The sequence below is a fragment of the Cryptomeria japonica genome, chromosome 7, assembly GCF_030272615.1.
Source record: "Cryptomeria japonica chromosome 7, Sugi_1.0, whole genome shotgun sequence".
NCBI lineage: Eukaryota > Viridiplantae > Streptophyta > Pinopsida > Cupressales > Cupressaceae > Cryptomeria > Cryptomeria japonica.
This window is the reverse complement of record NC_081411.1, coordinates 344662296-344734384: the sequence shown is the minus strand read 5'-3', so window position 1 is coordinate 344734384 and position 72089 is coordinate 344662296.

Here is a 72089-nt window from a genome sequence, read left to right as displayed (position 1 = left end):
GTCTTTATTGTCTATTTTGTTTTTGGGGATTGCTTGAAGAATCTGACATCAAATTAATAAAAACAAAACTTAAATCTATTAAAAAACCCTACTTCAATTAAAATGCAAACAAATATAATCAAACCAATCAAATCTTACCTATTCGACGGGGTGCCATTGTTAAAAATTGCTCTCAATGTTGGAAAAATCCAAAATAATTGCAAACCCGTGCAATTTATATGGTATTTTTGCTTTCCCTTGTTGTTGTTCCATGGGTTTTGGTGTTGAAAATGGCCAAAACCTGTGGCCTACACAAAAAAAATATGTTTCTCAAAACCTGTACGGGTTTTGAGGAACTTTTGGTTTTTTTAATAATTTTTGGCTAGGCTACGGGTTTTGAGGAACTTTTGGTTTTTTAAATTATTTTTGGCTAGGTTTGGTGTTACCAAGCCTAGCACATTTTTGAATTTTTAGGAACCCGAACGGGTTATGAAAAATTTGGTTTTTTTTGGGCATGTGGCCACTTTTCTGTTCACCATCTTGGTGCACTTACCCAATTCTTTTTTGATATATATAAATGTTGATATTGGATCCAATAAATGTGTATTGTGTTCATTATTGTGCATTTTGTTGATATTGATAGGCGTATTCGATACATACAAAAAAAATTCATTGTGTTGATTATTGTGCATTTTGATATATATAAATGATTATTTATAATTGATACGGTTAATGTTTGCTCAAACTGTCCAGTATATTTGGTGGCTGCCCTTTTATAAAGTTAAATGAATATTTGTCTATGTAATCAACAATATGAATATAAACAACAAAAATCTATGATATAAAGCATTGCAATTGTGAAATATGATTTGATAAGATTTCTAAAATATTGAATTAACCCTACAAAACTCCTTGTCTCAATCAAAATGAAATTCAATGGTCATTGTTAGATTTGATCCGTGTAATGATCACTGGATGCTTTTGATTCTTTTTGTTTATATTTGTCAATGTGAGTGGTGTGAGAGCACCCTCATGCCCACAATGGTCAAATTTTGGTTTTTGTCTTGTTTTCCATTTGTTTCATCTAAATAAGGTGATTTGGGACCATTAATGATCATTTGAAGTCATTTATGAAAGTTTGGGGTCATTTGGATAAAAGATGTAAAAGTTGCTCAATTGTTGTCAAAGTTGTCAAAGTTGTCAAAGTTTCATCGTGGGCACAAACCAACATCACAAGCGCGTCTGGGTGGCCAGGTTTATGCTAGGCATGCTCCTGTTCTATCTCCCAATGTGTCGAAACATCAAGATGCATACCCTACCAGTGCAAGTAGATTTGTGTGTCAAGTACAGTGATACTAATATATATAATTTATTGTAACTTGGTAGGACATAGCCAAAAGAAAATGGCGTCAGAGGCTAATGTGCATTCACAAGTTTTAGGGCTAATGTTAGAGTCGTGGCTCATACACCTCTAATTTATTCTTCCTTCCGAAGCTCTCTAACTACAAACCCACCATATGAAAAGGCAAAACTCCCACTTCCAAACGTGGCTTGTCTCAATGCCAAAACCAACCCGACCAGCCCAATCTCTTTCCCATCATTATTGTTCAAATGTACTATACCACAATATCCTAACCCAAATGATAGTGGAACCAAATTGGTGAGAGTTTTAGACCCAAGGATCTAAAGACGACAAAGGTTTTTTGCATGAAGCTTGGACAAAAGGCTACAATGGTATCAGCTTGAACAAAAGGTTTTTTGGATGAAGACCCATTATCTTCTTGTTGGGCACATGATTATAGAAAGCAATTAAAGATTGGTTATGGTCAGTTGGTATGGTGTTTGGGGTTGAAATGTATGTTCTTGACTAAATCTATGTTGTTGTGACCTATTTAAAGCATGTTCAATGATTGGATGGGGTTTGTGGAGTAGGAGTGTGTCATTGGTGGGTTCAAGCAACTTGAAGTATAATCAAGAATGGTCATGATTGACCTTATCACATCACATAAACTTAAAACCCTTAAGATATTAAAAACATAGTCACATATATTCAAAAAATAGTCACAAAACATAGTCACACATATTCAAAAAATGTTTTACAAATCATCTCATGGGCTTTTATACAAAATTTGGCATTTAAATATGTACGAATCAGGTCATCGCCATTTAAATATACAAAATTTGGCATCTAAAATATGTACAAATAAGCTCATGGCCATTTAAATATACAAAATTATGCCCCTAAATATGTACAAATCAGCTCATGGCCATTTATATATACAAAAAATGAATATAGAACAATTCATCGACGATATATACAAAATTCTCAAAATGATTCTACCCTGAACTGTAGAATCAATTAAGTGAGCCTTCTAGATCGGTTGTAACCCATATTATGTCAATTATTGCCTCGTGGTCAGATTCACAAACTTTCCATGAAATCTTGTTATGAAATCTACCACGATACTTAATCAAATGAATATTTGTTGCAACAACAAGGTTGGATCAATAAATAATATGTCTCTGTGTTTCAAAGTCCTCGAACAACCAAACATAAAAATTATTGATAGGGTATCTCCTAAGCCATGTGCGTGTCATGACAACAGACCCTATTGGATACTCAATACCCTCTCCATTAATAATTGTGGTTGTCAATTTTCTCTTAGGCTCAATACAACGACACAATAAGTAATTTGTTCCTTCTTCATTGTTCTCTTCTGAAACAATTGTGTACACGTGACCTACATATTATAGAATGATAATTAATACCAAAAATAATGTTTGATGTAACAAAATGAGCCAAAAAAAATTCCTACAATAAAATTTACCCAAAAAATCACCTGGTTCCATTAGGTCGAGTACATGATCAAAATCAACTGATGCTTCAATCTGGTTCAATTGCATTGCTCTGGGAATTTGATAGGTATCAATGAGAACCAATGGTCTATAAGACCATTTGTCAACCCAGTCATGTGATTCACATTCTTCCCACAAAAAATACATACATGAAGAAAAAAACATAAAATTTGTTGGCATTGTGTTGTCATTGATGTCAACCAGTATGGGATGATCACTAGTAGTAGAGATGTATGTGCACCACTGATATGGAGGAGTATAGGATGTGATATCTTGGATATCACCTTGTGTTACAAAACACTAGTAAGGTAAGGAAAGTATGTCAACTGGCAAGTGTTGTGTTGACAAATGGGCAAGGTGTTTGAGTGGTTGTTTGTGATGAAGAGGCAAAATGTTACTTGAATCACATTAGCACTAGAAGAGTAGAATGAACCAATATGCTGTGAAGTTCCAGAATAGAAGGACTCCCACCAGATGAAGATGTAATCATCGTGAGAAGCAATGGTTGATAGTGAGTGTGCCCACATCAGATCTAACGATGAATTGAAGGAATGCCCTAAGTGCATGAGATCAGGATTATGTACTAGAACAAAAGAGAAGGCATGGTGAGATGTCAATATAGAGGAAGTGTGAAGTGTTTGTCATCTTGACAAACCAGTTGTGATATGGTCAAAGATAATGAGGGAGAAGGTAAGGCTGAATAGATACAGTCAAAAGTTGAAAGACCTTATTGAAGATGGAGTCTTGTGAAGGTTGATGACATGGTGTCATCAAGAGTGGTAACTGGTATGAAAGTCAACCGGTTATATAAGCAAGGTGGAGATACATAAGACTTCCCAGTTGTGGGAATGAGCATACTTTGGATTTACTTGTCTGGAGACTGATTTGATATTTCCATCGACAGTTCAAGATGAGGGCAGAGATGATAAGATAACCAGTAGAATGGTTGAGACCGGAAGGGTTTGCAAATCGACAGAAGTAAGGAACCGATATGGTGATTGGTCGGTGATCCTACCTGGACCAACTTGGAGTGCCTAGCTGGCAGTTGATCGACATGGATGCCACGTGGGATCAAGGTGGCAAGCTCTCCAAGGTTGGTGAAGTATCGTGTAGAGCTAGGTAACTCAACTAGTGTGCACTAATAGTGGATCCCTTGATTTGTGGATCAGGTCAGAAGCATGTGGCTTGAGGAAGAACGAACCAACAAAGAAGAATCAAGGAGTTGTTGGTGCCTGAATCAAAGCAAGAAGATCAAGCTGATAGAAGAGCTCGAGAAAGAAACAGTAGAGGCATTAATGGTGATTGACTGATATGTATGCCAACATATTGTTTGTAGGCTATTGAAGATGGAAGGTGTGTTCTAGAAAGCGCATTGATGGTGGACTTGTGCAGGTGAATGTCAGGAAGATCAGATTGGATTTGATTGGCCTTGAGGATCATGAGGAAACCCTAACCCCCCTATTTTTGAATTGGCTTTTGGCAAGAAGTCTGGGCTATAAGTATGAAGGCCAAAGAGATTGTTTAAGGCTGCTGGGAAGAATATCATTGTGCTATTGCGAAGTGGGACACTTCTTCAAGTAAGAGAAGATCAGCCAAGTGCTCAACAAGTATCTGAGAAGTGATTGAGAGTGAGGGAAAACCAGGTTGAAGTGTTCAACCAGTAGTAGGGAAGAACTGATAGTGGTTATACCGATAGAGAAGAAGAGAAGAGAGTTGCAGAGAAGGAGGATGGAGAACTGTTAGAGTATATTACCGGTAAAGTACAAAGAGTTTATGGAGGATATCCAGCAGAGAAGTAGCTGGTGAAGAGAAACAGAAGAGTGAGTCAATGTAGTAGAGAGAGTATCTCACTGATAGAGTAAGATATATGAAAAGTTTGCAAGATTCACTTGTAACAAGATAACTACTTGTGTATTTGATTTTAACATTGAAAACACTGAGTTGTAGCTTGGTGTAGGGGTTGTAGCTCCTTGGGTTGGTGCCCTGAAGACAGAGGTAGGTGCTCCTTGGGTTGGTGCCCTAAAATCAGGGGTTCGTGCTCCTTGGGTTGGTGCCCTAAAATTTGTAACTGTGATTTCATTGTGAGGCTGGATTGGAGTAGTAGACTCCAGTAGCTTTTCTCACGGAGGTTTTTCCCATCTTGGGTTTTCCTCGTACATCCTGGTGCTATGTGATGTCCTCTTGTGTATGTGTGTATTTGAGTTAGTCACCTCACTAACCAGTAAGTCTGCATTGTGTTTGATCCATAAATCAGTATGCCTACAAAGGATAGCTAAAGGGAAAAGATTTGAGAACCACTAATTCACCCCCTTCCCCTCTTAGTGGTGCATTGTGTCTGACAAAATTACCAGTGAACTTGCATTTGAACTTTGAAATAAGTGCATTTCACTGCATCCTACAACTGTGCAACAATCTTGATAGTTTTCGATGTCAGATTTAGTTATCAACCAAAAATATCTATGAACCATTGACGTACCTACATTACCTAGTCCCATTGTAGACTTACACCATCTGACAATTATTGTTGCATCCATCAACTCAGTACCACCTTCGTACTTCAATTCTTCTCTAGATAGGGATCTTTTTACACATGCTCCTACACCACCATTCTCTCCCTTTTCATGTCTAGCCTTAGTGAAATTCCAAAAAAAATGTACACCACTTGTCACATGCATCCTACTCAACCAATAGAACATCCTTTCATTTTTGAATTGCAAGGTGCAATTATCTGACCATATTATGCATTGCTTGTACCGTATGTTCCTTTCCCTTAAACTATCATAGAAGACTTTAAAGCATCCTTGCACAAACTCTGATGAATGTGTACGATCATCACTTATGTAGAAGTGATACTCTCTTAAAACCTTTCTATCCTCTGATGTGCTATCATCTGCATGCATGAATGCTATGTGTACAAAAATAGAAACTTGTGTAGAATAGTAATACATAGATTGCACTTGATTTTGAGGTTGTAGTGTATAATTTTCAGCAAAATCAACTATAGAGACAATGGTACCAAGAGGAAATATGTGCTTTCATAACTTGAATTGTTCATCTAACCACCAAGCTCTATGTGTATGCATTGTGTACTCATAAACTAGTTTCTCTTTAAATGTTCTCATAAAATCAGCTACACATATATCATTTTTCACTAACTCACATCTCTTCAATTCTTTTCCATCTTTAACCACATATGCCAGTGTCTTGTACTTTTCAAAATATACTAGTTTCTTAACAATTTCATGTGTGCTATCCAAATGTAGACATCTTGGAAAATGTTGCAAACCACCAAATGTAGCATAAGAACCTTTTAAACACATCATCTTATAATAAATGCAACCATCATCTCTTTTACATAACACACTTGAAATAAATTCTCTTGGTGACTTAGGAGGTGGTTGTATATTGCATTCCTACAAAACATCGTTAGTGTGCAAAGTACAACATATATGACAATAAATATCATAGTGCATGGAAAATTCAATATGCATCCTACAACAACATGTGGTGTGTACATGATTAATCTTAACATAAAATGGTTTTTCCATTTCAAAAAATCTTTGACTAATTCTTATTTGAGGAAAACTTTTGAAGGAATCTTTCATTAAATTTTGTTTGAGTCATTCCAAATAATGTTTGGCATGTGGCTCACAATTTCTAGATCCAATTTGCCTTCTAACAACATCTCTTTGGGTAGGCGAAACCCTTGTGTTGTCATGCCAAAAAGTTTCAATTAATGTTCTTAGTGCATCAGTAACAACTTGTCTTTGCATGGTAGTCTACCCGAGAATGCCCAAAGAGAATTATTGTTTGGATCCTCTATTTTCTCCTCCCTATCTAATGCTTTATGTAATTTTGTTCAACTTATGTCTAATTACTTACTTGTTTTGCTTATCAAATGATCTTTTTTTAATTTTCTTTCTTATTATGGTTGTAATAACACGTCGAGTAACATTAGAATCTTTAGTATGTGATTTTGAACCAATAGCTTGATATGCATCAAATATATTTCTCACAATAGTTCTTTCGCTATTACTTTCGGATGATCTCAGGCCTACAATTTTCATTGTCTCTCTAAAATTCAAATTTTTAATCATTTCAACAATTAATTGGCATCTTGTAGTCTGATTTAAGTTTTCAAAATAGTTTTGCCATATTCTTTTAACCATTCTCCTACAAGTTTATTCATTCATTTTATCGGGCATTGGCTTCAAAATATTCTCATCGATGTTAATTAGATACTTTGGTTTCCTACAAATGATTCTAGGAGGTGTTAACATCGGTGCATTGAATGCATTAGGTACATTCATCACATCAAATAGAGTCAGTGTATGTTCATCATTTAACTAAATATTCAATGTGGTCTCTTCTTCAATTGCATTAGTTTCATATGGTAAATTAAATGTTGGTGCATCTTCATCGTTTGTTTGATTATTCATTGTGATCTCTTTTTCAATTGCATTATGTTCATTTTGTAAATCGAATTGAGATGTTGAGAATAATGTACCTTCTTGTCCCATTGTTCTTATGTCATGTAATTTCTTCATATGCTGCCTTTGTCTTTCCTTTTCAGCCTCTCCTTGTTCCAATGTTCCTCGCTTGTTCTTTCCCATCGTTAATACCGGTTGTCCTAAATAGAATTATATTACATATATATATGTAAACAAAAGTTATTAAACAATCAAATAACCATAAAATTGAGCATTATCATTATTTTTAAAATAAAAATTATTAAACAATCACAATATCATTGACCAAACTAATAAGAACAACAATTCAATCATTTGAAATCATGCAAAACAAAAATTTCACTTACTTCTACATATAAAACTGTCACAAAAGTGCAATAACAGTTGCAATGGGGCCTTCAACGACCTCAAAAACTTCTTTTTGAGGTAGTTGAGGTTGTTGGGAAACTAAAAGTATGTTCAAGAACTGCATACACTGTATGTTCAATAACCCCATGCGCACTTTTAGTCCCTAAAAATACTCGGCAGACCAACATCCATATTCCTACGAAAAGGGAGGGAGAGAGAGAGAGAGAGAGAGAGAGAGAGAGAGAGAGAGAGAGAGAGAGAGAGAGAGAGAGAGAAGGGGGGAGGGAGAGATGGGGAGAGAGAGAGAGGGAGAGAGAGAGAGAGAGAGAGAGAGAGAGAGAGAGGAGGGAGAGAGGATGGAAAAGGGAGAGAGAGAGAGAGAGAGAGGAGCTCAGATTAAGGACATTCCATTGTCTTTTATTTTATAATATATTGGCAGGTAAACAAGTTAGATATTTTTTGGGCCATGTTTGAAGGGGATCTGATGGTTCAAAAGAAAGGAGTGATTGTGATAAAGGAGGTGGGAGATAAGATTATTATGTTCCAAGTAGTATATAATGAGATGGGTAAAAACAATATAGTGATGAAAGAGGTGGGAGGAGAAATTATTATGTTTCAGGTTACAGGTTTCATGGAGAACAAAAGATTAGAAGTGATAGTGGAGGAGGTAGGAGGAGAAAGATTGAAAGTGTTTCCGAATTTTCTCTACACAAGAAGAGGGTGATAATGAATTTCTTGCCAATTATAATTAACTTGCGAGGCTTGTAGCCACTTTTCAGATAAAGAAGTTGTTTACCAAGTTGAATTTGTGTATGGATGGGGTATGGAGGAAGGGAGACAGGGGGAGCATGCTGGTTTCTTATTTTTGCAAGCAGTATTCGTACTGCTTTTTATATTGTAATAATGGTTCATCTTGCCACCTTAGGACACCATATGACCCCTTAGGATACTGTATGACCCCTTAGGACATCATATGCTCCTAAAGGGTCATGTGGTGTGCTAAGGAGTCACATGATGTCATTAGGTGTTATTTGGGGTCCTAAGGGAGAGAGGGAGAGAGAGAGAGGGGGGGGATGGGAAATTAAGGGAGATAAAGGGGGTAGGGAGAGAGAAAGATTGGGGAGGGAGAGAAGAAGAGAGAGAGAGGGATGGGGTATGGAGGAAGGGAGAGAGGGGGAGCATGTTGGTTTGGGATTCTTGTAATCATTATTGGTACTACTTTTTATATTGTAATAATAGTTCATCTTGCCACCTTATGACACTGTAATGTCATCTTTCCATCTTGACCCCTTAGGACATCATATGATCCTAAAGGGTCATGTGGTGTTGTGTGGGGTCCTAAGGGGGAGAGAGAGAGAGAGAGAGAGAGAGAGAGAGAGAGAGAGAGAGAGCCCTTAGGACACCACATTACCCCTTAGAGTACTACATTAGGGTTATATGGTGTCGTTAGGGGTCATATTGTGTCCTATGACCCCTTAGGACACCATATGGTGTCGTTATGGGTTGCATGGTGCCTTTAGGAGTCATATGGTATCTTGTGACCCATTAGGACACTATATGACCCCTTAGGTGTCATTAGGGGTAATATTGCATCCTATGACCCCTTACAACACCAGAAGGTGTTGTTATGGGATGTATGTTGTCCTTAGGGGTCATATGGTATCTTGTGACCCCTTAGGACACCATATGACCCCTTTGGTGTTGCTATGGGTCACATTTTGTTATAAGGGGTGTGTCGTATGAACCCTTAGGACATGATATGATCCCTTAGGTACCATTAGAGGTCATGTTGTGTCCTATGGGGTCATATAGTGTTCTATGACCCCTTAGGTGTTGTTATGGGTCATAATGTGTCCTTAGGGGTCATATTGTATCCTACGACTCCTTAAGACACCATATGACCCCTTACGACACCATATGGTGTTGTTATGGGTCGTATGGTGTTCTAAGGGGTCATATGGTGTCCTATGACCCCTTAGGTGTTGAATTTTGTAAGGAGTATTGGCACTGCTTTTTATATTGTAATAATTGTTCATCTTGCCATCTAAGGATACCGTATAACCCCTTAGGACATCATATGCTCCTAAAGGTCCTGTGGTGTTATGTGGGGTCTTGAGAGAGAGAGAGAGAGAGAGAGAGAGAGAGAGAGAGAGAGAGAGAGAGATGGGGGAGAGAGAGAGAGAGATGGGGGAGGAAGGGAGGGAGGGGGAGAGAGAGAGAGAGAGAGAGAGAGAGAGAGAGAGAGAGAGAGAGAGAGAGAGAGAGAGAGAGAGAGAGAGAGAGAGAGAGAGGAATAAAAAAGGGAGGGAGGGAGATGGGGGGAGAGGAAGAGATGTCACATGATGTCGCTAGGGGTAACGTGGGGTCATAATTGAGCCACGCATGTGCTACAACACCATATGACCCCTTAATATATCATACATGGTCTGAAGGGGTCATATAAAATCATTGGGGGTCATGTAGGGTCATAATGGGGCCGCACGTGTTAGAACGTCATATGACCCCTTAGGACATCATATGGTCTTAAGGAGTAATATGTGTGCTAAGGTACCTTACATGATGTCATTAGGTGTTATGTGGGGTCCTGAAAGAGAAAGGTGGGAATACAATGTGCAATAAGATATCAAAAGATAATATATATCAATATACATGTACATGTACATACACATATACATATAATACACACATACATATTATATAAATTATACATGTATATATATTATATATATATACACACACACACATACGTCATGCATATATTATATAAATATACATATATATTACATACATACATATGTGTGTATATATATACACACATATTATATATACATATATACATAAAATATCTACATATATACATATTATACATATACATATATGTATGCACACACACACATTTTAAACATAGACATTAATTTCTTTATGTTAGAGTATCACAGGTAGAACCGCATTCGTGCTATTTTCTCCTTAGAACCGCATACACGGTGCTTATTCAAAAGAAACCCCGAACGCGGTTCTTATTCAAAAGGAACCCCGTACCTAGTTATTATTCAAAAAAAACCTCGTACGTGCTCTTGTCTATTTAGGGTTGTGAATAGGCTTGGATGACAAAGTTGTGGTTTAGAAGTTTGATTTCCCTCCATTTCCCTCCTTTTTGACGTGTTTTGTTTTATGAACTCGGTTTAACAAACTTTGTCTTCATCGGGTTTACACTTCAACAAGTGGGTATTTCTAAAATTGCCACCATATTTTAACCCATCTTCTAAGCTTTCTAAGCATATATTTTTTTAAAATCTAAACAACAATAACATATTGTTATTGAATTTCTTTTACTAGTGTTTCCATAGTTCTCAGAGACATACGTGTACCATTTTTTTTATAACTTTTGATCTACTTATCCAAATTTGAAAAACTTTATATATTATTGTAGTGCACTTGATTCTTTACAATTTTTTTTAAAAAATGCATTTTCGATTGTTTTGGTGCAAGTTATGCTTCGTGCATGAACACGTACCTTATTTTCAGGATGTGCTCCATTGGAAAAATCATAAAAAAAAATACTCAAAATAAAATTGCAAAAAACTACACAACTTCTAGTGCTCACTCTGAACTATCTTTATGCCAAAGGATTTGTCAAAATACTAAATCTAACTATAACTTTTTTGATGCGCACGTCAGACACTATGTTATGTTTTTTAGAAGAAAAAAAAAGGGTCTTTTTTTTCTTGTGCGAAGGATTTTACCCCCTTAATATTATCCAATTTTGAAAAAAATTAGTAGTTTGGAAACTAGATTCAGAGTACTACAATCTTTGTTCTTTGAGTATCTTTATATCTTGAGTGGATGACTCTCAACTTTCTCCTCCAAGTTCAGGTTTACGTGATTTCAGAAAAAAATAAAAAAAGTGTCCACTTATACCCCAGTTTTTGCACACCATCTTGGTGCACTTACCCATCATGGATGTACTTCTTGTCTTAGTTCTATTATAGACTAGTCTACTATGTTTTCTATTATATTAAGTTTCCTTTGTTCTTTTATCATATTTTTACATTCTTCTATACTTTAATTATCTCTTTACATATTAGTGAAAGAATAGAAACCCTAGGAGTATGTCTTGACTCTCTTTCACAAGAGTTAGTCAAGGAGAATCACTCCTCTATGTGCTTTTGTATTCCAATATTTGAATAAAAGTAGAGTTAGGTCTTAATACCCCCCGATTCCATTTTTATCAAATACAACTCTCTCCCCCCTCTACCTCTCCCCCTAATTACTCTCTCTCTCTCTCTCTCTCTCTCACACACACACACATTCTCTTTTCCCTAATTACCCTCTCTCAAACCTCTCTCCCCTCTTCCCCTCCCCCTAATTACTCTCTCTCTCTCTCTCTCTCTCTCTCTCTCTCTCTTAAAATCTCTCCACATCTCTCTCCCTTTGTTGACACTTTCCTCTCTCCCCTCTCCTCCTACCCCCTAATTACCCCCAAATCACTCTCTCTCAATCACTCTTCCATCCAATTACCCTACGTTTCTCTAGCCTCTCTTCATCTCTCCCTTTGTTGATACTTCCCCCTACAACATGTCCCCATATCTCTCTCCACCTCTCTCCATCTATCTCTATCTCTATATATATCTCTCTCTCCACCTCTCTCCCTCTCCTCCTATCCCTTCATTACCCCCAACTCTATCTCTCATTATCTCTCCCTCCCAATTACCCTCTCTCTCCCTCTCACCTTCCCTCCCTAGCAATAAAGTTAGAGGGGGAAGATACTCCACACAACAAAGAATTTAAAGGAATATGGATAGATAAAGAGATGAAGATAGTATGCTAGAGTGATATATAGAGAAATAGAGAATATAGATAGGGATCGATAGAGAGAGAAAGAGAAAGAGAGAGAGAGAAAAAGGGAGAGATGGAGAGAGATATATAGGGGTAATAGAGAAGAATGGAGGGAGAGCCAGAGACATGTAGAAAGGGGGAAAATAAAGAGATAAAGGTATAGAAAAGGAGAGATAGAAAGAGAGGGAAATAGAGGAAGAGAGGGAGAGGTATATTAATCATAGGAAGAGATATATTCAGAGAGGGAGATATAGAAAGAGATATGGATAGGGAAAGAGTTAGAGCTATGAAGATGGAGGTAGAAATAGATATGGATAGAAAGTGATATAGAGAGTAGGAAAAATAGAGGGAGAGATGCAATGAATAAGAGAGAAAATGAGATAATCAAATATAGATATAGATATAGATATAGATATAGATATAGATATAGATATAGGGAAAGGGAGAGAGATGGGTTTGAAAGGGAGATACAAGGAGAGGGGGAGAAAGTAAGATATACCTAAGTAAATAGAGATAAGGATAAAGCTATATAGAATGACACTTTCTCCTATGTCAACTTCGTCAAAGGTGTGCATGGATCAAAGATAAGAAGGACTTGTAATGGCCAAAAATTAGGGTTTCCACCACAAGAAGGATGAAAACCTCTAATTTTTACTTGGGGACTATTACATTCAAAAGAGGGTTCCAATCTAATAGATCTAGTCACGAACCGGCAACAATTAGGACTGATAATTCTGATTGGATTGGCATTTTTTGATAATTTAACCTCTTTTGTTAATTGAATTGTTGAAGTTAGGGTAAAAATGTTGGAAATTGAAGTAGAAATGAATAAATAGTAAGCTACAATCGTAGGATTAAACCACGAACCTAGATTTGAGCAATGAAAGCATATTCAAACCTGTTCCCAGAAAGAGCTCCTAAAGTGTCGAGACCATGGTAGTGGTTGCCCTTGTCCTATGAACTTTTTGTACTCCATTGGGGGGATTGATTCGTCACTGTAAATGATGCTTATTCTAAAGATCGCAACTCCATACATATTTCCTACACATAGAAATAAGGGGAAATAGGTTGGGAATAGGGGTTTGCCTAAGTCAAACCCAAGTTTTGGAATTAACCATGAAATAGAAATGAAAGATAAATGAATTGCAGTAATGGAAATGTTCTCCTTTTGAGGGAGATGTTGAATAGTGACTGAAACCAAAAATGATATACCTCCATGTGAATTTTCATTTGTCTCCACACAAAATTAAGGTTTCATGAAGTCTTCAACAACATGAAACATGAGTGTCAACTCCAATGCATCAATCTTGACCTTAATGCTTCTCCAATTCTTGAAGAAAGACTAATTGCTTACTACTTGAATTTAGATGCTTTATTGCTTGATGCAGAATTGAATTTCATGTGTGTGTATATCAAATGAGAGGGGAAAGCCTCCTTTTATACTTTCCACTCAAAAAAACATATTAATTTTCAGACATGAGTCGACATGGAGTTGGATTTCCTACTCAATTTTATAAATGGCCAAGGGGCCCAAAGCAAGGCCCTAATTGGGAGGACCAAAGTGTGGCGCCCTGGTCCTACCCAATTTAGGGGCCAGGAAAAAGGGTTTGAATGATGCATGAGGTTAATATGAAGTCAAATTTGAATGATATGAGCATAATCAGGTCCTCATTAGGCCTAGGGGCACAAATGATAAGGGGAGGACCCAAATGCCATCAAATTTGTAAAGGAGTACAATTTAGGACACTAAATTTAGCCCCCACTTTAGCGGGAGTATGAGGCTAAGAATACTCTCGATAAAGTACAAAGGTTCACATTGAAAGGCTTTCATCAAGATGCTAAGGAGGCAAGACACACCAAGCCCCTAGTGGAATTTAGGAATCTTACAATTTCAAGATCAAGATAAAAGGGACATCATAAGAGAAAGAGAAGTATGACTACAAGCCTAGTAAGGTTCACTAACCATGAGTCATCAAAAGAAAAAATATAAAAATTACAAAGAAAAACGCTAAGTTCACTAAGTAACTTGAGTATCGAGATGTGCAAAGACAAAGACATTAAGAATAGTGTATCCCCCCACGTTAAAGTGATTGTGCATGCCATATCAGGAGAAATTTCTTTAAGGTAGTATACATTCATCCAAAAAAGAAGCACATTATCACAATGATATGCCCCCAAGAAGGAAAAATCAAAGGATAATGATCACAAAACACAAAACACATAAGGGTTCTACTTAACTCTAAGGTCAGTATGCTCTTATGATAAATAATATATATCATGTATATATTTGCCTTGAATTGTTCTCATCCCCCAAAGAAAGTAGATCCACTATGGAAGAAGGGCACATGTGTCTTTTGAGTCAACATGTGAAAGACCAAAAGAGATCTCAATGCTTTGCATCATCCTCAAGTAGAAAAAACTAGGGACAACAAATAGAAGAAGGTTACAAACAAGAGAGAGAGAGAGAGAGAGAGAGAGAGAGAGAGAGAGAGAGAGAGAGAGAGAGAGAGAGAGAGAGAAGACCTATGGCACAAATGAATGTAATCAAGCAAGTCATCAGCCTCCCAATCTTTCTCAACATTGTTTTGTGAAGGTGGACAATATGCAAGAGGAGCCACTTCGAGCATGGTAGATGGAGCTATCAAAAAGTTCCAAACAAGGACCATTCTCTAATGATGGATTAGTTTGTCTGTTACTAGGAGCTAGGATTAGTGCTTTTGAAAATTGTTTAGATAAATCATTGTCAACATCAACATATTCATTTTCATCACTTGAATCAACATTTTTATCATGAGCATCACTTTTATTCATCTCTTAATCAAGATTAATAAAAATAGGATCTTTAATTGGAATAGAACATGAACCATCATTTTTCTTAAGCATATTATGTCTTGGAGATTTAGGTTGAACTTCCTCCTAGGGTTAGGTGAAGGCTGGACTCAATATTTGGAGTCTTTAGGGAGAAAATGTGTTGAGAAACAATTTCATGAGTGTGAGCACAGCGTCTCAGTCGACATTCTCTTGCACAATGGTTTCTTTTAGTTTTAGCTGAAATTTGTGAAGGTTTCCAAGATCAATAGACATAGGCTTCTTCTCTTCTTTAAAAGAAGGATGCAAAGGAGAAGGTTTCTTAGGTTGAAAGAGAGGGGATGGCAAGTACTTTGCTTAAAAAATGTAGGAGGCGGAAGCACGACAGCTAAAGGAGGAATAGAAGGTGTAGAAATAAGACTGGGTCCATCATGAGGAGGAGGAATGGGTCTATTATGAATAAGAGGAATGGGATGGGCATCTCTAGGCTTGCTCAAGAATAGGATCATTGCATTCTTTTATCTTTGATAAGTTAAAAAAAAAAAGAATCACTTTGAGGCTTAAGAGGTTCAAATTATTTAGACCAAAAGTAATCAAGATTAACATCTCCTTTCCTAATCGTGTTTTGGTACATGCTATGATTAATTATTATGATTTTTTCATCGAGAGGGAATTTCAAGCACTTATGAATAGTAGAACAGATCGCTTTCATGGAAGAGAGCTAAGGATTTCCCAACTTCACATGAAATTCTTCCGATGTAGGAATAATAGAAAAATTTACATCCAAAGATTAGTACCAACCTCAATGGGAAGGGTAATAGAGGCAATAGCGGGACAAGAGAAACCATCAAAGATCTTAATTATCATGTCAGATTTATCATATGTTGCTTGATGCAATTGTAAGTTATAAAGATATTCTTCAGTTGTCACATTTACAATGCATGCAAGATCAATGAGCACACCTCGTGAAAACATGTTTTTTATTCTCACGGTGATATATAGTGGGCCATTAGGTGCTTCAATAGTCTCACTAGGATAAAATTTAATACATAGTTCCTTAGGAGGTGTAGGTTTATCTATAAGATTCACCACATTATTAGACTCAAGCCCAAGATCATTAGGAGAAAAGGCAAAATTCTCAGACTCAATCACATTAGTAGAATGAGAAGGAAAAGGATTGGTAACAATTTGGATACTTTGATTCGGAGGAGCTACGGACTTGTTTCCTTTGTCATTCACACCAAGTATAGATATGGTATTGTTATCAATAAGGTCTTGGATCTTACTTTTTAGGGAATAACACTTTTCAGTGTCATGACTGGGTTGATGATGATATTAGCAAAAGGATTTCGCATCATAATGAGGTGGCAAAGGTTTGGTTGTGTCAATTGGTTTGATAGGAGGAAGTTTCAACATATTTTTTTGTATCAAGTGTGTCATAATGCTATGCAAAGATTCAGAAAGAGGAGTAAATTCTTTTATAAAATAATTGGATAAAGGAGGCACACCTGTCGTTGTGGTTGCTACCTAGGTATTGGTGTTGTCATCAAACTTGATGAATCCTTTATGAACAGTTTAAACTTCACAAAAGTTTGTTGAATACTTCCATTCTTATCAACTGGATCCATTGAAGGAGATGATTTAAATTGACTCACTTGAAGGTAATAGTTATGAAGGATTATGCGCAACTGCGTAAACGAAGTAAACTCAGAAAATAGAAGCTTATCCCTAATGTATTTTTTTAAATTAGAAATAAAAATTCTTTGAACATCTTGATCAGGCATAGGATAAGAAATTTGAGAATACAAATGCTTATATCTACCAATAAAATCAGTCACTTTTTCTTTAACACCTTGCTTACAATGCATTAAATTAATCAATGTAATCTTAGGACCAATAATATTGTGAAATTGTTGAATGAAAGAATTAGCCAATTGTTGAAATGATGTAATAGAATAAGGAGGTAAAGAACAATACCATTGCAAATATTTATCTCTAAATGTTCTAGTAAATAATTTACCCAAAAGTCTTTGACCATAGGCAAAATCACTACACAATGTTTGAAATGTTTTCACATGAGTCATAGGATCACCTTTTCCATTATAAAGCTCCAATTGAGGGAGCTTCACATTTTTAGGGGGAACGACATGAACAATATCATTAGATAATGGGCTTTCTACATCAAAGGTGGGCACATTATACTTTGATTGGTTCATGGAAGCTATTTGTTGTTGCAAGGATGACACAGTTTGAGCTAGGCTATTAATGGTTGCTTTAGTAAATGGGTTGAAATTGGACATGTTTGATTGGGAAGGAGTAACATTGTGAAATGAAGGAGGTTAAGAATAAGGACATGGGACATTCTGATAGGTAAGTATGGGAGATGATTGGGTAACATATGGAAGACTCATGGGAGGGATGAAAGAGTATTGATTATTAATATTGCCTCCTTGACTAACATGTGTAGGAATAACATTTTGTGTGGAAGTAGCCATGATGTTAGATGTGAAAGTAGGCACACTAGGCATAGTAGTATGCATGGGAATATAATGATTAACTTCAATAGGAGGTTGAGTGTAACCAAGGAATTTAGCAAAAGTATTCAAAGGCATGATATTAGTGTTAACAATATCAGCAAGGCTGCGCAAAAATAAATACCAGTTTTATCAATTTGAACCATTCTTTTTTAATCCTTCAATCAATAGGATAGCTTCACTTTTCGAGTATTGTTGACTCATCCATTGTTGAAGATTTTCAAATTCATTGTCAATCTTCTCCAATTGGTCAATGGAAACCCTAGTTAGTGATTCACCCTCATCATGAGAATTATGTAAAGAATGGGGATAAATGGCATCATTTGTTGGAGTAGAAGAACCACCAACATTCTCATGAAACAAGTTATCCGAATAAGGCTCTATATCCTTATTAATTAAACTATGGGAGGACTTAATTCTACAAGTTCTCCTCATGGGAATATTATAGGTAGGACTCATGCATAAAGGAGGGAAATTTGAATTTGAATTTAAAAATTATGATTAAGCAATACAAAATTTTATGAAAATGATTGATTAACCAATTAATTAGGCAATTTGATTTGTGAATTTGAGATAGAAATGCATCTAGATCATAGCATAACATTCATAAAAATCAGATCTGAAAATTAAATTGAAAATTTATGCAACCCTCATGGTAAATTTTAGAATTATAAATTAGGGTTTTTGTAAATTCAACCACTAAATTTAGGTAATTCAATTTGAAAGTGAGATCTAGAAGGGAAAAATTGAATTTTAAATTAAATGATTAATCAGATCTAAAATAATAAATCCAAATTAGACAACCCACAAGCTTGATTTTAGAATTAAAAATTAGGGTTTTTTGTGAATTTAACCTCTAGTTTTTTTAAATTCTATGAAAATTTAAACTTGCAAATATAAATTTGAAGTTGAAATTGCATAAACATTCAGATCTAAAAAAAACAATCAAAATTGTAGGTGTAAGGAGTTGGCTTCACCAAAATGTAATGGTGACAAATTAGGTTTTTCACCACAAGAAGGATGAAAACCTCTGATTTTTACTTGGGGACCATTACATTCAAAAGAGGGTTCCAATCCAATAGATCTAGTCACCAACCAACAAGGATTAGGACTGAGAATTTTCATTGCATTGCGGTGTTTTGATAATTTAACCTCTTTTGTAAATTGAATTGTTGAAATTAGGGTAAAAGTGTTGGAGATTGAAGTGGAAATGCATAACAGTAAGCTACAGTCGTAGGATTAAGCCATGAACCTGCATCTAATCAATGTAAGCATATTCAGACATGTTCCCAGAAAGAGCTCCTTAAATGTGGAGAACATGGTGGTGGTCGCCCTGGTCCTCCGAACTTTTTGCGCTCCAATGGGGGGGATCGATTTATCACTACAAATAATCCTTATTATGAAGATCTCAACTTCGTACTTGTTTCCAACACACAAAAAGAAGGATAAATAGGTTGGGAATAGCGGTTTACCTAAGTCTAACCCCATTTTTGGAATTAACCATGAAATAAAAATAAAAGATAATTGAATTGCAGTAATGGAAATATTCTCCTTTTGAGGGAGATGTTAAATAATGACTAAAACACAAAATGGTATACCTCCTTGTGAAGTTTTGTTTGTCTCCACATCGAATTAGGGTTTCATGGTCTTCAACAAAATGGAATATGAATGTCAACTCTAATGCATGAATCTAGACCTTGTTGCTACTCCAATGATTGAAGAAAGACTAATTGCTTGCTCACTTGAATTTGGATTCTCTATTGCTTGATATCAAACTGAATTTAATGTGTGCGTATATCAAATGAGAGGGGAAAGCCTTCTTTTATTCTTGCTAGTCAAAAAACATATTATTTTTCTAACATGAGCCAACATGGGGCTGGATTTGCCGCTCAATTTTTTAAATGGCCAAGGGGCCCAAAGCAAGGCCCTAATTGGGAGGACCAAGGTGTGGCACCCTAGTCCTATTAGGGACTAAGGCACCATACCTTGGACCTACCCAATTTAGGGGCCAAGACAAAGGGTTTGAATGATGCACGAGGTCAATATGAAGTCAAATTTGCACGAAATGAGAATAATTGGGTCCTCATCAGGCCTAGGACCCAAATGCAGTAAAAATTGTAAGGGGTTACAATTTAGGACGCTACACTTCTATGATGATTTAAGTAAATTCTTTGGTCTCATTAGTATGTGAAATAAAAATGTTTCATTATTTACTACATTTTAGTTGTTTTAATTCTTATGGGAGTAAAAAATGAAAAAGAAAATACTTTGTATGCAAAATTTGTGAGTATTTAAAGTTTTAAAACCGAAGGATTAACTTCAAATGATTAGAATTATTTTTTAGTGTATAATCAAAAAAAATTGCCTTATCCATTTGATAGGTCTCTGAATCACCTTTTCAACACCTATAAAAGATCAAAATTTTCATGAGAAACACAAAAGTTATGCCCATTGTACTAAAGTATTTTTTTAGGCTAAGCAAAAATAGATATCCATTTTGAAAAACATGGCATCACAACAATAATGACACAAAATGGATATTTTTTAAAAACGGATATCTGTTACTAACAAATATCCATTTTGGTTTGTTATTAACAAACCAAATTCAAATTTTGTCTCCCATACAAGAAGTCAAAGCAAAATTTGACATGTTTGGAAAAGTCTAAAATGCATTTTTTTCCCTTTGCCACTTTTTGGACCCCCATGATCCTACACACACCCTTCTGCTGAAACTATTCTCTTGATCTCTTAAGGGAACTGTGTTAGAATGGTACAATTCCTTATCTAATCATTCTAAATTCAAAACTTTGATCAGCTCATGGATGCATTTCTCAAAAGGTTCTATGCAAACATTGGTAGCAACATCACTATAGCTAACCTTGTTAATTGTAAAAAAAAGTCAAATGAGAAAGTTATTGATTTTATTTCATGCTACCAATCTAAATCAACCAAGATTCCCTTTACCCTACTTGATAGTGATTTACAAAGGATGTTCAATTGAAATCTGCAATCAACATTAAGGGAAAATCTTTCTCTTAATTGATATTCAAACTTTACCAATATGTGTTCCATGCTCACTAATTATCAACATGCACTGACTCGGTTCAAATATTTTGTTTTGAACTCTCATATTGATGTCTTTGGGGGTGCCTCTTATTTAGGAAGGTCTAGAAAGAATAAGGTTTTGGCAAATGTTATTAGTATTCCTCAGGCAACTAAGAATACTTTTGAGCGTCAATGGAATTGAGTCTTCACTAAGTTATCTTATTTGTATTTAAGCATATTATAAAAATAGTTAATAGATAATCTAGTGACCCTTGTTGAGATTAGACCACTACCCAATAATAGACCATACCCTCATTGGTACGATGGGTCCAAATTTTTCCAATATCACTAGGTTCCTAGTGATGACATTGAGTGTTGTATACATCTACAACACATAGTCTAGGACCATATAGGTAGTGGTTCCATCTAGGTCGGTGATCAAAAGTAGAAATCTAACAAGTCTGTGGACAAAGAAAATAGTGAGCTTAAAATCTACACCGATCCCCTTCCACTACATTCACCTAACTTTATATTTGCATCATCTGATCCTACATAGAGCGATGAAACTTACATGAATCATTTACATCTTTCCCCCTAGCCAAAGGATGAAATCTTCTGATATATATTTCACACCTCTAGGTGCTCTATATTTTTGGGAGCCTACTCCTTTATACATCCCTGTGAAGATAAATGGTCACATTATTACAGGGGTGATGGTTGACCCTTTGTGTAGAGTTTCAATGTTATCATAGAGGAGTCTCTTCTTATTAATGGTCTTCAATGGATGAGATATCATGAGTGTCATGCCACTATTCGAATGCATGATGGGCTACGTTTTCCTCCTTTGGGTTGTACCACCTTGACCATCCTTGTAGGACATAAGGTGATGTTGAGCATACTCATTGTTATTCACGAGTTGGATTTATTCTATTTTAAGCTTGGTATTCCCTGGTTGATTACAATGGATGTGATCCCCTCTATTGTGCATAAATATTTAAGGATTATTCATGCGGTTACAATGCATGTTGTTTAGGAAAATGGATACTAGTCACTAGTGGCCCATGGGGGTTTCTCACTTGATCATTTTTTTCCTACTTTGATTGGGCCTACACTTCCCCATGGTGATCTATTGTACAAAGTATAAAATACAAGGGAGTTGGCACTAAAGTTGGTTTAGCGTGTAGACACCTAAAATTAATATTTAATTAATTTAAGCCTATCAACATAATTAATTGACTTTAATTGTGTTATCCTTATTCCTCTCAGAATCAATTAAATCTAATTTAATTAATCCTGTCACTATAGTTCAATAATTAATTTATCAAATAAATTAATTATTCCCCTATTCCTCTAAAGTCCCCTCCAATAATTATTTCCTCTAAACCCACTCAATTAATTAATTCTAATTAATTAACCTAGTCATGTGATTCCTACAAATCACTTTTCCTAATCCCACTCAACCTAATTAATTCTTCTAGAATCTCTCATAATCATGCTTATCATTATTCTCCTATTTTTAATTCCCACTCATGTCACATCAACTTTGAATCTCTCAAAGAAATTCAAATTTCTTTGAATCCCTCAATGCATCCTTATTTTGGAATTTTTAATTCCTCAAGTTTGAAATTCAAATTTCTCCCCCCTTTTCCAAATGAATTTTATATGCCTGTTTATTTTCCCAAGGCACCCTTGATCCATGCCTTCTATCTCAAATCAATCTCAACCCTTCATAATCAAATTAATCTTGGCCCTCCATAGGCCTCCTCCAATCTATAAATTGGAGCTTATTATCTTCACAAAAAGATCCACTTCTCATGCATCCTCATGTTGCTCTATTCTCCTCTCATCTTCTTCTAATTCAAATTCTCATTTATCTATCATAATCCATCACTCAAATCCAATAATCCATCCACTTACCTTGTTGAGCACAAGGAGAGCAATCCACATCTCTCTCCAACTCTCCATTTGTCAAACTTTGAAGCTAGCAAAGTTCATGGAGGTAAGAAGGACAAGGAAGAGCTACTTGCAATGGGAGCTTCATGAGTATATTTCATTTATGTGGTCTTGTTTTCATGATGTTCTTGTTTAATCTTCCTTGATATCTCATTTAAATGGTTTTTAGATTTATTGAATACTAATCATGCACTAACCATTTGATTGTGAGACATTTTGGCATGCCCGGTGGGACCCATGTCCTGAATTTAACAAAAAAAAATTGAGTTTTTTTTTGTGAGGTTTTTCGCAGGAATCACGCTTCAGTGCGAGCGCATGCACAATGACATGACCATTTCTGAATCAATGCGAGTGCCTATTAATCAGTGCGAGCACCTTGGGTTCGGCGCGACTGGGGGAAAAATTCAAAAAAAAATTTGGGCACCACTGTGTTTCAGCGTGACCGCCTTGGCTTCAGCGCGTCTGCCGTGAACATTCATCTATCTCCTCTTCTATCTTCTTCTATCTTTCCATTTCTATTTCTCTTCTATTTCTGCTTCAGCGCGATCGCTCTGTGATTAGCGTGAGCATTTTTGTGAAAAAATTTAAATCTGAATTTTTAGGTGCTAACTTTAGTTGTATCAGCGCGAGCGACGCGTATCAGCGCGAGTGCCTGATAATCAACGTGACTGCATTTTTTCTATTTCTGTTATTTGTTTGTTTAAATTTTAAATAATATATCTATTAGTACGAGCACCCGTGCATTAGCATGACTATTTGCAAATTAGCGTGGCCGCAGGAATTAATCAAAAAGCCATATCCGTTTCATCTTCACTCCATTTTCCTCCAAACATCACTAGATTCCCCACATTTCCATTTTGCGCATTTCCTTCCTTGGGGAACTTATCACAAAATCCACTTTTTGAAGCCCAAAATCCCACATCCCTCTATTTCTAGGATTTGCCATAACTCCTTCCACTTTTACACAATCACCTCCAAATTTTCCCACATTGTCTATCTCCAATTTTTGCTTCATTGTCCCTCTTGGACAAATTTTTCCATTCCTCAACCTCTCCTCCAAAATCCCCATTTTATGTTTGCCTATCCCTTGGAAAGTGGCAAAAATCTAGTCAAACCCCATTTACCTATCAAAGTTTCCTCCCAATCCACATTTGTCATTAGTAGAAAAGTTTTTATTCTTTTTTTTCTACTCATTCCCCAAATATATATATATATTTATTTGTCATTTTTGTTGTCTTTCGTAGGATGCTTGTTGAAGACTTCATTTTCAAACTACTAATCCACTTTTTTGCAGGTTGCCTAAGAAAATCCGACCAAACATTGTGTTTTTATTAATCATTTTTATTCTAGGCACCTAGATATTAATTAGGGGTAAAATAACTCTTGCTTTGTGTGTTTGAGAAAAGTCTTGAGGTAGGAGAGTATGCTCTTGTCTACATAGACAATCAGAAATCCTGACCCTCGAACCTTTTCTTGTTTGATTGCATGCTTACCCTTAGTAGGCCTGCCCTCCCCACTTGCTCTTTGAAAAGGAAAGAGGGGAACGACCCAAGTGAGTACACCTGGACCTAGGGTTCCCAACTCACTATAATAAATAGGCCATTGACTATGAAAGGGTCAATGGTTGGGGCTATATGAGAGTTCACTCTTACATTGGGTGCTTAGTAGGATCCTAGAGATCTCAATCATGCTTGCCTGACTACTAAGTTCTTGATGCTTCGATGGGCTATAGGCCTCAATTGCGCTTGTGCAACTTCGAAGGGTAGCTCCTAACGGGAAGACTTACTAAACACCTTGTGCATAGAGGCCAAAAACCTTCTAGTCATTGGTGCAGGAGGTGAGACCTCCGAAGCCACCCATATTTTTACGGCCCTTAGTAGAGACACAAAGTTCTCCATGAGGAGTTTTCATGGGAATTGATTCTTGGCTGCCCTGAGAAGTGAGTGTCATGGAGGGGAGCCAGTGGGGTCAAGCATCTAAGTGTCTGCTCTGGGTAAGCGTAGCTAGGAAACCAATTGGGATCCATTGACTATTGTCTTTTCTCACCATAGGATATGTTGTGAAGGAGCATGAGTGTCTTTTCAGTCTAACTTCTTTTGACCATTGTGTTTTCTTTACTTGACATCTCTTGCCAAGTCCATCCCCCACAACCAATCAATCACCCCTCTTTCCAAATTCCATCTTGCCATCATCAAATCATTAATCCATTTCTATCTATCCAAGAAATTCTCCAATCCCCAATCCACTCTCACTCCATTCAAACAATCATCCTTCCTCAACTAATATTCATTCTTCCTCCAATCCAATCAAATCCCCAAAATTCCAATCAACCAAATCCATCCATCTTTCTAATCCGGTTATCCAATCCAACCAATCAACCAATCTAATCTAATCCAAATCCAATCAATTCCTAATCTAAGGACCAATCAAAATCTAATCCAATCCAACCCAATCCAAATCAAATCAAATCCAATCCAAAATCAAATCAAATCCAATCCAATCCAATTCAATCCAATCCATTCAATCAATCAACTAATCCAATCAAATCAAGTCCTAATCCAAGGACCAAACCAATCAAGTCCTAATCCAAGGACTAATCCAATCAAATCAAATCCAATCAAAATCCAATCAAAATCCAATCAAATCTAGTCAAATCTAATCCATCATCATTCCAAACCAAGTCCTAATCCTCATCTTCATTTAACATCATCTTCATATTCATCTAATTCCAATCTAATCCTTCGCTCTCAACATGACTACCCATAATTTCAAAGCTTGGTATGAGAAGATGCTCATGGAAATTCATGAACCCACTTACCAAGTTAATCCAATAATCACCCACTCTTCTATCATACCTTCATCCATCCCATCTCAACACATTGCACCCAATCCCAATCTATACCATATCTCTTATCCTTCCTCTACCTTCGACAAGGGATATCCATCTTATCCCCCATCCATAAATCCATCTTATTCCCCATCCATATCTCTATATTATCCCTCATCCACATACTCCTCTAATCCAATATGTATACCTCCATCTACCCCCCCATCTACATCCCAATCCCCATCCTTATACAATGCATTCATTACCTCTACTCCCCACCCAACTCCTTTACTCCATAGTCCTCCAATCATTAATCCTAAGTCCCCAATCCATTATCCTAATTCTCCATCCAATTCCAATCCCAATCCTAATCCTCCATCCAATTCTAATTCTAATTCCAATTCCAATCCCAATCTCAATCCCACATCTAATCCCAATTTTCCATCTAATCCCAATCCTCCAAAATCCATATTGTCCACATCCTCCAAGTCCATCATCCATAATCTTATCCAAGACATGCTAGCAAAGGAGACAAAATCCTCACCTCAAAGCAAAGTGGCCAAATCTCCTCAAGTCCTCCATCCACCCCAATCACCTCCACCTCAAAATAAATCCCAATCCCCCACACTTCATGATACTCCCATTTCCCCATCTACTCACATCAAAGCTTCCATACCTTCATCCATCACACAATCCCCATGATGCAGAGTGCACACAACAGAAAATGTCAAATGGACTCACAGTCTCTCAGACTCAAAAGGTAACTATTCCAACTTAGTCTACGTTACCCACACTAGGTAAGGAAGTGTAAGACCACCCTCACACAACCTTAAGACCTATCCAAGGCCAAATCCAATCCCTTAAGGGTTACTCAACTTTGACACAAAAGTAGCTTCAAGGACTCAATCCCTTAATGAGGCTCAAACAAGGAAAATGCCTCAAATTTGTAGTCTGATGCTAAACAATACTAGGGACACCTTCTATGACCCTAACCAACCCAAAATCCAACCACTAAGTGGCTGCCCCAAACCTTACTATGCCAGCTTCACCTTTTGGGCTTACTCGGCTACTAGGTCTGTCAGCAAGGAACCGATCAATACAAGACAAACTTTACAAAGGACATGGTACTATTTTTGTTGATTTGGAACCTCCAACATATGGTTAAACATTCCCCAAGAGGACAGAGCCTCACCTTACTCCTGCACTATCAAACTCTCACTTGGTTCACAGGCCTATTTGGCCAATTCAGGCTTGGAACACCAGCAAGTACTTGATGATGGGTTCATAAGGCTTGGACAGAGTCTTGGGAAGTTTTTTCAACTTGTTTTCTTTCCTTTCAATAGCTTTCACCAGCCCCTTGGTCCTTCTACTATCGACACACTTCAAACATCAAAGTGCAAGCTAAATACATGAGGATATTTAACCTAAGGCTTGCACAAACACCAAGAAATCTTCTTCACCAGGTCCTGAGCGTTTAGGATGTTATAGTACACCATCATACCTTGCAAATTCCAAAGGGACTTGAATTGACACCCCTAGAATTACAAGATATGTGCCATTTAGCAGTAAAACCCTAAAGCCCTTGGGTTTGTAGTAGTTTAGAGGAAAAATTTGATAACTTCCTCAATTCAACACCAAAATCTATCAAACTGGACCCAAATGAAAGGTCTTTCACATGTTCATATGACAATGGGCCTGTTTCAGGCTTTCAAATATGTACAAAACTGTACAGTCACGAGTTTGCTCAAAAAACTGGTTTTTTTTTTCAAAATTTTGTGCAATTTTACATCACAATCACTTCCAACCCTTTGGAAGTCGAATTCAAAGCCTAAATAGGCTTCCCCTAATAGGCTCAACCGAACCAAGGTGGTTGGGAACCATTGGAGCCTTTGTTTAACTAAATTTCAAAAAGTTGCACAAAACTGTCAAAAGTTGTCAACACCATTTTTGATAATTTTTTGCATTTTTAGCAATTTCAACATTTATGACCTCTAACCATTCCAAAATCGTTCTAACATGACCATATGGACTAAAAAACATCAAAATCAACCTCCTAATGCCAAAACTAATCACTACAAGAAAAAATGACTACTAGACCTAATAGGATCCAAGTGTACTAAGGCAACTCTAGGTTTATAGAATGACCTAAGAGTCCCTTGACCACACAAAAAAAATCACCAAGACATGGATGGTCATCACACATCCTTATTACAAGAAAAACATGAAAAAGAAAACAACATGCCACAAAGATAAGTCAAGGTGCCCTACACCATGCTCCATAGGTTTAAAAGAACTCAAGTCCCTTGAGCTGGAATGCTCTCAAACTGAAACCCTGCCTTTTCAATGGCCTCCTTAGTCATCCATGTGGCTTCCTCCAAGGGTTGGTGTTTCCATTTGACCAAGTATTCATAGTACACCTTCCTCCTTTTTTGTTTAGTCACCCTCTTGTCAAGGATACTTTCAATCTCAAGAGTAGATGGCTGTGATATCTCCTTGAGTGATGCATCATGCTGCAACCTTTGCTCACCTACAACAAAAACATCATCTATAGATCTTTTATAAGGATAAAGGTCAGCAACATTAAAGATAGGTGATAAACCAATAGATGAAGGTAGATCAACTTGATATGCATTATTCCCACACTTTTTGAGGATCTTACAAGGGCCAAGCTTTTTCATCATCAACTTGGTGTACTTCTCCTTGGGCAATCTTTCCTTTTTCAGATGTACCATCACCAAATCACCCACTTTGAATTGTAAATCTCTTCTTTTCTTATTTGTTGCTGCCTTATACTTTTCTATGGTATGGTGTAGCCGGTTCCTTACTTGTTCATGCACATCATTCATTACTTATGCAAAATCTTCAGCCAAAGCACTCTTCTTCTCCAAATGACTAACATCTCTGAGTTCCATTATACCTCTAGGGTGTATTCCATAAACAACTTGAAAAGGTGTTATACCTATACTCCTGTTAATGGAATCATTGTAAGAAAATTCAAATTGTGCCAAGATAGAATCCCAACTTGAATCATATTCTTGTGTTAGGCATCTCAAGAGGTTTCCAAGTGACCTATTGATAACCTTAGTCTGTCCATCTGATTGAGGGTGATATGCTGAAGATAAGGCAACATTGGTGCCAAGCTTTTTCCATAAGGTCCTCCAAAAGTGACCTATAAACTTAGGATCCCTATCTGATATGATTGACATAGGTAATCCATGAAGTCTAACTACCTCTTTAAATAATAAACCTGCAACATGTGAAGCATCATGAGTGGTTTTGCTAGGGATAAAGTGAGCCATCTTGGAAAATCTGTCCACAACCACATACACATTGTCATAACCAGATTTGGTTCTTGGAAGACCAAGCACAAAGTCCATACTTATTGAATCCCATGGATTTGAAGGGATAGGTAATGGTGTATATAATCCTACATTAGATGTTTGGCCCTTGGCCTTCTGACAAATAAAACAAGTCTCAAAAACCTTTCTTACATCAGTCTAAAGTTTAGGCCAATAATAAAATCTTCTTACCAACTCCAATGTTTTATCTATCCCAAAGTGACCTACTAGACTCCCACAATGCTTTTCCTTGATTATATTCTCCCTTACTGACCCCTTAGGCACACAAAGCAAACTACCTTTGAATAAAAATCCATCTTGTAGCAGAAAATCAGAAAAATCAGTATGATACCTTACTGCCCTATCCATGCATACCTTGTAGATTTCCTTGAAATCATCATCCGTAGCATACATATCCTTTATTGTGTGTATACCTACACTTTCCAATTGAACTTCTTGGATGGTTAAACTCCTCCTGCTTAAAGCATGAGCAACCTTATTAGCAACACCTTTCTTATGTTTTATGGTAAAAGTATAAGATTGCAAGAATTCCATCCATTTAACATGTCTATGATGAAGTTTCTCCTGCCTATTTAGAAAACTCAAAGCATGATTATCTGTGAACACAATAAATTCCTTAGGGAGTAGGTAGTGCCTCCATTTTCTCAAGACTTGGACCATAGCATAGAGTTCAAGGTCATAGGTAGAGTACTTTTGTTTAGCCTCATTCAACTTTTTACTAAAGAAGGCTACTAGCCTCCCTTCTTGGCTTAGGACTCCTCCAATAGCCCTATTGCTAGCATCACATTCTACCACAAAAACTTTAAGAAAATCTGGAAGTACAAGGGTGGGAAGTTCTGCAACCTTCCTCTTCAATGTCTCAAATGACCTACTGGCTTCATTGGTCCATACAAACACACATTTCCTTCCACCTTTTATGGTATCTATGAGTGGAGCACAAATTCCACTAAAGTTTCTAATGAACTTTCTATAGAAACTACACAAGCCATGAAAACTTTTTACCTCAGTTGCATTGGTAGGTGTTGGCCAACTCAGGATGGCTTCAACCTTGGATGGATCCATTTTCAAATTTCCTTTTGAGATGACAAATCCTAGGAAAACCAACTCTTCTTGCTTGAATGAACACTTCTCAAGGTTGATTTTCAGTTGCTCTTCATGGAGTTTCTTGAGGACCATGTCTAGGTGGTTGAGGTGCTCTTCCTTGTTGTTGCTAAACACCAAAATATCATCCATATATACTACAACAAACTTGTTAATGAAAGGTGCTAGGACTTCATTCATCAAGCGCATAAAAGTGCTAGGAGCATTAGATAAACCAAAAGGCATTACAACCCACTCAAACAAACCTTCATTGGTTTTGAAAGCTGTTTTCCATTCATCTCCCTGTCTGATCCTTATCTGATGGTATCCGCTTTTCAGGTAAATCTTTGAGTAGTACTTATCTCCTCCTAAACAATTCATGAGATCTTCCAATCTAGGCATAGGAAACTGGTATCTGATGGTTATCTTGTTGATTGCTCTAGAGTCAACACATAATCTCCAAGTTCCTTCATTCTTAGGTACAAGGACTGCTGGTACAACATAGGGACTAACACTCTTCCCTATGAAACCCTTCTCCAACAATTCTTGAGTCTTCCTTGCTATTTCTACATTTTGTTCAGGGGTTAGTTTATAAGCAGCCTTATTAGGCAAAGTGGCTCCTGGGATCAGATCTATACAATGACTGATCATCCTTTCAGGGGGTAAGACATCATTGGTACCATCTGCAACAATTCCTTTATACTGATCCAACAAATCAACAACCTCCTTGGGGTCTACATTCTTCAACAAGTTCTAATTTTTCTCTTGCTTGGGTATGTTGTCCTTGGGCTTCACCACAATAGCAAAACACATTGTCTACTCCTCCTTTAGGCCTTTCATGAACTCCTTCTATCCAACTAGCATCACACTGCCAGTCGAGTTCTTTTCCTGTCCATCAGCCGGTAAGGAAGTCATTGTGAAATTTTCACTGTTCTTCTTGATGTGATACACATTCCTCTTGCCATCATGTTGAGCACTGGTGTCATACTGCCAAGGTCTCCCTAGAAGAATATGGCAGGCATCCATAGTCACTACTTCACACAAAACCTTGTCTTCATAACCACCGATTGAAAAACTGACCCAACATTGCTCATCAACTAATGTTTGTTGCTCCTTATTCAACCATGATACTTTAGAAGGGTTAGGATGAGATATTTTCTTCAATCCTAACTTCTCAATCATCTCAGTAGAAGCCAAGTTCTCAGTAGAACCAGAATCAACTATTACCTTGCATACTTTACCATTCACCAAACATTTGGTTTGGAACAAAGACTTTCTTTGTGGTGGCTCCTTATTGATTGCTGTCAAAAGTGCTCTATTGAACATAATACATTCTCCATTTACTGGATCAGTAGGTCTTGATGAGGAGGTGTGATATGAAGTGGTACTTTGCTGGTCATCATCTTGGGCTAGTTGCACCCTTCTTTCTCCTTGCTAGCCTGGACTGCTGCTTGATTTCTCAAGACACCTAAATGACTGATGACCTACTTGGTTACATGAGAAACATCTCCCAATGAATACATTAGGGCCTCTACCTCCAAATCTGCCCCTTCCATTGCCTCTTCCACCTCTAGGATTGCTTCTATAACTAGAATCTTTCTCAACATCTTGCTGGCTGCTCTCACCTTGAGGTCTTGATGAAGAACTTATGCCCTGAAATCTGCCTCTGCCCCTAAAGTTCTGATTACCTCTGCCACCCCTATTGCTTTTCTCACCTCTCTTTCTTTGTTTTTCTTCTATCTTCAATGCCATTTGATGACACCTATGGACTGATTCAGGGTTAAACAGGCTTAATTCATCTTGAATATTGTATTTCAGTCTGTTCAAGTATCTAGCCAACTTCTGATTTTGAGTTTTAGATATTTTAGTCTTCAAGGTGAGTTTGTGAAATTCCTTTGTATAGGTATTGACATCCATATCCTTTTGTTTCAGGTTATGTAGCTTCTTGTGGAGGGCAACTTCATAGTCTTCTAGTACAAATTGCTTCTTTATCTCAGCCAACATCCTCTTCCATGTGGTGATAGGTGCCTTGTTGTTCTCAACCCTCTCATTCTGCAGGAAGTTCCACCAACTCAATGTTGGACACTTCATCTTTGATTTGGCTATCTTCACCTTTGAACTCTCAGGTGTATCATCACACTCAAAGTAGTTTTCAAGGGCTTCTACCCAATCCCTGCATTCTTCCACATTCATCTTTCCCATGAACATAGGGACATGTGGTTTGCTATCCTTTCTTCCTACTCTTTCAAGAGCCTCCAAGAAATGTCTTTGGTCTGCTGGTATGTTCAACCTCTCCAACCAAGATACAGGTATCTCTTCCTCTTCTTCCTCATACTCCTCATCTTCCCTTCTTCCTTGTCTTTTGTTGAGTCTCTTCAACTCCATCTCCATCTTCTTGCTCTTTGCAAGGTGCTCCCTGAGCATCTTGGCCAGCTCCTTATTGGTAATGTTTTGAGCAAATTCATCTCCATCATTGCCTTCATTTTCTAACATCTTCCACCACCTGGGATCTTAGTAGTGCTCTGATACCACTTGATGAAGAGGGCACACAATAGGAAGTGTCAAATGGACTCACAGTTTCTTAGACTCAAAAGGTGACTATTCCAACTTAGTCTACCTTACCCACACTTGGTAAGGAAGTGTAAGACCACACTCACACAACCTTAAGACCTATCCAAGGCCAAACCCAATCCCTTAACGGTTACTTAACTTTGACACAAAAGTAGCTTCAAGGACTCAATCCCTTAATGAGGCTCAAACAAGGAAAATGCCTCAAATCTGTTGTCTGATGCTAAATAGCAGTAGGGACACCTTCTATGACCCTAACCAACCCAAAATCCAACCATTAAGTGGCTGCCCCAAACCTTACTATGCCAACTTCACCTTTTGGGCTTACTCAACTACTAGGTCTATCAGCAAGGAACTGATCAATACAAGACAAACTTTACAAAGGAGATGGTACTATTTTTGTTGATTTGGAACCTCCAACATATGGTTAAACATTCCCCAAGAAGACAAAGCCTCACCTTACTCCTGCACTATCAAACTCTCACTTGGTTCACAGACCTAATTAGCCAATTCAGGCTTGGAACACCAGCAAGCACTTGATGATGGGTTCATAAGGCTTGGACAGAGTCTTGGGAAGTTTTTTCAACTTGTTTTCTTGCCTTTCAATAGCTTTCACCAGCACCTTGGTCCTTCTACTGATCGACACACTTCAAACATCAAAGTGCAGGCTAAATACATGAGGATATTTAGCCTAAGGCTTGCACAAACACCAAGAAATATTCTTCACCAAGTCCTAAGCATTTAAGATGTTATATTAAACCATCATACCTTGCAAATTCCAAAGGGACTTGAATTGACACCCCTAGAATTGCAAGATATGTGCCATTTAGCAGTAAAACCCCAAAGCCCTAGGGTTTGCAGCAGTTTAGAGGAAAAATTTGATAACTTCCTCAATTAAACACCAAAATCTATCAAACTGGACCCAAATGAAAGGTATTTCACATGTTCATATGACAATGGGCCTATTTCAAGCTTTCAAATCCATACAGAACCATACAGTCATGAGTTTACTCAGAAAACTGGTTTTTTTTTTCAAAATTTTGTGCAATTTTACATCACAATCACTTCCAACCCTTTGGAAGTCGAATTCAAAGCCTAAATAGGCTTTCCCTAATAGGCTCAACCAAACCAAGGTGGTTGGGAACCATTGGAGCCTTTTTTTAACTAAATTTCAAAAAGTTGCACAAAACTGTCAAAAGTTGTCAACACCATTTTTGACAGTTTTTTGCATTTTTAGCAATTTCAACATTTATGACCTCTAACCATTCCAAAATGGTTCTAACATGACCATATGGACTAAAACACATCAAAATCAACCTCCTAATGCCAAAACTAATCACTACATGAAAAAATGACTACTAGACCTAATAGGATCCAAGTGGACTAAGGCAACTCTAGGTTTATAGAATGACCTAAGAGTCCCTTGACCACACAAAAAGGATCACCAAGACATGGATGGCCATTACACATCCTTATTACAAGAAAAACATGAAAAAGAAAACAACATGCCACAAAGACAAGTCAAGGTGCCCTGCACCACTCCACAACTCAAAACATGCCAAAATCTTGTTCCAAATCATGCTAGCATAGAAACCTCTCCATCTCATGATGCATCTCCCTCCACTCCATCTAATCATCTTCCATCTCATGATAACATCCCTATTCAAGATCAAAGTATCCCTTCATCTCCATGTCATGATCCCAATCTATCTAAAGATCCTAATCTTCCTTCCACATTTCATCCCCATCAAAATGGACTCGCATCTTGTCTCTGAAATAGTGAGGGTCCTCAAGATAATGCTCAAGATTTTCGTACATCCTCTATTCCTCCTAAATCCAAATTTCCCTCATACAAATCAAAATCCCGTTATCCCTCATCTTCCACATCTAGTTTGGGACCCTATGTTCCAAAGAAAACCCTTCATTCCTTCCATCCATTTTGGGCCCCTATGTTCCGATGCTAAATCCTCCTTCTCTTCCATCCATATTGGGTCCTTACATCCCTCCATCCACCACTCCATCACCTCAAATAATCCCTAAGAAAGATCAACAAAGACACACATCCTTGGATGCCTCCCAACACTTTCTTTCCACCATCCCATCCATAAAATCCATCAATCCTTCATCCTCATACACCCATCCCATTGCTATTGGAAGCAATTTGGATGCCCAATCTAAAAAGCATAAAGATCAAAATCCACAAAAATCAAAGGATCAACATATCCCCTCAAAATGACATGCTCAAAAGAAAAATGTGATATGAAATATGGAAAAATTAAACAGGCCACAAAGGCCCCAAAAGAAAAAATCAAAAACTATGTGGATTCCCAAAGAGGCAATGCATCTTAAAGTAAAATCAAAACTAGCATCCAAACTTGCTAATCCAAAAGCTCCATCCATTCATAAGTCCTCCAATCCTACATCTAACACTCCTTCATCTTCAAAATCCATTTTGGGTCCTTACGTCCCAAAATCCACTATCCCAACTCCATCATTCCCTTGCTCTATTTTGGGTTCTCATTTCCCAAAATCCACATATAATCCAAAATCCTCTCCTCCACTACTCCACCACCCTTCAAGGTGTGTGCCAATTTTCATCTTCCACAAATTCTTTAAAACCCCATCCATTATCCACCATCCATTTTTCACAATCCCATTCCGTTAGTCCAATCCTTTCAAAATCCTTATCTTTCATCCCCTATCCATTTCATCTCTCCAATTATTGTTACCAACATCTATGAGCATACCTCAAGTTCAAAAAAAGAAATACTAAGGGATACCATCTATGGAACTAGATGCTTGAGTCCTCCCTTCCTCTTTCACGCATCTGCTATCTTCCATATCCTCTCATCCTTATCCTTCTCCATCCAAACTATTCCAAAAATTCAAAAATTCAAAAAAATCAAAAAATCAAGAAAAATACAAAAAAAAATAAATCAAAGCAATAAAAAGTAAAGGAAAATCATTTCATCCAATGGTGAAAACCACTTCTTGTGGCGCCTTGGGTAAGTACCATGATGAAAACTTGGCAAACAAGTGTCATGTGTAATCCCCTCATCCCCTTGCATTCTACACTTGGGGGCAAGCTTCATCCACACAATCCTCCCATCCATCTACATCATATATAGGTCCATTCTCCTTTCCTATCTTTGATCTTGACTATCCTATCCATATCCTCCATCTCATATCCCTCATCCTATCAAAATAAATCCTCCATTCCTATCTTTCATCTTAATCATATAAGAGGCAAAATAATGAATCATGCATGCATGCTTTGGAGCATTCAATCCTTAATCGCCTTAATCCTCTACCATCCATATCCATTACATATTATCCTCCCACCTCATACATATTTATCCACCATCCTTGCATCCTTAATTCCACTACCTCTAGTGTGGGGCATTGCACTCCTTTGCAGCATAGTCCTTTGGTCTCCATCACCCTAATCTCCATCCTTTATTCCTCCATATCTTATCCATATCCATCCACTCCATCCACCTATCTCCTATCCAAACAATAACCCCCTCCTTCCATCCATCCATCCATCCTTTTACTAGTCCATGGTTCTCCTTTTTCATTGGTTCCATTCAATCAAATCCTATCCACCAATCCACCCCATCGTATCCAATTTCTAATCCAATCCTATCTCATCCAATCAAACTCTCCATCTCTTCCAATTTAATCAATAATCCCATCCTCAATCCAATCCTATTCAATCATTCATCCCCCTCTTCATCCTATCTAATCATTTATCCTTCTTCCAACCCCATCCAATCCAACAACCTTAGATTTCTCCATCTCCTGAGCTAGCACTGACTTGTACCTAATCCAAGCACCCATCCATACTATGCTAATCAAATCCAAGTGGCAATCCTCTCATCTGTAGATCTTGCACATCCAACTTGTCTTTTGTCATCCATCAATCAATCCATCACCTGCCCATCAGGATGTATCCTTCCCTAGTACGACATTTTATCCAAATCCATATCCTACTCTTGGCAAGAGATATCCGTTGGTCATGTGCATATTATTTGCATGCTTGAGCTTTTCATTTTGTTTTCATCTTGTGTCCCAAGACTATATCTTAGTATGTCTTGGCTCGTGTATAATGGCGCATAGTTTTCATGGCATACTGTGTTTGAAGGTCTTCCTTGTACGAACCGACAACCCTACATTAGTGTTTATCAACACTTGCATGATTGTGTGTAAGGCATTCCTATTTGATTGAGTGTCAGTCCATGCCTCAGATCTTCATATCATCCTGGTTCTTATAATTAGTGGTGTATACTATCCATGGCAATAGCAAATCTAGGTTTGCTCTCTATACTTGCTCAACAAGAAATCCAATCCATTTATCATTTCTTTGTCTCATTTCATTCACAACGCTCCAACTCATCTTAGTTCCCTCTTACATTATCTTCATCCTTTCATCACTTATTCTTCTAATTCCTTTCGAGAGCACACCCGTGTTCTTTGAACCCGCATGTCCTCTCGAGGGGGCATACCACTGCTTCCTCATCATCCTTCCTCCTTATAATTCTTCCTCATCCCATGACTGGGCCATCATGCTTCTAGTCCTTATCCTTTTCTTCCACTATGTTTTATACTTCTTTGATATAACATCATTTCACGACGCTATATCAAAGAGGGGCAAAATGTAGACACCTAAAATTAATATTTAATTAATTTAAGCCTATCAACATAATTAATTGACTTTAATTGTGTTATCCTTATTCCTCTCAGAATCAATTAAATCTAATTTAATTAATCCTGTCACTATAGTTCAATAATTAATTTATCAAATAAATTCATTATTCCCCTATTCCTCTAAAGTCCCCTCCAATAATTATTTCCTCTAAACCCACTCAGTTAATTAATTCTAATTAATAAACCTAGTCATGTGATTCCTACAAATCACTTTTCCTAATCCCACTGAACCTAATTAATTCTTCTAGAATCTCTCATAATCATGCTTATCATTATTCTCCTATTTTTAATTCCCACTCATGTCACATCAACTTTGAATCTCTCAAAGAAATTCAAATTTCTCCCCCCTTTTCCAAAGGAATTTTATATTCCTATTTATTTTCCGAAGGCACCCTTGATCCATGCCTTCTATCTCAAAATCAATCTCAACCCTTCATAATCAAATCAATCTTGGCCCTTCGTTGGCCTCCTCCAATCTATAAATTGGAGCTTATCAGTGTTTGTTCTTTCTCTTTCTGTATTTTTGTCCACTTCCTCTCATTTTTCTCTTTCGGTTAGCTCTACATCTACATCTTCTTCATCCTCTATTATGTTGCCTACCACTCCAAAGAACATCATTGAGCCTCAACCTAAATAGGTGCAGGTTTTCATTTATCGCTCCTTATAGATACCCCTCATCACTTTCTTGCTTGATATCCGCCCATTCTCCCAACTAATCAACCTATTGCATACACAAGCTATGTCAAGTGCGGCATTGTTTGATCTTTATACTTCAAAGACATATCATCATCGTAGCTTCCTAGGGAACTCAAACCCACTATGGTTGATAGGATGCCTTCACCACCATAGCATCCTAAGCAAAAGTTTAAGTAGGGCCTCATTCCAAAGTTTCATCATCAAAAATCATCTTCAACAACTAATTTGTCTACTTCAGTGTGTGTTGTTGAGGAGGCCCCACCTTCTCCTAAATTTTCCATTACCCGTCTTTCAAAAGTTGGTAGTGCAACTCCTATTTTTCTGCATTAGGTCAACTCACCTGCCTCTTCTGTGGATGGGCATTTGTTTGATCCTTTAGATAAAATTTTGATATTGTCTACAATATTTACATAATCATTGACTCTTACCTCTCAAGAGATCGTGGACAAAAATGTTAAGGCTAATGAGACCATAATTTGTCTAATATTTAACCCATTGAAATCATCTATTTCTTCTTAGTATATTGTTGTAAAAGTGGATTTGAGTAATAATTGGAAGTTCTTTAGCTTGTTTAAGGTAGAATATAAAGTAGATATTTGATTAATTTTTAGTAAATAAATGTGATCCAAAATGCTTCTAATATGTCTCTAGGAGTGTGCAAAATGTTGTTAGAGTAAATTTTTTTATTTACTTAATTAATTTAATCATATTAATTAATTAATTAAGTCACCTTTTTCTTTTTTCACTTAAGCTAAATTTAGGAGCTTTTATTTTTTAGGGATTTAATAATTATTTTATTTCATGCATTCAACCCTTAGGGTTTGCTTTAGGGTTTTGATCTCCTTTATTAAAGGATTGATCTCATTGTAATTATTCATTCTGGCAAGTTAATTCAATTCTAATTCCTTCTTGCAATTGTGTCCAATTATTCTTGCACTCTCTTGTTTGTAGGTTTTTTCTCTTATACGTAGCAGTTATTTGTATGCAAATGATTACTGGGCATTGTGGAATTCATCAATCATGAATTATATCATGGTATTAGAGCTTCAGACCCAACGCACCCTGTTCATCAAATTTTAGATTTTTCCTTACAATGAGGTTTTTTATGCATCTTGGGTCAATTTGAATCTCAAAATCAGATATGTGAGGGTTTGAAAATTCAGCCTTTTTTTTCTGATCCAGGGGCACCTATTTTTTGGAGTAATTTGGGCCCAAAAGGACCTCATGGTTGGATTTAGAAGGCCGATTCCATGAATTTTGATATATAATTCGACATATTTGGGCTACAACAGCTTCTGGGGCAATTTTTTACCTACAGGTTGTATGGCCATACAAGTACGATTTTAAAAAGAAAAAAGAAAAAAAAAATTGGGGGCCTACCCAGGCTGATATTTTGTGGATCCCGCCAACTGTACCTTGTGCCATGCAGCCGATACAAACCTGTCAGCTCCTGCCTATGGATCCCAGCCTGTGAATCAACCTTTACACCATTGGCCTGGAAGCTCATCCGGCGGTTGAGAAGAGCTCAACTCTTCCTCATAGCCCCTACGTTCCACCTCCACCCAGTCACAGTTTGCTCTGCCTCCGCTCCACTGTCGCCATCACTTAGCCACATTTGGTGGCATCGCCTAGGGGGGTGGTAATTTTTTTGCTTTCCCTATTGACAACCAGTTCCTTTTTTTGTGATATCTTGATCTCACAAAGACATTTTTTTGCATATCATATATCATCGCAAAGCTCTTTCCGAGCTGGATTTAAATATAGAGGTAATATTTTCTAGTTTTTTTTGTTTTGTAACTGTTTATTCTAGTCAAAGTCAGAGTTGACTTTCAGCTTCTCGGGGCCATATCTTTAGCATTTGGAGTCCATTTTCAAAAAACCAGCTATCGTCGGAAAGATATTTTTGATCTCTATCCAGATATATAGTCAATTTTATTATAAAATTAATCAGGTACACAGAGATCATTCATTTGTGTTTTTTTTTTCATTTTTGCACTTTCCAGCTTTCAAATTTGTGCTAGGGTTTGGGTTTCTGTATTGTGGGGGGCATTTTTCCTCTATTTCACATGGTAGACCATTCCTCTATTGAGCGACTCACTCCATACAATTAGCATACATAGAAAGAACATATGACTCACCTTCTCATGGCAAAGGGGTTATGGTCTTGTTTGGATGAGGTTCAGCCTCAGTTGATTTGTTCATTTGAGATCATGCAGCACCAGAACTGCCTAAATATTTTAGATAGTATTTTGTTCCACATTGAGGGTTGCACTACACCTTGGGCCATCTGGATCAAGTTTCAAACTCTCTTTGGTACCATCAACATGTTTTAGGCTCTACAGATTGACGCAGAGTTGACTTCTTTGGCATAGGATTCCTTTTCTACCATTGATGACTTCTTGATGAAGTTCAAATCATTACGATCTCAGTTGGAGGGTGTTGATACTATGAAAACAATTACAGTGTGCATCTACCTAATTCTCACTAAGCTTTGAGGTCCTTTTCAGATTTTCTCTTCTTGTTTTTTCTCCACTATGGATGTTATGGGGGCACGTCATATCATGCCCACTTTTGAGGTTTTTTGTGATTATCTGACTCATCAGTAAGCCCAAATATCCCAATTTGACTCTCACAATGGATCACAGAACCATGCCTTGGTTTTGCAATCATCTCAGGAGCCATAGAAGTAGAAACAGAAGTCAAAGACCAAAGAGACTGGGAAAGACTCTAGTTCATAGTAGTCCTCTGGCCCACCTCCTCCTAAGGGGGGGGGAATCGAAGAAATATATACCTAAGTGTGCTTATTTCAGCAAGACAAATCATGATGAGTCTCAGTGCTATGAGAAGAAGATTGATGGATATGCAAAAGAGGTTTCAGATTTGACAACTCTTCTTCAAAAGAGCAACATTGATATTTCTCCTTCTTCTTCTACTTCTCAGAGGTCTTCTTCTTCTTCATTCTAGATAGAAGTAAGGGTCATGCATTATGTGCAACAGTTAATCCACCTTCTTCTAGATGGTTACTTGATTTAGGTGCTTCACATCATATGCCATCTTCTAAGCATATTTTCTCATCTTTTCAGGCTTCTCCTACACCACACATTTTGATGGGTAACAACACTTTTATGATTGTATGTAGTAAGGTTCTATAGACATTGATGATGGTACATTTCATGATATATTACCTAGTCCATCTTTGTCCTATAACCTTCTCTCCATCTACCAGATTACTCACAGCGGAACAGGGAAGACAATTAAGTTCACTCGAGATTAAATGCATATCAGGGACAGTGAGACCGACAATATTGTTGGAATAGGGACAGTTGATCATTCTTCTCGCTTGTACTATTTTTCTCATTTTAGTCCTAATGAATACTAAGAGGGGGGGGTGAATTAGTATACCTAAAAACTTAACCAAACTCTTAAACAATTTTCCAGCAGACCGGTGTAGTAGCTTAAACAATAAACTAGTTAAAAAGATAAACAAACCAAATAGCAAATAAGGCATTCACCCATAAAAGCACAATCACCATAACACAAGATATTTTGATGTGGAAACCCAAATGGGAAAAACCATAGTGATTAAAACTCACAAGTCAACTATCTGCAGAATAGTAACAAGACCAGTTAAGGCCAGACCGATTAAGGTCTTACAATGTTCTTCACCAGAACAGATCCTATTAGGAATCCAGATCTCTGTTAGGAGATAAGACTTGTCAAACACTACCCTGTTAAAGGATTTCAAATCCACAACTATGAACCACCTTGTTAGAGGATTTACAATAGGTTTGGTTGGGCCTACTCGGTTAAGGGTTTCAGACTTGTCGAAGATATTAGTAATCAACAAGTGAGTGATCTAGATAGTAGCACATAATGCTTGATTAGATCCCTAATAACTCCTTGTTAATGCATTCAAGCATTACTTTAGTCTTCTATGCTTTGCACTCTCAATCTCAATCTCGAGATACCTTTCCTCTCAAAAGACTTGCACATAACTACTTCTGTTATCTCCTTAAAACCCTAGACATTATGTCCTTAAATAGGAACTTGATTTCATGTCGGTCCAATAGGATTAGATTACAATTTCCTAGGTACAGTGCATCTAGACACATTTGGTAACATGGCACAGAAACACTGCTAAAGTGTCGGTGGATGATAAACCATCACACATTACATGTATATACCGGTTAATTACATATACCAATCACCGCTTAATAGGTGAAGACTGGAAAACTTGATCATAGTCAATCTGATCAAAAGATTGACTGTCGCTCAGGGTCTCATTTCCACTTGAGGTCTTCATACCACTTGATCGATAAGCTTCTCCTTTAAAAAATTGATAGTGATGCTCTGCAAAATGAACAATGTTAGACTAAAACATGTGGTCATATAAAACACAAAAACACAAGAAACAAAAACAAATGTTAGTGTTAATCAACCAAAAACTAGTCTAAGCAGGCATATCAAAAGAGACACTAAAAACATGACGAAATATTTAAATATGGAAGCAAATACAACAAGGCATCTCCAAATGCCTTCTACCATGCTCTTAGCTCCTCCCTTATTCCTCTCCTCTCCAAGTTCCAAATTAGTGTAGCTCTCAGCAACTTTTTGCACTATGGATGTCTTATGGAGATTTAAGATTGAAAATGATTTTAAACTTATGCTATGCAAGTGTAAAAACAAGCTAAACATAAGATGTTATGAAATGAACTAAGATTTATTTTAGTCCAAAATGACAAAATATTAGTGATTTTATGCTAAAATGCTCTCTAAAATTGACTATAGGTTAAATGCATGCAAGTTTTCAAGATCTGGATTATGAAGAAATGGGCTCTATTTATAGGAAAAATGGAGCAATAGATGGTTGAGATTGAGCTATCTCAAAAAGGGTCAAGATTGAATGATATTCAATCCATGTGAGGGCTATCAACCAAATCCCAGGATGACAAGTGTCAACATGAGATGAGTTGAGAGGAGAGGGAATAAGCATTAAATGTTTGACATGACCTAAGAGTTAACTTGGGAGTTAAGGTTAAGGTTGGGTTGAGTGAATAAATTCATTATCCAATGGATAAACTCTTATGCAAAGGTTAAAGGGATAACCATGGTCAAAGCAATAAATTCTTGAGGAGACACATGGGTCACATGAGGGTTGAGTTTAGGGGTTAAAGTCTCTACCACGGGTGCAAGCGGATTTAACCATTAATGGTCATGTAAGAGCCATAAGTGGTTTGGAAGACTTTTAGAGGTTAAATTGTTGAACAAACAAAGCATTAAATGCTTTTCAAAGACTTTGGAGTCTTTGAGAAGTGACTTCAAGTTGCTTAGGAATGTGACAATAATTAGGGGATGGATTAGGCTAATTAGGAAGGGGTTAGAAGAATCTAGAAGGGGGTTAGGATTGCAAGTGAGTTTGGTGGGTGAGAGAAAATAGGATTTAAATTAAAATAAATTTATTTATTTAAACTTGTGGTTGCAACTTGCATTTGTAGGAGAATGCAAGTGGGGGGGATTTTAATGATTTAAATAAATGTCTTTAATTATTTATTTAAAAGAGGGAATGGGGATTTAAATTGAATAAATAGGATTTATTCATTTAATTGATTGTGAATTTGGTTTAATGAATTAATTAAAAATAAATTAAATAATTTATTTAATTAATAGGAGAATGTTTGAAGATGAATTAATTAAATATTAATTTAATTAACTAATGGCTAGTGTATTTTTAATCAAATAAATAGCAAATATCATTTAATTAAAATGGACAGATTTATGTGACTACATTTGCCCCTCTTTGAGACGGTGCGGTGTATCGTGTCATTTCAAAGAAAGAAAATTAGGTGTGAAGAAATATGCCCCATAAATGTTAATTTAATGGGTGGTATGCCCACTCGAGAGATGGGCTGAATTTTTTTGAAAAAATCGGGCAATCTCTCGAAAAAGAATGAAAATTGGCAGGGTGGTAGAAGAGAAGAATTTAGCAATACTGGTGAAAAAATAGAAGAAATAGGAGATAAAATGGAGAAATGGGAGGCTCTAGAGATAAAATGATGCTCTGTAAAATGGACAATGTTAGACTAAAACCTGTGGTCATATAACACACAAAAACACAAGAAACAAAGACAAACATTAGTGTTAATCAACCAAAAACTAGTCTAAGCAGGCATATCAAAAGAGACACTAAAAACATGATGAAATATTTAACTATGGAAGCAAATACAACAAGGCATCTCCAAATTCTTCCTACCATTCTCTTAGCTCCTTCTCCCTTGTTCCTCTCCTCTCCAAGTTCTAAATTAGTGTAGCTCTCAGCAGCTTTTTGCACTATGGATGTCTTATGGAGATTCAAGATTGAAAATGCTTTTAAACTTATGCTATGCAAGTGTAAAAACAAGCTAAACATAAGATGTTATGAAATGAACTAAGATTTATTTTAGTCCAAAATGACAAAATATTAGTGATTTTATGCTAAAATGCTCTCTAAAATTGACTATAGGTTAAATGCATGCAAGTTTTCAAGATCTGGATTATGAAGAAATAGGCTCTATTTATAGGAAAAATGGAGCAATGGATGGTTGAGATTGAGCAATCTCAACAAGGGTCAGTATTGAATGATATTCAATCCATGTGAGGGCTTTCAACCCAATCCCAGGATGACAAGTGTCAACATGTGATGAGTTGAAAGGAGAGGGAATAAGTATTAAATGCTTGACATGATCTGAGAGTTAACTTGGGAGTTAAGGTCAAGGTTGGGTTGAGTGAATAGATTCATTATCCAAAGAATAATGCTTTTATCCAATGGATAAACTCTTGTGCAAAGGTTAAAGGGATAACCATGGTCAAAGCAATAAATTCTTGAGGAGACACATGGGTCACATGAGGGTTGAGTTTAGGGGTTAAAGTCTCTAACCATGGGTGCAAGTGGATTTAACCATTAATGGTCATGTAAGAGCCATAAGTGGTTTGGAAGACTTTTAGAGGTTAAATTGTTGAACACACAAAGCATTAAATGCTTTTCAAAGACTCTGGAGTCTTTGAGAAGTGACTTCAAGTTGCTTAGGAATGTGATAATAATTAGGGGATGGATTAGGCTAATTAGGAAGGGGTTAGAAGAATCTAGAAGGGGGTTAGGATTGCAAGTGGGTTTGGTGGGTGAGAGAAAATAGGATTTAAATTAAAATAAATTTATTTATTTCAACTTGTGGTTGCAACTTGCATTTGTAGGAGAATACAAGTGGGGGGGATTTTAATGATTTAAATAAATGTCTTTAATTATTTATTTGAAAGAGGGAATGGGGATTTAAATTGAATAAATAGGATTTATTCATTTAATTGATTGTGAATTTGGTTTAATGAATATAGTAAAAATAAATTGAATAATTTATTTAATTAATAGGAGAATGTTTGAAGATGAATTAATTAAATATTAATTTAATTAACTGATGGCTAGTGGATTTTTAATCAAATAAATAGCAAATATTCATTTAATTAAAATAGACAGATTTATGTGACTACAAATAGTCTTCAATCAAATAAAGACTATTCATACAATACCAGTTAGAACAGTTACCGGTTGAGAATAATACATTCATCAAATAATTGTGTGTCCATCAATGACAATCACAACTAAACATCATCAAAATACCAACAATCTCTCCCTTTGGCATTGATGGCAACATTTAGGAAAAAAAAAATTGACATCTAAGTGCTTTAACAAAAAAGAATGTCATAAATAGAATTACTCCCCCTAAGCATATACATTACTCCCTTTACAAAAATACTTGTCAAAATTTCAAGATAGATACACTACTCCCCTTTTGCCAACAATGACAAAGCAAATACAAAATATTGCTAGTTTGCATAACATGAAAACAGAGTATGTGTTTATGATAACAAAGAATAAAATTTCTGAAAAAGAGATTTAAAGTTTTGTAGAAAGTCCTTCATATTGGAAGACCACGAGTCAAGAAGTGAGGCAGCAATTTCACTCTCGGTCTTCATTTGGAAGGCTAGTTATTCTTCTAGGTTCAAAAAGCATTTATGGAGTACCTGCAATTCAGGCAATAAGAGCAATTGAAGCTCCTGCAAATCTCGAGTCCAATTGTGGATTTCTGAGTCAAGCTTGGCAATTTGATGTTGATAATGATGAACAGAGTGTCCATAGGTTGTGAACAAATCATAAGGCAGGTTGAAGATGCCGATGCATTTCTGCAACTCAGTTTGTAATAGGGTCTTTTGCTTCAGATCATCTTCATAGAACAGGTGAGGTTGACATATTTTACTCAAGAGTGGGTGACCTTCACCCATAGCTGACCTTATATTATCTTTCTGTTTAACTAGTTTTGCCTAGTTGTCATTCATGTGTTGTATTAAGGTAACTGTGAGTGCCTTTTCATGGCTTTTATTTGCAGTAGCCTAGGCAACATCTTCCAAACATTGTACCTGGTCATCAACTACTATGCAGAGTAGTTTGAGCTTAGCCAGCGAGGAATCGGTACTAGGAAGATTAGTACCAGGGATTAGATTAGAGAGGGTGTCAATGGCAAACTGAATGACATCCTGTTCTTTCTTTTTCCTTAGTTCTTCCAATCTTTCCCACACTAAGTGAATGCTTCATAGTAGCTTATTTTCATCAGCCGATTGGGTCAGACAGGCAAGAGTAAAGTCAATGGAAGTGGTGGAATCAATATTCTTGGCTTGATCTCCAGTGGCCTTAGGAATCTATTCTCCTTCTTTGGCTGTTACCTCCACTTGTCTTCACTTCTCCTCTTCATCTCTTTCTTGGGCTAGCTTGACAACCTTCTCCTCTTATTTCTTTCTCTCTTCTTCTCTCTATTTCTCCTCTTCCTTCTTCTTCTCTATTTCTTTCCTCTTTTCTTCTTCTTCCTTTTCCTTTTTCTCATCTTCTTCCTTTCTTTTCTTCTCCTCTTCTTCCTTTTTCTTCTTTTCCTGTCATACTTTCTCTACTTGTTCTTTCTCTTGTTTTTCTTTTTCTTCTTTCTCTTCCTTTTCTTTCTCTAATCTTTATGTTTCATCTTGCTCCTTATCTGGAGTGATATCTTCTATTTCTAGTACATCAACATCAATGGGTTCATTTTGTTCTACTATTCTTTCACCCATACTGTCAAAGACTTCATCGAGTTTAGCTATGGATAGATCAGGCTCTTGTTCAACTAGTCGATTAGCTTCTTGTACTCTTTGCATGTCAACAATAGTTTTCACCTTCAAATGGGTGTCTTGTTCCACTTCAGAAAATTTGCCTTTAAGTAGCAGAAGTCTTCTTTTTCGCATGAAGAAAATGCCTTTCTCTTATCAATGAGTTCAAACAATTCTGAATTAGAGACATCTAGAAAATATTGAGCAAAAAATTTATCCCTGGTGTCTTGCTCCTTGTCAATAGCAATGTGCCATTTGTTGTCCAAAGAATCATACAAGGATTTAGATGTAACATATTTGATCTCAGAAGGTGACCGATCATTTATACATAGATATTTAATGAGTTCTTGTTCAACCTCCTCCTTTTTATTATCATTGAAATCATCAAAATAATCGTTTAAATCATCAAGGAATTTTCTTCTAATATTCTTTATGGTTCTTTTACAATGTGTCATATGCTTGTAAGAATAAATATCTAAGTTTATCGGTGCAGAGATTGTAGGTACATTACTAATTGACTTCACTTTCTTGGTAGATTGCCTTGTCTTCTTTACTTCTACCTCTAACTCAGAGTCTTCTAGATTAGGTGAGTGATTCTTGGTTTTCCTTGTTCGTTTGAACACCTTTGCTAGAATAGCCTCTGGTTTCTTTTTAGCAGGTGACCTTTTGGTCACCTTGGGTTTAGCAGCAGATGTAACCGGTGTCGATGCCAATGGTGCCTCTTTACCTTTTATCTCCTTTGGTTCCTCACTAGATTTGATTCTCTCTAAATAAGTACCAGTCCTCTTCTTTTTGGGATCCAATGGTGAGGCTAGTAGGGTTGAGGCATATCCTATCAATATATCATTTACCACCTCATAGGCCATAGGCCCAACTACATCTTTTCTGGGTTCAACTACTTCCATTATGCATTCATCTGTTTTGATGGTGAAACAGATGTCATCTTCATATTCTTTAACTAAATCACCAGATATTCTCATTCTCTAGTTCATTTTTAGTTTGAATTCACCAAAGTACTTGTTCAAGGTCTCTGGATATCTAGTTCCAACTTCTTGCAGACTCTCCTTTATTTGTCTGATAACTGGTAGATCATTTGACCATTCAACATCTTCGACTCCAGGAAAGTATCTTTGAAAGTAGAAGAATAAACCAATTAGTAATTGACCAAACTTGAACCTTTGAGTTTTATTCTATTTGATCGACTTCAAGTTCTCTAAGAGTTGACTCTTCATACAGGTACATAGATCACATTCTGTGTCCTCCTTCATCATTCTGTAAGCGGCATACACCGTAGCTGAAGGAACAAAATTTATTCTACTAGCATAAAATATTTTGTACCCAATTACCATACATTCATATTTTACCAAATCATCTCTAATGGTATTAACAGTCATTGCTTGTTGATCACTTACTGAACCGGTGAGCACCGTTACTTTCATTTTAGGGATTTTTCAAAGAATGGGCACTTCCCCAATATTACAAAATCTGTTCATGGCATGAATTGCCTCCGGTGTAATGTCATATGTTCGTTCAAGGTACATTTTGTCACCATGAACCCTACTGAGGATAATCCTTATGTGTTCCTCGGTAAAGTCTTCAAGAAAGTAAACTGCATTGTGCAATTTCTTCTTCTTTATTATGCTATATTCAGGTTTAATCTTTTTATAATCTCCGCAAAATAGACTCAGCTGGGAGTGAATTACTAGGGACCCTAGGTCTTCTAGTTTACAATCAATATATCTTGTAACATCGCTTTCAACAATGACTCCGACAGGAATTTCGGATAGGGAATTATATTAGATGCAGATGCCATATCAAACTGATTCCAAATGATAAGAATGTTTCAAAGAGAAATACATTTATTCTTCGAGCTTTAGGGTTTATTGATGACAAGCAAAACACACTTCTTCGGATGCTTGATTACCACTCTGACTTTCACACTAATAGTATGAAATGGTTGCAAGATTTGAGCAAGATTCATTTCTGAATTCTTTCGAATGCGAGATGAAATGCTCTATTTACGCTACTCACCTTAAATGAAGTTTCTCATCAGCTAGGTAAGTAGAAATGATGATGAAATTCACTTTTAAACTTTCTCCCACCTACCATATTATTACATCACTTATTAGGGGTCAAACCCTAATTTTACTTTTTACCGCTTCAATTCTTCTGTTTGTTGACAGGTAACAACTATTGATAAAAGTGCCTTACCGATATACTTCAGGGGTTTCTAAATTTTTATACCGATATGCTCCCCCTAAGATTTTTGAAGCTCAGTTTACTGATTCAGGAATTTCCACACTTGGTGCAGAAACTAGATCATCATGTGACTTCACCTCAGATTTCTTTTTCCATGTTTTGTCCATATCCCCTTGAACGGTTTCAATATCAATCTTCCCTTCAGTGTTGATTGGTATGTTTCCCGATGGATTCTTTCTCAGCCTACATGCTCTGGTGGTATGTCCCAATTTGTTGTAGTGATAGCATACCATTCCAGGTGTTCTCCATGGTCCAGTATTCACATTTCCCTTCTTCCTTCTGCATGTTGTAGCAATGTGATCGCTACCACGACAGATTAGACAGGTTTCTCTTCAACTAGTTTCCACTTCACAAAAATTTGACCGGTGGTCATGGGTTCTGTACTAGTATGGGTTCCGGTTTATAAGAGGTTTAGGGGCAGCTCCATTGGATCTTGGTGGATTATTTCTAGAGTTGTTGATAACTGACCTGCACTCAAAAGCACTATGCCCAAACTTGTTGCATGCATAACAGTGACCATTAAATCTACCAGGTCTAGCCACATTATTTTGAAAATAAGGAAAATTATTATAAGGCTTGCTCCTACATACATTTGCAGTATGTCCTTCCTTAAGACAGTTAAAGCAAATAGGTTTAAACTTTTTCTTACCTTTACTTCCATTGTTGTCCTTAGGTGCTGATTGTTTCTTTAGTGCATCACTCTTGGTACCAGAGGTCTCACCTTCCTTGTATTTAGAGAAACCAAGTCTAGTGGTATCCTTTGATGGTTTTACTAATTCCATTTTTTGTTCTAACTTGACAACACTCCGGTTGAACTTAGCAAGTATTTCTTTGGTCTTAGCAAGTCCCTTGGAAAGAGCATCAGTGGTCTTCACCAAGGTTTCATTTTGAGAGATAGTTGCATTTAGTTCAACTTGCATTTCTTCTTTCTCTTATTTACCCTCCTACAGATAGGTGGTAATGGTGCCAACTTCTTGCTTTAATTTAAAGATCTCATGCTCCTTGTCCTTTACCAGATCTTCAGCTTTTCTCCTATTTTCCAATTCCCAACTCATCCCGATAGTCAGTCCTTCTAACTCCCTCCTTAGGTTAGTTTTGGATTCATTTAGTTTCTCCACTTCTCCAACTAGGGCATCCATGTTTGTTTCATCAGAGGAGCTATTTTTAGTAAGTTCAATCAACTGCTCAGCAAGCTCTCTTCTCTTGACTAAAGTGGCTTTAACCTTGATCTTGAGTTCATCATAGGCTTTCTCAGATTCAGCCAAACGGTGATTGACTTTCCTCATATTGTGTTATCCCATATATCCTTTCATCTAGTTATACTTATGGAAAGGTTGGCTCTGATACCAATTGATGAATACTAAGAGGGGGGGGGGTGAATTAGTATACCTAAAAACTTAACCAAAATCTTAAACAATTTTCAAGCAGACTGGTGTAGTAGCTTAAACTATAAACTGGTTAAAACATAAACAAACCAAATAGCAAATAAGACATTCACCCATAAAAGCAAAATCACCATAACACAAGATATTTTGACGTGGAAACCCAAATAGGAAAAACCACAGTGAGTAAAACTCACAAGTCAACTATCTATAAAATAGTAACCAGACCGATTAAGGCCAGAACGGTTAAGGTCTTACAATGTTCTTCACCAGAATAGATCCTATTAGGAATCCAAATCACTGTTAGGAGATAAGTCCTATCAAAGACTACCCTATTAAAGGATTTCAGATCCACAACTGTGAACCACCCTGTTAGAGGATTTACAATAGGCTTGGCTAGGCCTACCCAGTTAAGAGTTTCAGACTTGTCAAAGATTTTAGTAATCAATAAGTGAGTGATCTAGATAGTAGCACAGAATGCTTGATTAGATCCCTGATAACTCCTTGTTAATGCATTCAAGTATTACTCTAGTCTTCTATGCTTTGCACTCTCAATCTCAGTCTCGAGATACCTTTCCTCTCAAAAGACTCGCACATAACTACTTTTTTTCTCTCCTTAAAACCCTAGACATGATGTCCTTAAATAGGAACTTGATTTCATGTCGGTCTGATAGGATTAGATTACAATTTCTTAGGTACAGTGCATCTAGACACATTTGGTAACATGACACTAAAACACCGCTAAAGTGTCGGTGGATGATAACTCATCACACATTACATGTATATACCGATTAATTACATATACCAATCACCACTTAATAGGTGAAGACTGGAAAACCTGATCATAGTTAATCTAATCAAAAGATTGATTGCCGCTCGGGGCCTCCATTTCGCTTGAGGTCTTCATACCACTTGATCGATAAGCTTCTGCTTTAAAACACTGATAGTCTTGAATCAAATAAAGACTATTCATACAATATCGGTTAGAACAGTTACCAATTGAGAATAATATATTCATCAAATAAATGTGTCCATCAATGACAATCACAACTAAACATCATCAAAATACCAACAGGTCCACCATCTCCATTGTCGAAGAATCAATCTCTTTCTTCAAGAGAGCATGTTGAGGTGAAGTCAGGCCACTTGAATTTGTGTGTTGTTCTTGAGACCAGTGTTGTGACTTCTACACCTCCACCTCCTATTGAGATTGCTTCTATTCAGCAAGATTCCTCTTCAACATTGTCTGACATTGTATCTCCATGCATCAAGCCACCTATTCTAGTTGTTGAGGATATTTCAAAGGATGTTCATTCCCTCTCAGATGATAGATTCAGCACATATGTTGTCCCACCATCATTGGGGATTCCATTACAACATCATCATACATTCTCCTTTGAGCATCATCCAAGCCTTCCAATTTCACCTCCTATTCAAGAGTATCCTCTTATTTGTCTACAGCCTTTGTTTCTTCCATATTGGAGACACATTGGTTTAACAATCCGCATAGGGGTTCTATCATTCTATGGGGGCTTTGGAGTCTCAAACCTCTCTCCTGGGGGAGTTGGTTGTACACGTGTTCTTGAGAGAGTCTCTTGAGACATGCACTTGCATATGTACTTTGTTTTTTCCATCTCTTTTTGGAGAGGATTTTTTTCCCACAAGGTTTTCTCCTTTTCTCCACTTTATAGATATTTGCATGTTGTGATTGGGTACCTCATATGGCCTTGTTGTCAGGACCCAAATTTGCATTGTTGTATGTAGTTGCATTTTTTCCATGTATCTGCTTTCATGCACTTATCTTTTTGGATACTCCCTAAATTCATCTCAAGGGGGGATGTTAGAGTAAAAGGTTTTATTTACTTAATTAATTTAATCATATTGATTAATTAATTAAGTCACTTTTTCTTTTTTCACTTAAGCTAAATTTAGGAAGCTTTTTTAGGCATTTGATAATTATTTTATTTCATGCATTCAACCCTTAGGGTTTGATTTAGGGTTTTTATATCCTTTATTAAAGGATTGATCTCATTGTAATTATTCATTTTGGTAAGTTAATTCAATTCTGATTCCTTCTTGCAATTGTCTCCAATTATTATTGCACTCTCTTGTTTGTAGGTTTTTTCTCTTGTATGTGGCAGGTATTTGGATGCAGGTGAGTACTGGGCATTATGGAATTCATCAATCATGAATTCTAATAGATGTTACAATGTAGTTGAATGAGTTATTAAATAACTCACAACAAGAAGAAGCTTCAAAAAATACTTGCAACGGAGAGCTCCAAACATTAACTCCAAACAACTCCAAACATTGCAGAAGGCTTTAAAGACATTAATATAAGATAGAAAAGACTCTTGAAGACTCCCAACACACTCCAATATTCATGCAAAATCATGGAGCATCAATCATTCCTATATTAATGGGAAAAATATTTTTTTCATGCAAGTTGCAATTGCACACTACACTACATTATCTTTCTCCAACAAAGATAACTCAAGTTAGCAAAGAACTCCAATGTAATTGAATAATTGTAGAATATTCTTCATGATGATCAAAAATGATTTGGTCATCTGAATTGATGACAAATTCCTTCATTCATGTTGAGAACTTGAAGACTTCCAAGAAACCAGGTGCCCAGATATTGTGAAAAATGCAGTCTCAGTAAAACAACGATATCTCTCCCATTTCTCAACGAAATTAAAAAATTCAAAATGATCTAGAAAGTAGACTTAAAGAACTAAAAAAAAAAATTAAGTGTTTGACAAGACTCATAATATGGAAGGATTAGTTGATGATAGAAAATGAGTGAGACAAATTGGTGGGATGAAGAACAACAGTGTCAATTTTCTCAAAGTTTTGTAAACAACCCCACAAAAATATGATCTTGGATCTTGGATATATTTTAATCAATCGATAAAATGGGGGGGGGGTGGTTAGAAAGACATTTTTTAACCTAAGAAAATAGTACAAATCTAGTTTCATTTCCAGCAATGTATTTTCCAGAATTTCTTAAAGAGTGATTTCAATTCAAGAAAACATTTATTTCTAGAAAGTGACAATTAGATTAGCCTCTTTCATTTCATGCAAGTGTGAGAAACATTATAAATTTCCTTTCATGCAAGTGTGCTATAGAGTAGGTTTGATTTCATGTAAGTGTGTTGTAGAATAGACCATCAAACCAGTTTTCTTCATTGTCCTTTGCATACAGACATGAACACCGCCCTAGATTGATAAATTAAATGATGAGGATTAGAACAACCCCATCAGAGGCTGCATTACCCTTGGCTCTTGCTACAACTGAGATTCCTAGTACCACCCCTATAGTTGTCCCTCTTCAGGCTCATCCTCCCTTCCTATATGATCAAGATTGGGAGGATGATGATCTAATGGGAGAGGACTACTAGGATAATGCTCTCCTTATATTTTTTATTGTCAAGTGCTTGTCTATGTTCCCACATTATTGTTTGTATGTGTATGTGCCCTCCTAAAGGGCCCAAGTTACTTAGAGATGTTAGGACTTTGAAGGTTTCTCGAAGTGGAGAGGAGGATGGTAAGTCCTCAAAAGGTTTGACCACCTTTCACAATGGTTCATTTTTCCTACTCCACAATTAGATATCAGGCCCGGACTAATATAATATAAAAATCTAAAATTTGTATGCAAATATAATATTAAGTAATCTTATTGTGGAATTAGCATAATTAAATTCATTTTATTTTTTATGCTAAAAATTAGCCAACATAAAATGCTTAGCAAAACCATCTTATATAAACTTATAGTAGCAATAAATAAAAGATAACATTGTTGGCCATTCGGTGGAATTGATTATGTGTTGCATTGATGTTTTGTCATTGGTGTCAACACTAGCTATTTGGATGCTTTACCAATACCCTTCTGGTCCTGATAGGTTGAGTATTTTTTGGTTAACTTGGATCCGACATGATCCGGTAGACTCTGGTATAATCTGGTGATGTAATTGGCTTGTTCATGATACTCATAATCATATTTGGTCAGTTGGTTTCACTCTGGTGATTGGATGCTATCCTGCTTGCTATGAAGATTAGTTTCTGGTTCCAGCGAGGGTTTCACTAGCAGAGCTTTTGGTGGAGATCTTTGATGCATTGCATAATTGGTGTTGGTGCAACTTTTGATGGAGTTTCAGGATGTTGTTGGTGATCATCTTCGAGACTTGGCATTTGGAGATCTCTGCTGAAGCATGTGGACCTATACTTGGTCTGGGTTGATCTAGGTTATGGACCGGCATTAATGTGACATGTGGATGGGACCTATTGTTACATTTCTAGAATGTCTTATGTGTGGATATTATTTGTTTTGGTCTAGGGCCGACATGGTTTGTAATTATTTAATTGGTTTATTATCTGGTGGCTGACCTTATTGTTTATGGTTGAGGGTTTTTATAAATAAGAAGTAAGATCTCATTTTACATCATCATGGTTATTGTAAGAGGTCATCGTCAAGGAATATAATGTACGAATAATGTAATATCATTCAGGTAGAGGATTTGGTCAATCATTGGAGATCAAATTGGGTTTGTGTAAGAGGATTTAGCCCTCCTGTATTGAGCTTAACCAGAACTATACTCTAGCATAGGAGATGCTATCTTTTGTAGCTCAACACTTCTCTAGATTGTAGTCTGTATTTATATGTAGTGAGTGAGGCTCCTTTTGTAATGAGCAGTGTGCTCTAGGTTGTTGGCCTTCCTCCAAGTGCAAGCCCCTTCATTGTAATTCACATACTTACTACAGAAGTATTATCTGACTATGGGTAGTCTTCCCACCATGGGTTTTCCCTTTACTAGTTTTTCCACATACAAATCTTGGTGTTGTGTGGATGACTTTTATTGTATGATTATTGTTTATGCTTAATTGGATTAACTACTATTCCGCTATTATTGTTTTGTGTTCCAATATTAAATTTTTAATTGCTAATGCTTCCGGTATCTATGACAACTGATTCACCCCCCCCCCCCTCTCAGTTGTCTTCCAGTTATCTGAACTATCTAAAAAACATCACCATAAGATAGTAAAAAATAGACACACGTCAACTACATAAAATCATTATATGACATAGATTTGATGTGGAGAAACCCTTATAGGAAAAATATTAACCAAGAAGAGATTCCAAATATGTGTTATCTTTAAAATAAAATTATGATTTTTTACACATAAATGCATTCTCCTATTTTCCTCCAATATGGCAACACCTATGTACCTATGAAAAACCTCTTTGCATTCCAACGTGTTCATTCTTAGGATCTTTTACTTGTAGTGTAACTCCTTTCAATTGTTCCAAAGTGTAGTGTAATAAATTGTAACCCAATTTCACACTCCTTTTTGGGCCCTTGTCTTAGTGCATCTCTTCCTATCTCTTTTTCAAGCCTATTTCTAGCCTTGTACAACAAAATTGATGTCATGTGATGATATGGTGATCTAATTCCTTATTGTGAGCTAGTGTACACTAGTGCCCAATTTTGAATCTGTTAGTGTAATAGTTCCCACCAATTGATTCTTGGTCCCAACATTTTAACATGACTATTGGAGGTCGACACAATTATTATGAGTGAATTGCTTTAGATCTAAGTATTATGGAGCAACAAGTTACAACAATCTTCAAACAAGTGGTTTTTCATGATTGATATGGCCTTGTCATTTCATGTTTACATCAATATTTGTGTGTCCTTTTCAAATAGTATTGCATCATAACCAATAGCATAGAGCTTGAGGTATAATATTATGGACCAAGCATTTTACTTCAAACCTCTCCTTCTTATCCTCATTATAGGGTTAATTACAACCCCAAGTTTGACGAAGGCAAACCCTTATGAACCCAACACCATTTTACTCTCTTGTGTGTGTAGGTTACAAGTTTAGCAAAGAAGCAATATGGATTCAAAAAGTATAAACTAAGACAACAAGAACAAGAGAGTAAAATGAAAACATACCGATTCACTCTTCATCATATTGACATCAATGAAAACATACAATGTCATCATGTCTTCATACTACCAGTTCACATAATGCCAACAATCTCCCCCTTTGACATTGATGGAAATATACAAAGATATCATTCCGCTTCACATCTTCTTCCCCAATTTCTGCAAATATCTTCTCTTCTTCACATCTTCTCCCCCTTTGACAACAATGCCAAAGTGGAGGAACAAGCTTCCTTGATCCATTATGTTGCTCCCCCTGAGGAGTAGCATCCTTCAACACATCAATCCTAAAGAGATTTGACAATGCAACACCTGACTGATGTGGAGCACATACCTTAGTTCACCTCCTGAAGGGGCAGCACCCCTAATTCACCTCTTAAGTAGGTAAATGTAGCCTTTGGGAGAGGCTTGGTGAATATGTCTACTAACTGCTCCTTGCTAGAAACATGTTCCAGTGCAATCTCTTTGTTATGAACCTTTTCCCTCAAGAAATGATACTTAAGCTCAAATTGCTTGGTTCTAGAATGCAAAACTGGATTCTTGCAAATATTGATAGCACTTGTGTTATCACAAAATATGCTTACCGGTTCAGATACAAGAACTTTGAAGCCATTTAGTACATGCTTCATCCAAATTGTTTGAGTGCAGTTCATGAAAGATGCAACATACTCCGCTTCTACTATAGACTGAGAGATACAACTTTGCTTCTTACTCATCCATGAGACTAGTCTACCACTGAGAAAGAATGCACCACCGGTTGTGCTCTTTCGATCATCCACATTACTAGCCTAATCAGCATCTGTAAATAATTTCAAGTTGAAATCATTGCTATAAGGATACCACAATCCATAGTCAACATTTCCCTCTAGATATCTAAGAATCCACTTGACTGCAACCAAGTGGGATTCTCTTGGGCTTTTCTGGAACCTTGCAGTAATGCCAATTGCATGTGCAATATCCAGTCTACTGTGCACTACATAATGCAACTTACCAATCATTGATCGGTATTCCTTCTCATCAACCAAGGCTGAGTCATCCTCTTTGGATAATTTACAACCGGTCACCATTGGTGTACCAACCAGTTTGTTGTCTTCCATGCCAAAGGTCTTCAACACCTCTTTGACATACTTGGACTAAGTAATAAAGATTCCATCTTGTTGGCAATATTACAAGGATATTGAGAAGGTTGTTGATGATTATGGACATAACTGATTAAAGATGTTTTACTATCTTGATATTATTATTTTGTCATTGATGTCAAGAAGTTGATTTTCTAATTCAGTATGATGTTTCCATATCTTAAGAAATATGATATGAAGATTATAAAGAAGTTGGTAAAGACACAGGAAAGATTATGATGAATAAGGGGATAAGTTATTCAATGTGAAACTCTACTGAGTCAGACAATGATGAGATCTTGATGTTTTAGATTGTTTTAACATCATACATATGTTGTAAAATGTAAAGGTTAATACTATACTATGTTATCAAGCAAAGAACCTAGTCGATAAACCCTAAGGTTATCGAAGTTGATTAATGAAGACAAAATGTCTACCGAGTGAAGTTTAGTATTCACCGAGTTGTAACCGAGCTATAACAGAATGCATTAAATGTTTATATGTGATATTTAATGAAATATGCTGATGAGCTGGAGCGGATCAATGATTTCCAAGCCATAAAAGAAGTTTGTTAAATGAATCTAAGGCAATGGAAAGTCAGCAAGAAGATCTATAGCTCAGATTGAGTCGCATTACCCTAACACAAGCTCCAAGGTAATTGTGCAAGTTCCAAGGCAGAATAAAACATTTTCAGATCGAAAGATACAATGAACCTGGACAAGATTGAAGATATGATGGCTATGATTGATCATGGGAAACGTGATCAAGGAGATTGAGAGGTTAGAAGACTGTTTATAAATAAGGAACTGTTGATAAACAATGTATGCGGGCAAGTTTATGCACAGGGATGCTACATAGTGATTAACGAGCACAAAAGCTTGAAGACCTGTTAGAATAAGAGAGTATTGATGCCCAGCAGATAGACAAGATTAGTTCTATGTCTAGATTGTATTGAACAAATAGGAATCAGCTTTAGCATTTTAGATGCGAAGTTGCAGATAGATTGTATTACTGTGATTTTGTGAAAGTGACAGGAAATCTCTTAACCTAGTGGACTTAACAGTCTTATATGTAAATCTTCTAACAAGGTGACATTTTGATTGAGTGTTTGAAATCCTTTCACAAGGTCACTTCTAACAAAGTGAAGATCCTAACAGATCTGAGGGAAATCCCTTAACCGGGTCACATCTAGCAATGTGTTTGTAATCTTTAACATGATTTGCTTTTAACCGAGCATACTCTAGAAGAGTATATTTCTTACTGGGTCCGAAATCCCACAGTGGTTTTTCCCTATTTGGGTTTCCACGTTAAATCTGGTGTTATGAGGTTTATATTGTTCATATGCTTTTGATTTTGCATGTTTGACGGTTTTTGATTATATGACTGATATATGTTACCGAGGTTCAATCTAATGTTTTTATGGATGATTAATGTTGTATGATTCACCCCCTCCCCTCTCATCTTGTTGGCTATTGGATCTGTACTTATATTAAGTATCAGAACTATCAATTGGTATTAGAGCTTTGGACTCCGAAAGGAAATTTTAAAGTTACTTGATTTAAAGATCCAAAGATGTATAAGAGGGATGCACCAAAGCTGAATAAGTTAAGTTTCTCTACATGCTAGAAAAGGATGAAGCTACATCTATCAGGAGTTGGAGAATATGCTATATACTATCTAGAGAATGATTTTGTTGCACTGAGAACCTATCCATTAACTATGGAAGAGATAAAGGCAAAGCAAGAACATATTCAAGCAATGATTCAAATAACATCTGCATTGACCGATTCTTAGTTTAATGATCTAGAAGGCTGCAATGATGCAAAGGCAATGTGGACTAAGCTCATATCTGTATATGGAGGAGATGAACATGTTCAAGGAGCAAAAGTTGATAGTCTAAGAGGATAACTTGAATCTATGAGGATGAATGAAGGTGAGAACACAACCCAGTACAGTACAAGGCTAAAGGAGATTGTAAATCAAATCAAAGGAGCAAGAGGAACTATTGAAGAAAAGGATGTGACAAGTAAGTTGTTAAGAACCCTTTTACATGCCTATGCAATCTGAGTCTCTGCAATCAATGAATTGAGGTCTATACCTAATATGCCAGTTTCCTTGGATGCTACTATTGGTAAGCTACATGCATTTGAGTTAAGTAATTTTGATAACAATTGGTCATCGGTAAATAAAGTTGAATCTGCATTTAGTTCTTTTCATTTGAATGAATCTAATGATTACAATGAAAGAAAGTATAAGTACTCCGAAGGAGATCACAGTGGAGCAAGTGAAAGATTTCGGAAGAACATGGAGGAGGTACACAAACTGTATGAAGAAATCAAAAAGCAAGAAGAGTTTGAAGCACTATTGGCCAAAAGGTTACCGAGAGGCAAAGGTAAGTATAAAGGAAAACTACCTTTGAAATGTTTCAATTGTGATAAGATAGGACATATGGCTTCTAACTGTCCTAAAAAAAATTTTACTGAAAAGAAAGATTACCGAGATGACAGACAGAAAGATAACCATTACAAAGGACACCCAGACTTCAGAAGAAGAGATCAAAAGACATGCTTAATAGCTGATGAGGAATCTAATGATGATAAATCAGATGAGACTGATACAAAGGAAGTTGTTTATGTGGCTATCAAGGATGGCTCAGATGAAGAAAGGTATGAAGAAAAAGCCCTAATATCTCACATAAACACTAATGATTCCTAGATTATAGATAGTGGATGTTCACATCATATGACAGGAGATAAACACAAATTTGTTATGTTAGAAGATTATGATGGAGGCTATGTTAGATTTGGTAATGATGCACCATGTTTGGTAAGAAGTAAAGGATCCATAACACTTCTTGATAAAGAAAGATGCAATGATGTTTATTGGGTTGAAGGTTTGAAATATAATTTGTTGAGTGTAGCACAGCTAAACAACACAGGTTACCGAATAGAATTTCAAAAAGGAATTTTCAAAGTTCATGACAAGAATGGAAAGTTAGCTGCTACCAGGACACAAACAAAAGGTAATACATTTCACCTTGACTCAACTCACAATAAGTGTTTGCATGCAAAGATTGATAATACCTGGTTATGGCATAAAAGGTTTTGTCATGCTAATTTTGATAATCTAATAAGGATAAGCAAGAAGCACACAGTAAGAGGTCTACCAAGTCTTGAAAAACCTGAGAATGCTATGTGTCGAGGATACCAGATGGGTAAGATGACAAGATCCAGCTTTACAAGTAAGTCCTACACTTCTAAGGGAATTTTAGATCTTGTGCACACTGATCTTTGTGGTCCTATGAAAGTTCAAAGTTATTATGGTGATAAGTATTTCATATTATTTGTGAATGACTATTCAAGGATGATGTCAGTAATGTTTTTAAAAGAAAAATCAGAAGCTTTTCAAATGTTTAAGTGGTACAAGGCTAGAATTGAAAATGAAACAGGAAGACAACTGAAATGTCTTAGATCAGATAGAGGAGGAGAGTTCACATCTGATGAGTTCAACCTATTTTGCAATGATCATGGTATTAAAAGACAAGTCTCTGCACCGAGAACTCCACAGCAGAATGAAATAGGTCAAAGAAGAAATAGATCTATTGTGGATTGTGCTAGAACACTGATGATTGAGAAGAAGGTTCCACAAACATTTCAGAGAGAAGCAATAAGCACATCTGTTTACACCTTGAAACGACTTCAATTGAAGAAAGGTACTTTGAAGACACCTTATGAAATCTGGTTAGGCAAGAAACCTAATGTAAGTTATTTTAAGATCTTTGGAAGTAAATGCTATGTTCATAAAGATGATAGAAATGGCAAGTTTGATCAGAAAAGTGAAGAAGGAACATTTGTAGGATATTCTTCTAGAAGCAAAGCATTTAACTGTCTGATCAAATCATCTAACAAAATAGTAGAAAGTGCAAGTGTGAAAATTGATGAATTTGCAGAAAGAACTGATGAAAGGAATTCCAAAGAAATAGAAGACTATGATGAATTTGTCTATGTGCAACCGAGAAGTCCTACCGAGATAACTGTTGAAGAAAATGAAGAAAATATCCAGTTACTGAGTGATGAAGAAGATCATACAGAGCCTACCGAGCCTGTATTAGACAAGTATGTCAAAAGATACCTTGCACCAAGTCAGATTATAGGAGATAAGAATGATCTAGTGATGACAAGGAACAAACTGAGACAGAACACATGTTTGATATCTGAATTTGAACTGAGAATATGTAAAGAGGCATTCAACAGTGAAGATTGGACAAATTCTATGACTGAAGATATTGATCAAATCAAAAAGAATGACACATGGACACTGGTCCCAAGACCGAAGGACAAAAATGTAATCGGTACAAAGTGGATCTTCAGAAACAAGCTAAATGAGAAAGGTGACGTCATTCGGAACAAAGCAAGATTGGTTTGCAAAGGTTATGCCCAAGAAGAAGGAATTGATTATGGTGAGACTTTTGCACCTGTTGCTAGACTTGAAGGAGTTAGAACATTGTTGGCATATGTTGCTTTCAAGAACTTCAATTTATATCAAATGGATGTCAAATCTGCATTTCTGAATGGAATATTAGAAGAAGAAGTTTTCATTGAACAACCTGAAGGATTTGTTGATGACAATAATAAAGATCAGCTATTAAAATTGAACAAAGCTTTATATGGTCTGAAACAAGCACCTAGAGCATGGTATGAAAGATTGCACTCTTATTTGATTAAGATTGGTTTTATAAGGACAAGTGAGAACAACAACATGTACATGAAGAATGATGAAAATGGAATACTAATCTCAGCCATATTTGTTGATGATATTATATTTTGTGGAAATGACTCTTTATGCAAGAACTTTGGAAATGAAATAAGCAAAGAATTTGAGATGTCATTAATCGGTGAGATAAAGTATTTTATAGGCTTACAGATACTGCAAATGAAAAATGAGATTTTCTTTACTCAATCCAAATACATAAAGGAAATCTTGAAGAAATTTGGAATGCGGGATTCAAAGCCAGTAAGTACTCCCATGACTACCAACTGTAAAGTATCAAAGAATGATGAATCTGCATCTGTTGATGAGACACTCTACCGATCCATGATTGGAAAACTATAATATGTTGTTCACAGCAGGCCAGATATAGCACATGCAGTAGGTATTGTTGCAAGATTCTCTGCAGATCCTAAGGAAATACACATGACAACAATCAAAAGAATTTTTAGATACTTGAAAGGCACTGAAGATTATGACTTAGTATATCAGAAAGTAAATGATTTTGATCTAAAAGTTTATATTGATGCTGATTGGGAAAGCAACATTGATGATAGAAAAAGTACAAGTGGAGGAGCTTTCTTCTTAGGAGAAAGACTAGTGAGTTGGCTTAGCAAGAAACAAGGATGTATTTCTCAATCAATAGCCGAAGCTGAATATTTTGCAGCAGCACTGAATTGTACCAACATTGCATGGATGAAACAACTGTTGGAAGGTATAAATGAGAAAGTTACCGAGCCAGTAACTATATTTTGTGACAATACTAGTGCCATTAATATTTCAAAGAACCCTGTTATGCACTCTAAGACAAAGCACATCTCTATCAAATATCATTATCTTAGAGAAGAAGCTCAAGAGAAGAAAGTTGTGTTGAAATATGTCAACACAAAGGAGCAAATAGCTAATATCTTCACCAAGCCACTACCAAAGGACACTTTTGAATATCTCAGAAGTAAGTTAGGGGTCCTAACCCTATCTTTTACTCACTGACCAAGTTTGGTGAAAGCATCACTTCGATGACTCTATTGAATATCTTTTGGGGAGATGATGCTGGAGTGATACACTTTAGAATGTTTTTCTGAAAGTGTACTAAAATAATACTGGGATAATACAGAAAATGATACAGGGAATAGGAAATGTAAACAAATGCTTCGATCGAGACTCAGTTGATACACAATAGCAGGAAATAACTTCTTACATAAAGAAATTATGTTTTAGTTCTATTCTTTTTGGCATTGTTGTCAAAGGGGGAGAAGACCAAGAAGGAGAAGACCTTCCTAGGGGGAGAAGACCAAGAAGGAGAAGGTCTACCAAAAGGGGAGAAGACCTGAGAAGTCTGATGTATGGGGGAGAGCATTTACGCATTTCAGAATCACAGCAATCCAAATTTTTTAAAGGTCAAATCAATTGGTTTTGCCATCAATGCCAAAGGGGGAGATTGTTGGCAATATTACAAGGATATTGAGAAGGTTGTTGATGATTAGGGACATAACTGATTAAAGATGTTTTACTATCTTGATATTATTATTTTGTCATTGGTGTCAAGAAATTGATTTTCTAATTCAGTATGATGTTGCCATATCTTAACAAATATGATATGAAGATTATAAAGAAGTTGGTAAAGATACAAGAAAGAATATGATGAATAAGGGGATAAGTTATTCAATGGGGAACTCTACCGAGTCAAACAATGATGAGATCTTGATGTTTTAGATTGTTTTAACATCATACATATGTTGTAAAATGTAAAGGTTAATACTATACTATGTTATCAAGCAGAGAACCTAGTCGGTAAACCCTAAGGAACCTAGTCGGTAAACCCTAAGGTTATCACAGTCAGTTAATGAAGACAGAATGTCTACCAAGTGAAGTTTAGTATTCACTGAGTTGTAACCGAGCTATAATAGAATGCATTAAATGTTTACATGTGATATTTAATGAAAGATGCTGATGAGCTGGAGCGGATCAATGATTGGCAAGCTGTAAAAGAAGTTTGTTAAATGAACCTGTAAGTTCCAAGGTGATTGTGCAAGTTCCAAGGTGGGGTAAAACATTTTCAAATCAAAAGATACAATGAACTTGGACAAGATTGAAGATTTGATGGCTATGATTGATCATGCGAAATGTGATCACGGAGATTAAGTGGTTAGAAGATTGTTTATAAATAAGGAACTGTTGATAAACAATGTATGCGGGCAAGTGTATGCATAGGGATGCTACATAGTGATTACCGAGCACAAAAGCTTGAAGACCTATTAGAATAATAGAGTATTGATGCCTAGCAGATAGAAAAGATTAGTTCTGCTTTAGCATTTTAGATGTGAAGTTGCAGATAGATTGTATTACTGTTATTTTGTGAAAGTGATAGGAAATATCTTAACCGAGTGGACTTAACAGTCTTATATATAAATCCTCTAACAAAGTGACATTCTGATTGAGTGTTTGAAATCCTTTCACAAGGTCACTTCTAACAAATTGAAGATCCTAACAGATCTGAGGGAAATCCCTTAACCGGGTCACATCTAGCAATGTGTTTGTAATCTTTAACAGGATTTTCTTTTAACCGAGCATACTCTAGAAGAGTATATTTCTTAGTGGGTTTGAAATCCCACAGTGGTTTTTCCCTATTTGGGTTTCCACGTTAAATCTGGTGTTACGAGGTTTATATTGTTCATATGCTTTTGAGTTTGCATGTTTGACAGTTTTTTATTATATGACTGATATATGTTACCGAGGTTGAATCTGATGTTTTTATGGATGATTAAGTTTGTATGATTCACCCCCCCCCTTCTCATCTTGTTGGCTATTGGATTTGTACTTATATTAAGTATCAGAACTACCACATCTTTCATTTGCTGAATCTGTAGTCCAATGAAGAACTTAATCTCCCCTATGAGTGACATTTCAAATTCCTTCTTCATCTCATCTGCAAACTCATGACTCATCTTGTCATCTCCACCAAAGATTGTCATCAACAAATACTTCACAGATCGGAATCTAATCTCCTTCTAATTTCAAGTAGATATTGCTATCTTCACTTGTTCTCTCAAATCCAATCTTCACAAGATGGGAGTGCGGGCGTTCATACCATGCTCTATGTGCCTATTTTAGACCATACAGGGCTTCATGTATCCTACACACCATGTCACTATCTTTACATAGGGCAAAAACATCTGGTTTCTCTATATACACTTCCTCTTCAAGTACTCCATTTAGGAATGTAGATTTTACATCAATTTGGTATACTTTGAATCCTTTAAAAGCTGCATATGCAAGAAGCATATGAACTCCTTCCAATCTTTCTACTAGAGCAAAGGTTTCTCCATAGTCTTCTCCTTCTTCTTGGGCATATCCTTTACATACTAGTCTGGCTTTGTTCCTTACCACTGTGCCTTTCTCATTCAGCTTATTTCTTAAGACCCATTTAGTTCCAATGACATTTTATTCTCCGGTCTGGGTACCAAGGACCATGTACCATTCTTTTCTTTCTGATCAAGTTCTCTTCCATTGCCTTGATCCAGTCTTCATCTTTATGTGCCTCTCAGAGATCATACATGAGTTTTCTCTTATCTTTCTTCTTGTAAGAATTCTTGCATCCTTGTCTCCTATGATCTACTTTGGATCATGATTTAATTTGACATACCTGGGTATGTTCTTAACAACTCCCTCTTGCTTTTCTTTATCATCCTCATCTTCATTGTCATCAGCATCTACTGGGCTAGGTGCACTATTACTAGTGCTGGGCTGATTTGCAACAGGTTCCCAAAAGGTTACTACCAGTTCATCTCTCACTTGCTCACTGTCGGTTTCCTCCAGTTTCTCAGAGTTTTCATCAACCCTAACATTGATGCTTTCAATGATTCTCTGGATCCTATTATTGAAACATTTGAGAGATTTACTTTTGGTGGAATATCCTAGAAATATTCCTTCATCACATTTTGCATCGAACTTGCTCTGATGTTCACTCCTCTTGATATAGTATTTGCTACTAAATAATTTAAAGTATCTTACCACTGGTGTCTTACCAGTCCAATTCTCATAAGGAGTCTTATCCTTTCCTTTCTTGATGAATACTTGGTTCATTGTGTAGACTGCAGTGCTCACTGCTTCTCTCCAAAAGGTGTGAGCAACCTTTCCTTGTATTAACATAGTTCTAGCCACTTCAACCACAGTCTGGTTGTTCCTTTCTACTAAGCCATTTTGCTGAGGAGTCTGGGGGGCAGACAGTTGCCTCTTGATGCCATTCTCTTTACAATATTTGTTGAATTCACCGGAAGTGAATTCCCCCCCGTTGATCAATTCTGACGCATTTGATTCTCCTACCGCTTTCCTTTTCTACCAATGCTATGAAAGCTTTGAACTTTCCAAAGGCTTCAAACTTGTCCTTCAAGAATGTGACCCACATCATTCTTGAGCAATCATCTATAAGGATCATAAAATACCTATCTCCCTGCACACTCCTAGTTTTCATAGGACCACACAAATCAGTATGCACAAGATCAAGTAAATTGTCTGCAGTGAAAGATTTACATTTGAAAGTTGAGGAAGACATTTTCCCTAGTCGACATTCTCTACACAAAGGATTTTCTGGTTTACTCAGCACCGGCAATCCTCTAACTGCCTTGATCTTATTGGTCTTCACAATGTTATCAAAGTTTACATGGCAGAGTCTCCTATGCTATATCCAGCTATCATCAAACTTAGCCATAAGACAAGTACTGATATTTGCATTCAATTGAAATAGGTTACCTTTGGTCTACATACCAGTGGCCACCAATTCACCATTCTTTCCTTTGATTCTGCACACTCCATTCTTGAATTCTAGATTGATTCCACTATCATTCAGTTCGGCAACACTCAAAAGGTTGTGTCTGAGACCATCAACACAATACACATTGTCAGCACTTCTCTTTCCATTCAGAGAGATGGACACTCTACCTTTGACCATACATGGTGCATCATTACCAAAGCAAATCACACCACCATCATACTCTTCCAAAGATAGAAACTTGCTCCGGTCACCAGTCATATGGTGAGAATAGCCACTATCAATAATCCACTCATTGGAATTATCAAAGTGGGAGACAAGAGCCTTCTTGTCTGACACATCTTCCTTTACTGCAACAAACACAATATCTTCATTTTCTTCATCTTTTGATTCCTCATCTGTGACACCTTCATCAACTGCTACAAAATAGTTTCTCCGGTTTCCTCCTTTGAATTTCTTGAACCTTTCCAGTTTGTCCTTGTTGTCACCATTAGGATAGTTTACAGCAATATGTCCTATTCGGTTACAAGAAAAGCATTTCAAAGGAATTTTACCTCTGTATTTACCGGTTCCCTTAGGAATTATCTTGGCAAGAAGAGCTTCAAATTCCATCAGAATCTCCTCATCATCCATTTATCTGCTTTGTCTTGGTTCACCGCTGGTGTTTGCTTCTTTGCCTTTTCTAGATGGTGTAGTGGATGCTTTAAAGGTAGATTCAGTCTTCTGCACACTACCATCAAAATTGTTTAACTCATATACAGTCAACTTTGCAATGATGGAGTCTAGGGATACCTTAGTCTTGTCTATTGACCTCAACTCCTGAATAGCTGCAACCCTTATTACATAGAGTGGTAATAAGGATCTCAAGACTTTGGTTACAACAGTGGAGTCTTCTATATTACCTCCTACACTCTTGATGTCTCCAACAATGGTTTTGATTCTTATTCCATATTGTTGAATGGTTTCTCCTTCAACCATCCGCATGTCTTGAAACTTACCCCTAAGGCTTTCTTCTTTAGCCTGTTTTCCATGCTCATCTCCGCCATAGATATTTTCAAGAGTATCCCATACTTCTTTGTGATTTACTTTTATCTTGAACATCAATAAACTCAATGTCAGATAAACTACTAATTAAAGCTTCCATGACTTGCCCATTCTCATGTATCTCTCTCTTTTGGTCATCGGTGAGAGTACCGGTACGGGAAATAAAAGCATTCTCAACATAGCTCCAATGTTGAGCACCCATACTTCTGATGTATATCTTCATTCTGTCTTTCCATATATTGAAATTATCTCTGTTGAACTTTGGACCTTCCCTCTTCATCATTAGAAATAGGATCTTTTCCCCAAGCGGTTAAGCTTATAACACAGAGGACCTGGAGGATATCTCTGATACCAATTGATAATTTAATGATGAACAATTAGTACCAAACCGGTACTGAGAGTAGGGGGTGAATCAGTATAGACAAAAACACTTTCCTCAAACTGGTTAGATAGTAAACACTGCAAATGACTGGCAAACAATAACACCAGTTTGAAACAGAGTACAACTAGTAAAGCTAAGAATGACTATGACAAGCATTAATCGGTTAATCACTTAGCTTTCCACTCAACCTAATACCATACTTCCATTTCACCCTTATGCATGAACAGGTAATCTATCATCAGAAATATAATAATAGCTAGTTCAACATGATTTACCTTCAGACACAAATCACTTAAACCATCACATGAAAAACACCACACATGACATAGATTTTTCATGTGGAAACCCAACTGGGAAAAACCATGATGGGGATGAATACCCACAAGCTGTTTTTGAACTCTTTAGAAGTCCGCTTTGTGAGGAGCCTAGTCCGGTTAAAGAGTTATTACAATGGGTTATGTTAGGAACCGATCCTACTAGGGATCACACGGTTAAGGGTTAAACCCTGTTAGAGGTTACCTTGTTAGAGGATTTCAAGAACTCAATGAATTTGAGTCACCCCATTAAATGATTTATAGCAAGCTGGTTAAAGCTACCCTGTTAAGGGAATTTCCAACTGCTGAGATGCTTAGAGATCAATAGGTATTACAATGATCTGGTAACAACACTCAATGCCAATGTAGATATGCTTTAGTTCCTCTTCACCTTCTGCACTCACACTCTGCAGGTATCAATCCTCTTATCCGGTCTGGCAAGAATCACATATCTCTTATTTAGATACACACACAACATTTGCCAACAACCTCAGAAAGAAACACAACATCAACCTTATAGGAAATAGATAGGTTGATAGCATAAACCCTAAACCCTAAACTTTTTCGATTAAGCAATTCAAACGGTTCAATCCTGACCCTTGAGCATGTTGCATTAAATGCAACAGTCTTGAACCGATCTCAAGATATTCTCCATTGTTCATTCTCCACCGTATTCATGGTGGCTGATAACCCATCATGCATTTTCACCGTTTATAGACTTCGCACATTCTTGAGGTAGATGGGAGCAATCTCCTTCATGCAAGATCCTTCACGTGCACAAGGTTGTCATGGCAACATGATCTATTCTTCGCTACAATGCTAACTCATCATAGAATGTCATCGGTTGAGTCACATAGGCTTGGAACACACCAACCGGAAACCCTGAAGTTGAGACTACCAACCGGTAGTCATACAAAGCTTTCATGTACTGGTTCCCATACCAACATATCGGTTCACCATCATACAGCTACACTTTAGTACATATACCGGTTCACAATCATGTTGCTTCACTTTAGCGCATGTACCAGTTCACAATCATACCGGTTCTCTTGCCAATTGCAAACTTCAATATACTGGTTCACTCTTCAGCATATTAACATCAATGACAACATACAATGTCATCATGTCTTCATACTTTCGGTTCACATAATGCCAATAGCTTTTGCCTCTCTTTCTCTCTCTGGTTATCTTTTGATTTTTAGTTATGGGTTCTCCTAAAATTACAATTCTATTTCCACATAATTATGCAACTTAGAAATTTAATGCATGGAGTAAGCTAATGGAAAAAGGATTAACTCATTCCATCGATGGAACCATTTTAGAACCATCATATGGTAATTTGAAAATGGATTGGCTCATTAAAAGTGTTATGGATCTTGGAATATTAAGGAAATATATATCAATTGATCTTATCTTGCACATTGATAAGTGTAAGACAATTAAGGATGCTTGCACAAAACTTGCTCAATTGTATGGCAAAGTTAATGAGATTAGAGGTTACAAACTTAACAGTGATCTCACCAATTTGGATCCCAACGATTTTGATAGAATCTAAGACTATGTCACTAAGGAAAATGAGCTAAGAGCACAACTCAAGGATTGTGGCATTGATAAGAAGGATGTATAATTGGTCTCCAATTTTTTGGACAAACTTCCTTCAGAGTATGTAGCTTTTGTTTCTATTTTTCACACTCATCAGTTGACAATGGGGAGTGCTTATACTACACCATCCTTTGATTCATTGAAAAATATGTTAATGCTTGAACAAGGAAGGTTGAACACAGTAGGTATTTGTGATGGTGAAAAATGTGATTGAGTAGTTTAGGACATAACCCCACTTTCCTCCACACATTGGAATACGAAAGAGCCTAAGGTGATGATTCACTTTGACTACTTCTTTTGAAAGAGAGTCAAGGAATACACTTAAGGTTTCTATTCCTTTGTTGCTATGAAAGAGAAATGAGCTAAATGTGCAATAATGACAAACTATTAAGCTAGAAAGATGAAGGGAAATGACTATATAAACTACAATAATAGAGAAATACAAAACTAAAACTGAGACACAAAGTACAAATCTGGAAATGGAATTCTAATATGCACCTATCATAAAAATCTAAGCCTGATTGGAGCCTGACTAAGGTGTTGGGCACTTTGGTCCTCCTTATTGTACTAAGCCGAACTTCTGGAATCTGTAGACTGACGTTTTGAGATGGAAAACTACCAAAGAATGCCCAAAAATGAAAAGAAACAGGGCATTGGGAACCCCAATCCTAGGGATCTAAGACTTGGTTATGGATTTGGTCCTATACCTATAGGTTTTGTCTTTCCTGAAGTTTACAACTCTGTTGGATCCCTGTACCTACACCTGCAACTTGAAAAAGTGTTTGGGTGGCTATATAAGGTTTTTCCTTAGTCAAACCCCTTGTTTTGGTGATTTCCACCTCCACAAATAGAAAATAAAATGTTGAAATGTGTGTGTGTCCTAGAATCTCATGTGTTTACAAGATATTGATGAGCTAGAATGCAAAATTTAGAGTTCTACCCTATGTTGAGTACAAACCCTAAATGAACATAATGTAAATGAGGATGCTTCAAGTCACAAATGTAATAATAAATCTAGAGCAATAATGCAGATCTAAAAACAAGTGTTGTGAAACTTATATAAAGATGAAAATAATGTGAAACCATACCAAACCCTAAGGGAGAGGTACAAGTCAATCAACAGTTAGTGATATCCTATTATTCTTGAATATCTTCAAAGCTTCAATTGATGATGAAAATGGTTGATGAAGACTTGATGAATGCTTGATTTATTGATTCGGGACTTCACATAACCTCCACTTTCACTTTGCAAGAGGCTCCTTCAATTGTTGGATCCTT